Source organism: Psammomys obesus, unplaced genomic scaffold (assembly GCF_907164565.1).
Source record: "Psammomys obesus unplaced genomic scaffold, mPsaObe1.curated_primary_1811, whole genome shotgun sequence".
Lineage (NCBI taxonomy): Eukaryota > Metazoa > Chordata > Mammalia > Rodentia > Muridae > Psammomys > Psammomys obesus.
The window spans coordinates 8,189,652-8,254,907 of record NW_026586662.1 but is presented as its reverse complement, the minus strand read 5'-3'; the positions used below and the strand labels follow the sequence as shown (position 1 = coordinate 8,254,907).

The 65,256-nt window shown below is 40.1% G+C and overlaps 2 protein-coding genes across 5 annotated transcripts in view; both read right to left on the bottom strand.

The window, feature by feature from the left end:
- Positions 1-5,168: 5,168 nt before the first annotated feature.
- Positions 5,169-32,058, bottom strand: Tmem30a (transmembrane protein 30A). Its single transcript, XM_055602456.1, has 7 exons — positions 29,941-32,058; positions 14,827-14,934; positions 12,955-13,062; positions 10,836-10,923; positions 9,776-9,925; positions 8,757-8,966; positions 5,169-5,858 (listed from the first exon to the last, which is right to left on the bottom strand). Exons 1-7 carry the CDS (start codon positions 30,175-30,177, stop codon positions 5,665-5,667), a joined length of 1,095 nt encoding a protein of 364 aa, XP_055458431.1. The 5' UTR covers positions 30,178-32,058; the 3' UTR covers positions 5,169-5,664.
- An 8,145-nt stretch (positions 32,059-40,203) lies between these two features.
- The window catches only part of Filip1 (filamin A interacting protein 1), a 198,174-nt gene continuing 173,121 nt past the window's right edge, over positions 40,204-65,256 (bottom strand). For 3 of the 4 annotated variants that reach the window (XM_055602537.1, XM_055602538.1, XM_055602539.1), the window contains 2 exons: positions 57,454-60,262; positions 53,678-54,493 (listed from right to left, as the gene is read on the bottom strand). In XM_055602537.1, the coding sequence (XP_055458512.1) occupies positions 54,287-54,493; positions 57,454-60,262 (3,016 nt within the window). In that variant the 3' untranslated portion in view covers positions 53,678-54,286. Of the gene's footprint in view, positions 43,577-53,677; positions 54,494-57,453; positions 60,263-65,256 lie in introns of those variants that run through there. The other variant, XM_055602540.1, reaches the window with a different exon arrangement.

Below are 65,256 nucleotides of genomic sequence, written 5' to 3'. Positions count from 1 at the left end.
AAGACACACATGGTATATACTCACTTATAAGTGGATATTAGACATAATATAGGATAAACATACTAAAATCTGTACACCTGAAGAAGCTAATCAAGGAGGACCCTGGGTAAGATGCTCAATCTTCATTCAAAAAGGTAGATGGGATAGACAAGACAGGAGGCTACCACAGAGGGCCTCTGAAAGACTCTACCCAGCAGGGTATTAAAGCAGATGCTGAGACTCATATCTAAACTTTGGGCAGTGTGCAGGGAATCTTATGAAAGAAGGGGGAGAGAGAAAGACCTGGGAGAGTCTGGAGCTCCACAAGAAAAACAACAGAACCAAAAAATCTGGGCCTAGGGGTCTTTTCTGGGACTGATACTCCAACTAAGGACCATTCATGGAGATAACCTCGACCCCCTGAACAGAAGTAGCCCCACGGCAACTCGAGTCTCTAAATGGGCTTCCTAATAAGGGAAGCAGGGACTGTCTCTGCTATGAGCTCAGTGGCTGGCTCTTTGATCTCCTCCCCAAGTGGGGAGCAACCTGACCAGGCCACAGAGGAAGACTATGAAAGACAGTCTGATAAGCCCTGATAGGCTAGGGTCAGATGGAAGGGGAGGAGGTCCTCCACTATAAGTGGACTGGGGAAGGGGCATGGGAGATGAGGGAAGGAGGAAGGGCAGAATTGTAAGGGAAGGAGGGAGGGGACTACAGCTGGGATACAAAGTGAATAAATTGTAATAAATAAAAATTTAACAAATAAATTAAATAAAGAATAGGTAAATGTTCTAGGAGATAAAGATATCTAAAGATACAACTTGTTAAGTGCTCAATAGACTATGAATCCACTTCTACACTTTCTACTGAATCTTTCAGACAGACATCAAAATGAACAGAATGCAGTGCAATTTTGACATGAAAGGCTGAATTTAATTTGAAAATGAAAACACAATCTACTGTTTTACAAGCTTTGAGTGAAAAGGAAAGGAAACACTCCAGGAATTATTATGAAGCACTGATTCTCAAAGTGTGGAGATGGGGAAGCTCAAATATAATGACATATAAGTGTATAACTGTATTTCTGCATCTCTGGGACTTGAAATAAAGTGGCATGTTAGGCTTGAAAAATGTTGAGTGAATACATTTTCTTCATTACCACAGAGAGCAAAGATGGTATACTGACCTCAAGAGGTTCTCTCTCTTCCCTCCTACTGAAATAGAACAAGACTAAAGAAAAAAGGGCTAAGAAAATTAACACGTCACCCTAGATCAATCTCAAAATATCATAAGTAAAATAGTTCCAAAAGATTGCATATGGTATGACACTATTTACAATATTGCAGAAGACAAACTATCTAATTACTGGTTTCCAGGAAAAAGGGTACAATGAAGAAATGTTTCACAAGAGTTTATTGGGCATGGTAGACCTATTTGTTATCCTATCTTGGTGTTAAAACTCACACCCCAAGTATACAAAAGCAGGAAAAAAGTAATGTTTACCATAAAATTTTTTAAGATGATTAAGCTCCAAATGGATGACAGGGAGATAAGCAATTTCAATAAATGTGTAAAAACAGCCAAATGTAGTGTAATTAAAGTTGACAGAGGAAGCTATAATCTCAAGAAGCTGTAGGATGGAATCACTATGAGACATGCCTACTGATCCACATACCCTAGGAAGAATAGACATGGAGCAAAGGTTACAGCAAAGGATAGACTCCGGGATAGGCCTGAAAATGGTTGAGGTAAAAAATGTAGAAGTCAAAAAGGTCAGTTCTATAAGACATTATTCTTCTATACCAAACTGTACACGGTCAAAAGCCAGGCCTGAGGAGCTCACAAGCTCTAGCAGTGACCTACTACTACTGTTCTGCTAAAGGGACAGAATATCCACAGATTAGTGCCAGAAAAGTGTCTTCACACAGTGGGTGGTGATTAACAGAAACTCACAACTGAACAATATGGAGAATAAATGTCAATAGAACGTTCAAGCAAATATAGGACATCTACATCACGCCTGACAAGACTTGGGGACATCATAGAAGTCAGGGTGGAAATACTGGAAAAGCCAGAGACTAAGAACAGGGACAAAATGCACAAGTGCTATGTGCATGTACAGGCGTGTGCACACGCGCAGACACACACAAAGCACTAACACAGAGACTGTTCACCAAAAAGCAGGCTGCTTAGGAACAACAGAAATAAAAGTAGTCTTAGAAATTAATTTTCCTAAACGCATATTATTAATTCAACAGAAGGAAGATGGTACTGAAAGGTCAAATTGAATTCTGTAGAGGAGAAATGACTGCACCACCACAGCGAATGCACAGAAGGCAACTACACAGCAAAATTAGAGGGACGGCATCTAAGACACATTCACCAAAAGCAGGAGGGGAAAGAAAATTGCCTTCAACCTGAAATTCTAGGTAAGGTCAAACTATTAGTGAAATATGGAGGTAAAAATAAGATTTATATGTCATTTCTTTTTAATTAAAAAATGTTTATTTATTTCGTGTGTTTATGTGTTAAGTCTCTGGAGATGAAAAGAAACTTGTATGGTGGATTACTCTTTTTCATCATAATGTATTGAGAATAATTATTTGACTTTGAAAACTGTACATACCATATATGTATGTGTGTATATATATTTTATATATATAATTATATATATTATATACATAATATAATATGTGTGCAAATAAGGTCACCATCATTTCATTTGGTTTTAGACAATAAATTTATTTTAAAATTTCAAATGACATTAGGAAAAATGTGCTTTTCACACTTACTGACTGATGGGTGCACAGGCTAAAATGGGCTTTAAAATACTTTATTAAATCATTCAATCTACAATAGGCATTTATACATCAAAACTTTGTAACAGCAGCACTTTTATTTACCTCCTTCACACTTAAAACTACTATGTTTATAAAGGACAAAACTTTGCAACTTAAAGAGCATGTAATAACCCTCAGGCAACGTTTGCATAAAGACAGGCTGAACAGTGTTTCCCAGCCCTACCTCTCTCACCTGCTCCTCCTTTACATTAGGGTTTTCACTTAGTGCCTGCTTGGCTTCGCGCTATCACCATCTATTCCCCTGGATAGAATACCAGCCTTTGTCAGTCCCCCTAGAGCTGTAAGTCTCACCACTTCCTGGTAAGAACAAATACTCCTCAGTAAAAAATAAGTCTCGTGATCATGTTGTCAGTGAATAATAAATATAAACATTATAATTTAATAGTTGATGGTACTTTACCAAATGCACACGTGGTCAAGTTAAAGCCTGGACTCACTAAGCCTGGGTTAAAACTGAATACTATACATTACCAAGAAAAAAGAAGCATTGTTATTTTAGTAACACAATTAAACAGCACAATTAATTTTGTTCACTTTTATTAATACAAAACATCCTAACAGAATGTTAACTTTTAATATAAGTAAGGTTACAAATAAACTTTGTCACTATCCAATAAATAACATTCCCTTGACTATTAATTGGATTATTCTCTATTAGAACAGTTATTTTCTCCAGTTTATTTTAAACTGCTGTATGATTTCAATGAAACATCTTAGCTTTTGCTTACTGAATAATTTTTACAGTTGGAAAATTTCTCATGCCAAAATATTTGCAAATTAATATATTTCTCTGCGCCTTCTACTTAGTCGCCTTAATGACATTAAATTTTCTGAAATATAAATGTCCTATATTCTTCACATACACAATAGGAGTTGATTTCAAATGCCAGGAACCGAGAACACAGACAGAGAATCAATGCACTCATAAAACAGATCAAGCTTCAATTGTACTTTTAAAGATTCCATCTTCTCCAAGGTGTGAAAACGTTAAACCTTCTCAGTTTTCCTTCCTTCCCATGGTCCCCAGTTAGAGAAAGAGATGCAGGCTAGTAGTCCTCTTTCAACAGCATTTACTCTGGGAAGACTGGCAGAAACATCCTGCGACTTATGAGGAATTCCCCAAATAAACCAAACATCATGTGCATGAGGGACACTTTACAGAACAACAGCATTCTGAACACTGACACAAGAATAGTTTAGAGAAAGAACTTTCATCTGAGAAATTTTCATATAGCCATAAATCAAGTAACCCAAGAAAGTAATATTTTTATAAGGTAAAAGGATCCATGAATTACAAGCTCTTTAACAGAATTTCATGTCATACAAATTGTGTGGCACATTTCTACTATGAACCAATGAATTTTTTTCGTTCTTTTAAGCACATAGTAATCTAAACTAATACATTACCCAGACCATTTGATTTAAAATAAAACCAAAGGAAATCATTAAAAAGTCTGATTACACAAGCATTCTACTACATAAATATGAGTTACTTCAGTGTAAAAACAAGTAATTTCAATGCAATGAAGTCAACTCTGATTAATACATACATTTTCATGCATGTGAAAAAATAATTTACATTCACTCAGGAATAAGTTTCATAGCAAACAAATTACAGCACTTATTCAATAAAGGAATATTAAAATAATTCTAGTTAGAAAATAAAGTAACTTCAACCAGATATATTATCTTTTTCATCATGTACATACTCCAAAACCCCCAAAATTTAATTAGGAAATGTATAGAACATCTTTTTAAGGTATATCTTAGGAAAACTAAAACATTACCTTCAATATTAAAGAGAATGTTTATACATATCCACATTTGACCTGTATGCAAAAATTTAATGAAATATAGAAGAAATTAGGATTTCAAAATTTTCTGGGATATTAGTACTAAGTCAAAACACTTACCTGCTAAAAAGAACAGCTTGAGGTATTTCCAAGGCAGAAGCAATCATCTTAACCCTACACATAATAGTGAAAGCAATCTCCATTGAACGTTTACATCTGGGTTACAGCTGAGACAGAGGCTAAGGATTTGCCAAGCAGCTGTTCCATCTCACCTATATTCTTTCTTCCCTTTGAAGTGTAAGCTTTCAGGGAAATGATCATATATAAGCATTTCAAGTAGCTTGGGACCCCAGAATGCAATATTGTATCCAAATAAAAACAAGTTTAAAATTCTACCCAAGACCCACCTGACCTCTTTAGATATTAATTTCTATGCTGGACAAGCTAAGATCTGAAATCTAAGAACTGCCATAGAGACACTGAACATAAGAACCACCTCAACAAAGAGGGACTTTAAGCCTTTACACACGACACATGAAAATGATCAAGTGTTTTATTTATATTAGTCTTTCTTCAATCTGAACTGTAACCAAATTTTGAAAGGTTAGCAAGTCATTACACTCACACATCTCATAATCCCTTTCTTCACACAGTAGGCACACATATACAGCATCATGTCAATATAACGTTATCAACACGGCATGAACAGTTTAAGCAGTAGACGCATTTCACATGAAAGAGGCTCTATGCATCACATGGCCTGTCCCAATAAAAAGCAGACATTAGAATGCCATTTTAGCAGGTACAATATTGATATGATCAATATAGCTAATTTTTATACCCGTCATATAGTTTCATAAGTCATCCATATGTAAGAAGCAAAGAACAAAGGCTGTTTTTGTTTTGTTTTTTTTTTAAAGTTATGTGCCAACTTCAAAATGACATACTAACCAGATATCAGCATTCAAAAGCTAGGTTGAACAGGGCTGGCCTTGACGCACATGCAGTAGATTTGTTTTCAGAATAGAAAATTAAATGGTGATGTCAGCAGTATTACTACTGTTTCTATATTTATGATTAATTACTAGCAATACAACTCCCAGAAGAAAGGAGATGGATCCAATGGTGATGTAAGCAATTCCCAAAAATGGATTTTTTCCTCCCATCCATGAAATAGTGCTCAAGATCATCCGTTTTCGTCCATCAAAAGAATGTACAGGATAATCTGACAAGGGTATAGGAAGACTTTTTACTCGATGTTTAATACACAAGTTTTAAAGTTAACATTTAATTTAGTTACTTATAATTCCTTTATATATAATCCTGATACATGGGTACCTTGCTTATATATTTCTGAGCCATAATAGGTGGGTAGGTAGGGAGAGAGAGAGAGATATGAACAAATAAAGCTACATTTTGTTGTTGTTTTGAGACAGGGTCTCACTATGTAGCTCTGGATGTCCTGGAACTAATGATGTAGACAAAGCTAGCCCTGAAGTCACAAAAGATCAGTCTACCTCTTCCTCTCCAGTGCTGAGATTAAAGACAGATGTCATTATGTACTGCAAATAAAACTATCTTTAAAAACTAATTTAAAAAAATTTTCTTCTCTAAGTAGTAGTAGACACTAAACACAGAGCACGGCACTCTATCCCTGATAAATTACTCCTAGACCTGATAGAGTGAAATAATGTTACTAGTAAAACCCAAAGTATTACCAAAACAATAAAATTCAGTTCTATATAGTATGTTGGGTAGTTTTACTCTTATTACCTAAGAAGGCTTCAAAGTAACGTAATATGGAAATATACCTCAGATAATCAGCCAGCAATGACGCCCCTACACCATGCTGACAGACAAGAAACAAGCAGAAAAGAGCCAGAAGTCTTAAGTTCTAAGAGAATGACTGAGCACGTAGCTATGTCAGGATCAAACAAATGAGATTTATCCTAAGTACTGCCATTTTTTTTTTTTTTTCAAACTCCGTTTTGGTGAAATTAAGTTCAAGTTCCCAGGTTCTAGAGGAGCTTTCCAGATGGCTAGCCAATTTCTTCCTTATTCTTCTCTGTTCCCCAAAACATAGTGATTGTTCCTAACCATGAAAGAACAAATGATTCTGGCTGATGAAAAATTCTGACTGTAACTTGGCACAGATGCTTGTGGTTTTGGAACTTAAAAACCCTGCACCATTCTGGCTCAAGGTGGCAGCTCAGCTCCCGAGTCTGTTCTGCAGCCCTGATCAAATCAGGAGCAACCTGAGTACAATCAAGTATTGTCATCTGCTTAAATACTTACTAAGATGAACGTTCAAAGATACAGTCAGCTCTGAAGTCTGTGATGTTGTCCCTGACTGGTCAGTTTTTACTGCCTAATTCAGTTAAACTCTTGCTTTTCAGGGCTCTTGTGACTGCTTGAGCTGTTTTGGATTTTTGGATCCCAATAGCTATAGGGCAGAGAGTACTCTAGGTAGAGGATCACAAAGCCCAAGATTTAGCTGGCTCATTTGGAGCAATTAACAAAACTCACACTCGCAAAGATTTAATAGCTCAGACATTGCAAAATTCAAAACTGACTGGCAAGGAGATACAAGAGAGGAGACAGCAGCATGTTGGAGGAACTATTTGCATAGCCCATTCTAGGATGCTGGCAAGAGTAGACAAGACAAAACTAAAACTAAAATCTGAACTGAAACTCCTAAAAAAGGCCAGTGTGGAGGGTGTGGCCAGCTCTGCTCTCTTACTGAAATCAAACTTAACCTGAGGCAAGAATCCATGCTACTTAATCCAACTCTCCAAGGACCAGACACAGTATCAAATCAACTATGTTCCTCCTCTCTCCTCTGCCTCTAAAAAACATGGCTTCTTTTAAACTACAACTCTGTTCTTCATTTCCTTATCTTGCTCTTTTAGAGCTAACTCCTGATGTTTTGCAAGCCCCCAAGTTCCTTATTGTTGAACTGTCAGTTTTTTAGATACCCTGCATTCTTCCTGAAAGTACTTCAGTCCCTGGGACCCTGCTGTAGACTTCCCTGCACTGAAAACTGTCTGCCATTTATGAAGTTCTCAGGGCTCCAGACTTCCTGCTCCCACGTTCTATATTAGGCTACATACTGGCATGTGTTATTCTTTTTTCTGGATCTTTTAAGATACTAACTATGAGTACTGCTTTATATTCTGCCTATCCTCTTAAAATAACTGCTCTTTACAGCAGCACCTAAATCAAGCCTATGTATCCAAAACTGCTCCTAAACAGGCATAGTTTCAAAGCCATTGTTTTCAGTTAGCCATATACAGTGGTATAACCAAGAGTTTAAAAACCAAAAGTAATCTTTATTTTGAAAAGTGGCCTATTAACCGTTGGCTAATTTATTATACAACTCAAACTAGAAAAAAACAACCAACCAAAAACTTAGGCTAGGCATGGTGGTGTACACTTTTAAATCCAGCTCTCCTGAGGCAGAAACAAAAGAATTTGTGAGCTGGAGGCCCATCTATTCTACATAGATATAGAGAACTCCAGGCCATCCAGGGATACATAATGATATCCAGTCTCAAACAAAGAATATACTTATGGCTTATTTGGATAATAAAAAGTGCAAAGATCTAACATATCTTAAAATGCTAATACTTGGGAATCTTTATGTTCACAGTGTATATATAAATGATGGGCAAAATACTTCTGCACTGAACTTTGTTAAGGGATAAAAAAAAACTGCCCAGTATTTCCTTCTTGTAAAAGAAACAGAGAGATGGCCCAGTGGGTAAAGACACTTGCTGCGCAAGCCTAACGACCTGGAATCAATTCCTGGTTCAATTCCTGGAATCCATATAAAAAACTGACAGGAGAAAAATCAACTTCACTACGTTGTCCTCTTACTACTACACATGTACCTTGGCACACGTGCATACATCATACATGAATACACAGTAATAAAGATCTTTGAAATTAAAAGAAATAAGGCTTGATATATATGCAGAAATGGAAGTGTAAGGGCCTATGTTCAATTTCCAGTACCACAAAATAAATAAATCTAGAGCACAAAATAACATGCAACATAACTGACATAAAGCAATGAAACTCTTCTCAAACTTATGTGCACACAAACCGAAAGATAAAAGGATACTGTATGTGATGTTCAAATAGTACTGTCCAGCTGGCAATGTTGGATGTAAGTCATCTGTCCGCTCTATAAGGCGATACAACTTACGAAACGTAGGTAATGCTGCAGTACGCATCCAAACAATAAAGTCCTCATTTATGAATCCATTATTATTTTGATCATCAGGGTCTAGCTGATATACTGGTTTATGCCAGTTTACTGGCTTTGTTGTATCTTAATGATATGTTGGGGAAGAAGAGAGATGGGAAAACAAAATATTCAATTTTATAAAGTTTCAATGAAAATTCATAGTACTAAAAAGAAAAAGCACAAAATAATTTAAATATTTTCTTATTTTTAAAGGTACAAATATATCCACATCCTAAGGATATCTTAAAAATCGAAACAGAAACCAAATCAATCCATAACAAAAATTAAAATAGAGTTGATATCTCAAGAAAATACAAAAAAGATACTAAGAAAAAGGCAGATCACTTAATACAAAAATACAGCATTAAGGAATATATGAGGCAGTGAGATGGCTCAGCAGGCCATCAAGCCTGAGGACCCGAGTTCAATGCCTCGAACCCACATAGTAACAGGAAAGAACAAATTCCTACAAGTTGTTTTCAGACTTCTACACATACACTATGGCACATGCATATATACACACATATGCTCATATACACGGACATACAAAATGAACAAATATGTAAAAGCATAAATAAATGTAAAAATACATTTTAAAAAGAAATATTGCATAATGAAACTAAGGCTTAAAACAAAAATATATGTGGATTATAATAGGGGCTTGTTAAATTTGCAGTTTGTAAGGATTACAGCTGAAGACATCAGAAAAATTCAAATCACAAAAGAACACATCTTTGTTATAATTATAGTACATCTGAACATTTACATAACTTGGTATAATGTTGAGAAAGAAGGCTGTTCTTAAAAAAAAATTAAGACTCTAAAGACAAAATTTAGATTACCTTACTAAAACTACTAGCTTTTAGATAAAAGGAATACTGGTCATGTTTTACCTTTAAATTTTTCTTCAAGACTTTCTTTTCCAGGTGGGTTTCTGAACTTCACATTTTTATCTGTCCACCAAGCAATCCCTTTTTTCTTCAACTTTATTCGTGTAGGTGTGGGGTCAGATTCATTGGCCACCAGGAACAATTCTAATGTATCTAAGCACAAGAATGGAAGATATCACCAATATCCACTCAAAATCCACAGGATCAGATTTACTCTATGAGAAATGAGAATCTGGAATTTGCTCCAAAAGTGGTTGACAGATAAAGCACAGGGTTAACAGGTATCCTTTACTCAGATGTGAATTAACTTTTGCAACTTTAGAATTCTAGATGGATAGACAGACTTTGCTTCATTTACTACAGGTCTAGGTCACTTTCCTGAATTACTAGCTGACATGTAAGAAGACCAAGAATTTCAATATTAATCTAAATAAAACTGCAGTGGTATCTTTCTTCTTTTCTCTTTATTTGGCTACTGCTACATTCGTAATATCCCCTGCCTTATCCATTTTCCTGCACTTGGTAACCACACATAGTATTCAGCTCTTAAAACATGGTTAGTACAATGAACTAGTCCTATTGAATGTATAATACACATCAGAAATCAAGGGCTTGTTGTAAAAACACAAAATATTTCATAATGCTCATATTCTTAAACGATACTGTTTTGGCAGACTAGATTAAATAAATTATTCTAGTTAATTTTACTTGTTTCCTTTGAAGGTTTTTAAATATAAATACTAGAAAATTTGAAGTAGTTTGTATTTTTGGTTCAAACTATTTTTATCAGACAGTGCATATCTAAAGATCAACTCTAACTCCCCCTTAATGGTATAAATCAGTGAAAGTGGCTCTGTGATTTTATGGAAATTGGAAGTTTCTATCTTTTCAGAGACAGAAATCTATTTTCATAAAAGAATTCTCAAAGGGAAGCCACAGAGCATCAAAATCCCATTCATTATCTGAGTATGTATCTTGAAGGTGAATTTCATATTCCATTTACGTTACTAGATTATTACAGTTCCCTAATCATCTATCATGGTAGATGTTATATCTAGCATACCATTAAACATGCTGTTGGCAATCGCTCCACACGGAGCAATTGGCTTGTCTTCATTTCTTCGATAAGGTTCACACTCCTTACTTGGATTCTAGTTTTCAGAAGGAAAAAAAGAGAGAAATTATCATCTAGCTCTGGAAAAATGATGAGCCACTCCTAATTACTAATTAAAAATTCAAGCCTTGTATTTTCCCCACTCATAAAGATACAAGTCTGTAAAGAAAACAAGCTCTAAACTAATACCACATTTAAGTACTGTAAATATCTTTACTACTATTGTACTTTTTAAATGTTTGTTCACCTGTACATAGCTATAAATGACTTATCAAATTAATATTTTGACTTCATATCAACATAGAGACCACAACCACAAAGATTGCCGACAGACAAAAATTAAATGCCCTGTTATCAATCCAGCTGTGATACACATTAAAGGGCACCTGAGAACAAAGACAGCAGTCTAGCTTCTTGGAGAAGGCCCTCAATAAACTTGTCCTCACTAATAACATGAATACATCTAACACCAAATTTTGTAATAAGGGGTTTAATCTCATGTTTTAAAAAAAAGAAAGGGAAAATCTAAAGCAGACTATACCAATCTTTAAACTGTGCAGAATGCTGACAAAGCAGAGCATGTACCTGCCTTCAGGCTTAGTCGAGAATCATGACTTAGTAAGGATCTTAAGGGCAGGAAACAGTTGAAGGCTGTATCTGAAAAGTATGCCTTAGCACTTTTGAAACATTCAGGAAGGCCACCGGAATCTATTTTTTAAACTAACAAATCGAGGTAATCTGAATTTGAAAATTACTTTATATATGTTAATATACATACGTACCACAACACACACATAAACCCTAGTTAACCTCTTGGGCTGTTCTACTGCTGACTGCCTTTGGCTTGTATTTGCACTCTGTGTTTATACTGAGAGAAGCACTCTCTGCAGAAAAAAAATATAAGGGTCTCATAATATTTCTTCAGTATTCTGAGTATTTTGAAGAAAACATTTCAGCAAAAGGGTTGGGCATATCAGTCTGGGAATCACATCTGTGTCTCACTCAGGCATCATCAGAGAAGGCTTCCTCCTGCAGTACATGGAAACTAATACAAAAACCCACAATTGGACAATATGCTGAGAGTGAGAAAACTTGGAACACTCAGCCCTGAATGGGACTCTATCAAATCCCTCCCCTCAGCTCAGGGAACTACGGGAAAGAAGAGGCATACACATTTTAAGAGCCAGTGGTGATGGAAGACACAAAATAAACAGTGCCTTCTAGACAGACAGAACAGGTATACAAATGAACTCACAGAAATTGTGGCAGCATATGCACATTCAAGCCTGATGGGGTACTAATGTTGAGAGGGAAAGCTGGCACAGCCCCAGAAACTATCTCCAACTGTCAACTGCTCCTAAAGAAAAATTAGTTTTCTCCAATGGAGCCTCAGCTGGCATATAAACCACATGAAAGAAAAAGAAAAGAAGAAAAGAAGAAAAGAAGGAAGGAAGGAAGGAAGGAAGGAAGGAAGGAAGGAAGGAAGGAAGGAAGGAAGGAAGGAAGGAGAGATAGAAAGAGAAAGAAAGAGAAAGGAAAGTAAGAAAGAGAAAGAGAAAAAGAAAGAGAGGTGCTTGTTACAAATAGCCTACAGTTCTAACCCTGCAAAAAGGCACAGTAAACCTAGGAGTTCTGGAAGCTTTGAATTTTTGTTGCTTAATCTTCCCACAAGTTTTAAAATGAACAGTTACTCAATTTCAAGGCATACTCCCAGAAATTAGAAACAGTTTATCTGCATATCCCTACTTAACCTAGTGCAAGAATAATGAATAGATCCAAAAAGAATACACTTACATATCCAGAATGCTAGACTCATCACAGAGAGATGAAGCCAAAACTCCCAATGACTACTAGTAACAAGCAGGAAATAGTGGGATTGAGAAGTCATTTGTGGGCAGTCCAGAAAAACATTTTAATTAAAAACTTCCATTAAAACTAGAAATGACAAGTTAACACTTTAATTTACCATGAGATTATTAAGTACTTTAACATTTCTAAATTAATACTTACTAAATAATATTTACTGTTTCATAGAGTCCACATTTCTGTATTTCATCATTTTACTTACAAGCAAAGCACTAGGGTCTCCATTTAACTGGCTATCATCTCGAGATTTCACATAACGACGATGATTTTGATAGAAATTAGACAGTCCATAATACATAAACACATTGCCCTAGAGAAAACAGAAAGGGTAAACAACATAAAAATTAATATTTTGTTTCATATATATATATATATATATATATATATATGCATGCAATTTCACCTTACTGGTTTACAATCTGTGATAAACAAGTGTACTGGGGTGAAGTAACAACTAAAATTGTACAATTAACTATAAACACACTCACAGTCGAGCTCCTGAATTCTTAGGTAAGTTTTAGAACAAGGGGGCAACATTAGTACGTATGACTAAGGACTGAACTAAGCAGTCCTGGGTACACTGGATTAACTGGCTTAGCAAAGCTATCTACCAAGTACTTAGTAAGCACTGGACTAGAGCTCAACGACAGTGTTTGCCTGGCATGTGCATGCATGAGGTGCTGAATTCAATCTCCAACACCACAGAAAGTAATAAGCAAGCAAACAAACAAAAACGGTAAATAAAATTAGAGAAGTTCTACTGTAAAAACGCAGAAGCAAACTTTTAAACTGTCCTTCAAATACGAAGTGCAGTGGGGAGAGATGGCTCACTCAGTAAGCACTTACTGTATAAGCCTGAGGGCCTCAGTGTGGATCCCAGCCCCTACACACAAGTCAAGCACGGCAACATTCATCTATAACCCAAGAGACGGAGGGTGGCAGGGATGGGGACAGGCAGATCCCCGGAGCTTGCTGGCTAGCCAGTTCAGCTTAAATGACAAGCTCCAGGTCCAGGGAGAAAACAGTCTCATGAAATAAAGTAGCAAGGGAAGCATGCACAACTCATACTGCACACCACACACATGCGCATACAGACACACAACACACACAAACTACTACTTTCATTTAAAAAATAATTTGAAAAAAGAATGTTGTTGGTTTTTTGTTTTGTTTTGGGTGTTGTGTGTGTATGTATGTATGTGTTTTGTCTATTTGTTTGTCTTTGTTTATTTCCAATACAGGGTTTCTCTGTGTAGCCTTGGCTATCTTGGAACTTGCTCAGAGAACCAGCCTGGCCTCAAGCTCACAGAGATCTGCCTGCCTCTGCCTCCTGGAATTAAAGGTGTGCACCACCACCACCTGGCTCTTCAAGAATGTTTTTAAGCTCAATTTTCAGGTAGAGGGCAGAACAAATTGGCCTCCATCCATGCCAATTCTGAAATTTTATGCCCTTTCCCATATGCTCAGTTACCAAAAGTAGAGAGCAGCATTAATACCACTCACAAGCATGTACACACACACAAACATACAAACATGCGTGTACACACATGGAAGGAGGTTCGAAATACCAAACTATGTCAATAGAGTATTTTTTAAATAAAGTCTTAATAAGTGTTTGATTTTTGGGTACTATTTTACATCTCACAAAATAATTCAATTAAGTAATGAAATGATTAAGTGTTGTCTGTAGTAAGACTTGTTTTAGAATTTAAAAAGTTATTTTTAAAATTAAAAATAATTTTAAAAGGCTAAGGACTTATACCATCTTAAAAGGAATCAAGGTATCAATATATAACTTTAAAATACAAGCACAAGAACTTATAACTTGATGAAAAAAATTGATTTCTGCCATTAAAAATGACTAGTGAATAGCAAAATGCCTTAAATTCTGTCTACAAAATACTAAAATGCAAAGAATTCAAGTAAACACCTTTAATTATGCAACAATCAAATATATAGAACAATCTTCAAATGTCTACAGATCCCAATAAAGTAAGCTATTTTTGATATAAATTATAAAAAAATATTATTTTTTAAAGCATGCCTTTTCTAGCACATTACTTTGAAAACAGACCTCAAATGACTCTTCCAGTGTGAAGTTAATGGTACAAACACAAGATGTCACATTGGGAGACAAACATTTATTGCAGGGACTAGAAGGTTCTGTTCCAGTGTAATCAATCTGCAAGAGAAAAATGATTAAGCAAGCAGTTTGTTGGTAAAAAGAGAAACCTAAAACTTATATAACCAGCTAAAACCTATATAACCAGAAAAATAAGTCCAACAAAGCAATGTGGGCAAAACCTGTTGTTGTGTTCTTTAACCATGTGAGGCACTAAATAGTAAAGAAGTTTCTGTTTGTTCAATGTTATCACCTAAAGAACTATATTTTTCACCCAAAGAAATATACTTACGGATAAAATTGTAAATATAAGATTCAACACAGCATTATGCATAAAAGATGTAAATGTCTGTAAGGTCTAAACTAAAATGCCAGATTCTGAGAGATCAACACAGCTTTTCTTCTTAAATATACAACTTTAAATATTTTTGTAGTCACTTCCATTTTCCAGGGAACATTTCCAAATTCAGAAAACAGAAAGAGGGGAATGAAGGTAGTATGGGCTCAGAAAGTAACTCATGGTAGACTGCTTGCCTTACATGCATGAGGCCCTGTCCTTGATGATTCCCAGAACCATCAGAAATCACAAAAGCACACCCAAAAACCTGGTGCAGAGTCTGTCATTACTTTGGGCTTGGTTCCTGGTGTTTCAGCAGGGGAATATCTCGGGCGAGTAGAATATCTATTACTCAGGTGTGCCCCTTGATTCACACCAATTTATAAGAAAACAAGAAGATTCAAGGTAGACACTGGTTCCAGAAAGACCAATCCTTTGATCAGAGGCTTTGGTCCAGCAGAGAGAAGTAGGGCTGAAAACTTAAAATTAAACTATGTGGGCAATGTTCAACCAGTCATGCCTAACGGTGCAAGTCCTGTACTTCAGTCTAGCTACTGCTGTACAGGGGAACTTTCTGGTTGGTAAGGCATATATATGCTAGGAACTCGATGTCCCCTGACATAGGGAGAAGGCATGGAAACTATGTTCAGACTCCACCCTTTGTGTTTCTTCCAAAAACCTTCCTCTTCCCACAGCATGCATCTGAAATGAGGACAATCTTGTGAGAGGCAGGGAGAAGGGATCTTGGAAGGACCATGACTTTGAGCAAGAAGTGTGTTTAGCCTAGGGAACTAACTTATATCTAGAGTAAGGCCAGTTATTAAGGACTATGCTTTGAACTTGCAGCATCTGATGTTAACTCTGTCAGAACTGAATTGTACAATACCAGGTAAAGTCAGAAGGAACCCCAAACTCATTTTTTTCCATTATAAGTTTAAAAAAAAAAGAAACAAAACTTTAACTTTAGCAGAGTTCTCATACAGCTTCGTCTGCTTGAATAGAAGTGTCCCCTCAAAAGTGCCCATGTGCTGAGACATTGCTTCTAGCTAGTGGTGCTATTTTTGTAACATTCTGGAAACTCAAAAGTAGGACTGGATAAAAGCAAGTTGCTGGAGAATATGGTCTTATCCCTGCCCAACTCCTCTCACTACTTCCTGCTCATCACATAAGTACCCTGTGCTACATGTTCCTGCTACCATGACACTGTCTCGTTTCAGATACAGAAACAAAGCAAGCTATGAGCTGAATGTCTGAAACTGCAAACCTACATGAATTTTTCCTTCCTTGAGTTGTTTTGGTCAGGTATCTATCTACTCTACAATCGACATTTCTCCCCAAGTGGACTATTACAACTATAAATGAACACTGACATTATCATCACCTAGTTTATAGTTTAAGGTTCACTCTTGGTTGAAAATTCTATAGGTTTAAACAGCATATAATGCTACATAACCTACCATTATAATATAATGCAAAATACTTTAACTGGCCTTAAAAATCCCATCTTTCTTTTGTCTACTCATCTTCTGTATTAAATCATAGTAAGCACTGATGTTCTTTACTGTCTTCATAGTTTGTCTTTTCCAAAGTTAGAGTTATCCTATAGGTAGCCTTTTCATACTGGCTTCTTTCACTTGGTAACCTGCATTTAAGTTTCCTCCACATCTTTTCAGAGTTTGATATAACATAGCTTTTCTATTCACCTACCAGAAGACAAAACCAAACTGGTCTTGAACTCAGAAAGATCCTCTTGTCTCTGTTTCTAGAGTGCTAGATTAAAGGCATATGCTACCATGCCCAGATAATGTCTAGTGCTTACATCACGTGGTCTATGGAACTTTGATACAGCAGCCCCACCAGGTGCTTAAGGCCCTTTACATCATCCAAGGAGGTGTCTAATCAGGTCTTGCGCTCACTTTCATCACGCTGTTTCATTTTCATATTTTAAGTGTTCTTTTAGGTAACAATTATCAGATTTTCTTAAATTATTTTCTGTCCATCTATGACTTATCTTCTAAATTGCATGATAAATGAGAGTTTTATGATGAAGAGTCTTAAGAGTTTTACTGCTGTTAAAAGACACCATGAAAAAAATGAAAAAAAAAAAGGGGGGGGGTGGAGGACACCATGACCACAGCAACTCTCATAAAGGAAAACACTTAATAGAGGCTGGCTTACAGTTTCAGAGGTTTAGTCCATCATCCTCATAGCAGGAAGCATGATGGCATGCAGGCAGGATGCTGGAGAAGGAGCTGAGAGTTTTACATCTTGATCCACAGGCAGCAGGGAAAAGACTGTGCCACACTGGGCACAGCCTGAACATACATGACCTCAAAGCCTGCCTCTGCAGGGACACACCTACTTCAACAAGGCCACACCTCCTAATATGCAGTCCTTATAGCCAAGCAGTCAAACACATGAATCTACAGGCGCCATTCTTGTTCAAAACAACACAGTCCTAAACGTTAAAAATCTAAGTTATTTTTATAATTGAAAATTTTTAAATAAAAATCTGTACCTAGAAAACAGAACCACCAACGAAAAAGTGAGATAATTTTAAAGAACCCACAATGGCTTAAGAAAGCTGTTTTATCAAGTTATTACATAATGTTCTGTATAACTGTTTTCCAAATGTTCTGTACAATTATTTTCCATTTGTTAACTAGTACAACTTTAATTTCCTTTTTTATTTCACTGCAAATATCACTAAAAAGCAAGGCATGTAACTAAAACAAGAAAACTCAATGAACAAAGGAAAGCACACATGAATTTCATTAGACCTATGTGTTACAACTCCGTACCAAGGCCTCCATAACCAATGTTTGTACACATCATTCCACTTAACATACCCAATTTATGTCAGAATAAATCACAAAGAAAACTGCATTTTTAACATCACGCTTTCTTCCTCTCAAGACTGATCTAAGAAACAAAAATAGAAACCTCTCAAATCATCCTCTTTAATTTGATCACCATTTGCTATTAAGCAAAGAGATGTTACTTAACTAAACAAAAATAATTTGATGGAACTGGAAATCAAATTATAGTTTAGTATAATAAAACCCAATATTAGAATAATTACTAAATATCAAATAATACTTAAAACAGATAGCTGTAATATATTCATTATGAACTGTTGATTATAAATTTAAAACAACTAAAAGTTAATCTTAAATTTTTATTTGTTTGTTTATTGTGCGGTGGTGTTTGGACTCTATGTATATCTGTTGAGGGTGTCAGATCTGGAACTGGCGTTTTAGACAGTTGTGAGCTGCCATGTGGATGCTAGGGACTTGAACAAGAGTCCTTTGGAAGAGCAGCTAGTGCTCTCAATTGTAGGGAGCCTTTGATCTGGCAGCTGCTTTGATATTTAAATCTCAGCGCAAAGACTGCTTTTACCAGGCCTTCACTGAAGTTAGGGAAGAATTTGCAAGTCCATCTCCTTTTGTTTGTGATAGCTTGTCAAGATCACACCTCTTGCTTCACCTCCTTGTAAATTTAACCCATTGTTCTAAGCTGTTTTTACTCTGGCTTAAAAGCTCTCTGCAATAAAGTCAGGCTGCTGCTGGCTGGAGTCCGGAGCCTCTCGGAAAAGTCCCATGTGTGTTGTGTGTTAGTTTATTAATTTTAATCCTCACTCCCAATTCAAGAACCGTTCGATACTGCTGGAGGGCTCTGGCACATAACCACTGGGCCATCTCTCCAGCCACAAAATTCTATCTTTTAACTTCAGGGAACTCTGTAAACAATATTTTTAAAAGTTATTATAATTAACTTTTCAATTTTAATAGGGGCAAGGCACAGGTCAAAGTACAAGAACCATACAAAGTACAAATATACTGTACCATCAATAACTAACAGCTTTCATTTATACACATTTGATCTGATCCTCACCAAAATTCCTACTGCGTTACCTCCATTACATAAAAAGAACATCCTTAGAAACTTTTGCAAGTGTGAGTCTAGAATCCAAGATATCGCCAAGTGGCGCATGCCTGTGATTCCAGCACTTTGGGAGGCAAAGGCTGGAGTTTTTCAGTGAGTTCGAGGCCAGCCTGGTCTATAAAGCAAGTCCAGGACAGCCAGGACTACACAGAGAAACCCTGTCTCAAACAAACAAACCAACAACAACAAAAAATATCCAAGATAGTTGACTCAAGCCAAATGCTCCTTCTATTAAACCACCTTTACCCAGGAACTGTCTGTCAGTCTGTCTACTCTACCACAGGGCTAGATTCATTATCAAAGCCAAAAATGCAAAGGAAGCTGTCAAACTGGACAGTAGAGAGACAATCATTATCAAAGAACCAGTACTTTTTAGAAGAAATAAGAATCTGAACAAATCCAGAAAAAAGTAGAAAGAGACAGCATTGGAAAAAAGATATTCAAAGACAATAAGAATAAACAATATACATTATGGAAAATTTTCAGGATGGAAAGAAATGTACAAAGAATAATTGAACCATAATAACATACCACATTTATTAACTGCTGTTATCACGTGTGTTCTGTCAGACATAGATGCACTTAACATATTTAAAGAACAGGTGTTGTGAGAGGGGGCTACAATTGTGATATAAAATGCATAAATTGTAAAAAAAAAAAATTAAATTAAAAAATAGCAGGGGTTGAAGAAATAGATGGCTTAGCAGTAAAAAGCTCTTGCGAAGGACTCAGCTTAGTTCCAGGCCTCTACGTGGTGGGTCACAGCCACTTATAACTCCAGTCCCTGGGATCCAAGGCTCCCTTGTAACCTTTGTGCACTAGGCATGCATGTGGTAAACAGAAATGCATGCAAGCAAAACATTCCTACACGTAAAATTTTTAAAAATCCATCTTTTTAAACAGAGTGGCTCTGCAAAGTTTGTTGTTATTTTCCTTATTTTAAATTAGGACAGCCCTTGGTTTAATTCCCAGCACCAAAAAATCCTAAGTACCAAACAAACAAAAAAACTAGTCATTCATCAGATAGATGAGATGCTATTTTGGACAGATGTCTGAATTGACTTAAAGTATAAGGTGTGTACAGAAGCATCTAGTGTAAGAAACGGTTTCTCCCAATCACAAATACCCTACTTCTTCTCTTATGCCCCAGCCAATAATCTCCATGCTATGCCAAGCCCACAGTAAGTGTCATTAGGTCACTTTTTAATAATGATCCTTGTTAAATGCCAAACTTTCCAGGTGATGCTGCCAAAGAGCCTCCCAGATCTACATCCTAAACCCCAGTGTCTCTCCCCCACAACTGCTGCAAAGCTGAAAGTCCACACAGGTCTCACAAAGAGCCCTCCGCCCTCACAAATCCCACAGTGTGGACAAGATAGGTAGACTACAGCCACACACTAACTCCCCTATCCAGAGTCTCTGAACTGGTCAGGTAGCACAAGCGGCACATTAGCAAAGCCTATATCCTTGCAGGTCAGGGACTCCCCCATACAGAACACTTTACCATGACACTTCACTTTCTCTATCCAATTTGCTGTGAGGTTAATAAATCTCTTACCTGAAGGACTACTGATACTTTAGAACCCTCCTTTCTCCTCTTCTCCAAATCCTACACTTAAGCCCTAAGGAGAGGGGGAGATCATGACACTTATGTGTCTCCCTTCAGCTATTAGACTATCACCTTGTTTTACTGGCAAAATCAGTGTGTTTAACAGAAATGTAGAGCTGAAGCTGCTCTCAAAGGAAATATATATATATTTTTTTTAAGATCCAAAAAGCAAGGAAAGACAAAAGGACCTGGAGGTGACAAGAGCTCCACAAGAAGACCAATAAAGTCAACTAACCAGGGCCCAGAGGGGCTTTCTGAGACTGAAGCATCAACCAAAGACGATGCATGAGTGATACCTAGACCCCATACAGAGATGTAGCGGATAGGCAGCTTAGGCCTCATGTGGGTCTTCTAGGACAGGAAGTGGGAACTCCGTCGGACACAGACTCACTTGCCAGTTTTTTGATCACTTTTCTCTGGCAGGATTGCCTTGCCAAGTCACAGGGGAAGAGGACATGCTCAGTCCTGATGCAACTTGATAAACTGGACTGGATGGGAAAGGGAGCTCCCCTTTTCTGAGGAAAAAGGGTGGGGGAAGGGAGGGGAGACTGGGAGGAGAGGAGGAATGGAGCTTCAAGGATGTAAAAATGAATAAAAATGAAAAAATAAATAAATAAGGAAAGATCCAAAAAGGCTTCCATCCACACCCATCAAAGAAATGGACCATGGTCTAAGAAGTCTACCAAGAATAGAAGAGGTTGGAATTTTACAACCCACAAAAGCAAACAAAGACTCTTCCCTTCTAAGACTCAATTTTCCTCCATTCAGGACTTTACTAAAAAACTTTCTGCAGCTGAGAACCAATGGAAACAATCTGAAGCCTAGACTCTCTTAACCCTATAAAAGACCTGTAAACTTGTCTCACACCTAATTTGCACATTCTAGTCTGTCCAGTGGTTCTCTGTGAACTACAAGATAACATATGGGGAGGTATCAGATTTTTGCTCCTCTACCACTTAATAACACTGTAAACAACCTATTTTCCATCATCAATGTAAGTTTGTTAGTTTTTTGGGTTTTTGTTTGTTTTGTTTTACAGTATCAGGGTTTGAGACCTAAGTGTCCAGGAATCGCTTAGCTATGCTTCCCATTACTTTGCCTGTAGTCCTTACACTGGCCCACGTAATGTGCACCCTAACACTATACCACCTTAATCTGATCTATTTTCTTCCCCTTCTTCTCATTCTGCCACTGCCACACTGCCTTCTTTCTTGTTCCTCTTCCTACTAAATGCACTCCTCCTTTTCTCTTCCTACTTCCGCATGGAGTAGTCTTCTCACCCATATCAACACAGTTACTTAGGGCTCCCCAACACATGCAATGTAGCAAGGCATTACAATAAAACTCTCTCTTACTTTCTAAGAGACTAAAACTTTTGTGGGACCTCACAGCTAGAGTTAATAAATACCTTAAGGTCACTTAGGACAGCTATCCTACTGTGTACTCAGCCTGTTTGCTTAACCTGTTTTTAAGAGAACAAAAGAGCAATCCACTTTTCTTGCCTGAGATTTCCCATGTTATCAACTTTTACAGTCTAAGCTAATGGATATCTGTACTCTCCATGTATGCACTTTTCCACAGCTCTGGCTTAAACAATACAAGTGTACTGAAAGCAGCAAACATGGAGGTTGAAAAGAATCTTCTAAAATGAATATCCACCATAAATATTAAACACAACATTTGGATATTGCTTGATAAACAATACTATTTGCAGTAGTTTGTTGGCTGGGTCTGTCGAAATCAGTGACTTAATTCCCTTGTAAAACTCTAAAGAGATTTTTGTAATGTATCCCTCTTTTCTTTCTCATGTGATAGTTTCTGTGCTTTTCAAATGAGACAGGGCAAAGCCCTTTGTTAGGTATAGATATACATGAACAGATACACACAGTCATACAATAGACAGACACCCAGGGACAGACACAGATACCGGCATAGCAACAGATTCACAATATAGGTTTAGATTCAAAGGCATGCAACAGGCACAGAACAAAAGACAGCAGAAGTATGAACTTAAATCTGGACTTGCTCTTGACTACACAACTCCAAAGGGAAGTTCTTTTACTTCTTTACTTAACGTGATACCAATGCATTATTGGTGACTCAGGGTTAATCCCTAATGGGTTTTAGCCATGCACTATTTAAAACTGTAAGCCATCCCTTAGCCCCTCCTTTTTTTCTGAGCTCTTTCTACCATCTGATATACTTCAGAAGCTGCAAATTAAGAAGTGAATAACTGTAAGCCATCCTTTAGCCCTTCCTTTTTTTCTGAGCTCTTTCTACCATCTGATAATATACTTCAGAAGCTGCAAAGTAAGAAGTGAATTAGTGATTGGTAAGAATGAACAAAATGGGGCTAGCGAGATGGTTCAATGCTTAAGAGTACTTGTTGCTCTTCCAGAGGACCCTGTTTTGATTCTCAGAACACACAGGGTGGTTCAAAATCATCTGTAACTCCAATTCTAGGGGATCAAATACCCTTTCCTGATGTCAGGCATCAGGCATGCATGTGGTGCACAGACATTTATAACATGGAAGCAAAAAATACCCATACAAATTAAAATAAATCTAAAAAAATTTAAAGAATGGATGAAATTATCAACTAGTATATAAAACTCTTTGTAAATAAACTGAAACCAAATACAGACTATGTCTAAACTTTAATTGTTCATCCAAAATAACATGAGAATAGTAGAATCATATAAAATTAGTAAATTCTCAAAAAGTATTAGTTAAGTTTTGTTAGTACACAGCATTACGGTAGGGTTTTTTTTTTTTAAGAGAAAATGAAACAAATTTATCTGCTGAACAGAGATTATGTTTTAAAAAGTAATGATATTCAATAGGCCTTCTACAGTTCTTTTTACCATATATGTGTCTGTGTGTGTATGTCCTAACTTACTGGCAAAACCACATACCTAATTTGCGCTTTACATAAAAATTAGCACAATCTATTTTATGTTCAACTCAATATTAAAATCAATAAAACTGCAATTATTATTTACTCAGTACTAAGCCACTGAACAATCACATCTACAACTAATTCTCATTTGGTTGACGTACCATTTTACCAGACAGTAACTACTCCTAAAACCCTGTGATGTAAAGACTGACTACTAAAACAAGCTATTACCCTAATTTTTATGTTACTTTTGTTGTTAATAGAAACTAAAATTTCCAGCCTGCCTTGGAGAGTGTATGACTATGCTACCAAGTAGAGTTAAGTACGGTGTAGCAGCTTCAAAGAACCATTTTTAAAAGGCCTTTAGCCCTTTGTTCACCCTTCAGTCTACAATGCTGATGCCCAGAAAAGGTAAGCAGAAGTCTGGCCCTCCAACCTAAGCCTTGAGCTTGAGAACCCATCACTATGAATGTCAAGGCTGTAAACTTCATAGAGACTTTAAAACAGAACTCCCTTGTTATGTTCCTAAGCAATGATTAATTTTCCTGTGATATTTGATTCACCCCCCCACACCGTTTTTTGTTTTGTTTTGTTTGGGGGCGGGGGTGAGGTTTTGGCTTGTACAGCCCAGGTTGGACTCAAATCTCTATGTAGCTATGGTTGAAATCCTTGAAAGCCATAATACACCACCACATGTGTTTTAGTCTTCCATATCTGGGGACAGAACCAGGGTCTCAGCTAGGGAAGTACTCTGTCACTGAGTGAAATCTGCATCTCCTATTACTGTAAGTCACTTTATCTTCTCCAAAAGGAATGCCCTCTGCTGGAAAAGAGGGACAAACCAAAAAAAAAAAAAAAAAAAAAAAAAAAAAAAAAAAAGAGTCCTCTCCTCAACAGTTTTCAATAACTCCCTATGCCCAAAGAGGTACTTTATATATAGAAAACATCCAACATTGATCAAAAATCCTTGATAAACAGAACCCAATGTATGACTTTTCACTATCAAATAACCGCTACATCCTTTGTCAGCTGAAACTCAAGGGGAGCTTGACCTAATAAATCTGTCACATGTAACTAACATCCAGTAGTTTTCAAAAGACAAAGTTTACTCAGGAGTTAATAGCTCTAAACCTCAGAGAAAAAGAAGCTGCCAAGTAGAAGAGGGGACACAAATCAAAAATCTCCTATTTTGAAAATTAATATTTTTTAATGTCAAAACTGTATCAGGCATACTTCAGAATACATAAGCATAAAACCTTCCAACTACTTAAATCCTAATGACAAAGCACCAGAGGCAGTACAGAGGCAGATGTGGATAATGATATTAGATGAAACATTATCACATTTCTCATCTTTGTTCCCGAAAAACTACGAATGTTCCCCTAAGTCTAAAACCATAGCCTATTCCTCAGAAACAGACTAAATTTAATCTGGTCATAAGGAGGAATTTGAAGGACATGCATTTTTGCTCTGTATACAAGAAGAGCTGGAAAACTTCCATTGTTTGAATGTAGATTTATCTAAAAGGAAATCAATATTAAACCTAAATACACCATATAACAAAATGCTGACTAATAAGATAAGTCACTTTAAGTACTAATCAGATTAAATTAAAGGGGGCATTTTAAATACTTAAAAGAATTTTCTGAAGCCCTCAGAGTGAGTAATTCAACACAACTATTTGGTAGCAAATGCTAATTTTGCCAGTACATTTTTTTAAAAACTCTAAATGGGGAGGGGTGTTTTGTTTCTATAAAAGGCTAGAAAATAATTTAGGCTGCAGAGAGCAGGGAGGACATTCTGGACTTTAAGTCTTTTTAAGAAAGAAAGGTTTGCACCTTTCATGGCTGATGAAATTCAAGATATAATCACTGTATATAATTTCTTGGTAGCAACACAGTTGCACTTATGACAAGAACTAAATTCTTTGAGGGAAACATCCCATCCAATTGGTTAGTGTTTCCTTTCACCAAACTGTTTCCAAATGCTCATCTGGAAAACCAGTCTCAGTTCCAGGACTTAAAACTAAAAAACAACAACAAACAAACAACAACAAAAAACCACTCAGGAAAGTACTTACAGGAAACAAAACCTCAATTATATCAACACAAAGCTCTTAATTGCCAAAGGTTCCCTGTTTAATCACTGCAATATATTTGAGCATTAAAATCTTTAAGTTTCTTAGCATAACATGCCTAATCTTTAACAATCATTTCTAAAAACCAACTTATCCTTCCTTGAGTCTATGCTAAAGTTTAAGTAAAAACAAAGATTACTAAATACAAATGAAAGATTTAATGTTCTTCAAGAACCTACAATCTAAGGATTCAGACTAAAAAGGAGGAAAGTCATAGCAAATTTTTTATCAGAAACAGGAAATAATCAGGACAAGATAACTGAGAGTAGAAAATTAAATAAGGTTAGAGGAGGAAGGAGGGAGAAGAAAGCTGGGAATTCAGCAAAGTAGTTGAAAAAGTCCACTAAGATTTCATCATTTTTAGCAATATTAATTTCACACAATTGTCTAGGCTCTCGGTATTACTGTATTTACCTTCTGTCTTAAATATTGCTTTAAATAACATATCCATTTGACTCTAACCATTAATTAGTTTTTCTTTTACTGTTTTTGAACACTAGGTCTATGTCACCCAAGCTGGCAATGAATTACTTGATCCAAACAATCTTCCTACCTCAAGCCTCCCCAAAATATCTGAGGCTGTAGCAACAGGATGCCTGACCCAGCTCTCTAAGCATTAATTTGCAACTATATCACTTCACACTGATAAATACTTTTGCAGAAGTTAGAGAGATGGTCTTTTCAAGTTAGCTATGTATCTTGGCCAAGAGCCTTAGAGGAATCATTCATGCCTTGTGGTGGGAAGATGCTTGATTCCTAACTCTGCCAAATTAAAGAAAATGTCTTTCCTGCAAATAATAAAGATATTAAGTAAGTGTTCAAGAAATACATCCATAAATTAAAATATCTTAGTGGTTAATAAAATTATCAATGGTACTTTTCTAAAAACCTCATTTTACATTGAAAATCTAAAAACGAAGTAAGATTCATAAACTTAACAAGGGAAGGTAATATGATACTAAATATGAGCATTGAAATATAAAAGCACCTTTTCTTAAAATTACCTTTTTCAGGGGAGTTCAGGGCATTATAAGAGTGGTAATATTTTAATATAGTATATCTGAGAAACTATGAAAGGTCCGTTAGCTTTACTTTAAAATTTTCAAGTTCTGAACAAAACACTTCAAGCCAAGCATTTTGATTTATAAATCTCCTTTGCTCTAGTTATTTGAACTATGCTGCACTTAGGCTACTGAGTTTTCAAAAAGAAACTTAAAAGATGTAAACAAGAAAACAGGAATCAGTTTGGGTAAGAACTGTTCATTTCCCATTTACCTTTATTTTATTTTTGCTTGTTTATTTGTTTTATATTGTCTCTGTATACAGTCCTGTCTATCCTGGAAGTCGCTATGTAGACCAAGCTCAAGAGATCAACCCCTCTGCTTCCCTTGCATTGGGACTAAAGGCATTTGCCACACTTGATTTTTTTTTTTTCAGGTTCATTCTATTATTTTTATTAGTTACAGTTTATTCACTTTGTACACACTTGATCTTTTTAAAAGCATTTTATCAGTTTATCTTTATGTGGTTGAGTGTTTTGCCTACAGGTCAGTAGACCATGTGGGTGTCTGATACCTGCTGAGGCTGGAAGAGAACATAGGCTCATCAAGAACTGTAGTTAAAGACAGTTGTGAGCCACTATGCAGGTGCTAGAAATCAAACATGGGTATTCTTGCAAGAGAAACCAGTGTTCTTAACTGCTGAGCCAACTCTTCAGCTCCTGCTATTGACTTTCAACAACCCTGAGAGTGTTTTAGTCTAAGTTGGGGAGAGGTAGCTTGGTGGTACAGCACTTTCTTGTGGCCCTGAGTTCAATCTCCAGCACACACACACAGTAGAGAATAAGAACACAAACATGTATGCCACTTTTGGGAAAGCTCTTTAGGTTTTCCTAATAACTTCAGACCCAATTTGAAATAATTTCACTATACATCCAACACTCAAATTTTAATCATTCTATCTGCATGTGTTGGTGTTAATACAAAATTTCCAGTAACTCCTAATTTTCATTTCCTCCAATTTCTAATGTGGCATTTTGAACCCAGCATTGTTTTAAATCAAAATTAAGTTTTAAGTCACAGAATTTCAGAACTGAATAGCATCTTAAGATCGTCAAATCTAAATCTTTTAATGTGTCAAGCGCTGCACACAAAAACTCAGGTCCCATCACTGACCAGAGTGAGGGTTGGAGCTTTTGCACTATACCAATTCTTAACTCCAATGACCTCCTGAACAAACTGCAATATACTCTTAAAATCACTGAGCACTAGAAATTTCCATTCCACTAATACTAAATGTATAGAACCTTACTTTATTTCAGAACCTAAAGTTTTAAAGAAAATTAAAGATATTTTCATACTGTCGTAAATAGTACAAGTTTTCTAATAATTTAGTAAATATTCATATACAATTCTAAATCATCGCTTTCATCCTAATATCTTAAGTTTAAATAAGATGATTCAAGTTTCTAATGTTTAGCTAGGAGGAAATCCGTTATATTTACTATCATCTCAGGAAGGATCTTAGTGTGAAAGCTTAAATCAGGACTATGTTACTCTTAGTCTACTGTCATACTGCAAGCGGGTCCTTAGCATTCAACCTCCTGCTGAATAGTGGGTTAAGACTATTGTGAAACCTTAGAAGAAACTCAGTATTCTATTTATTTTAGAGATGAAGAAACGAACCTTCAGAGAAATTAAATAAATTACCCCCAAATCTGAGATAATTAAAGGTGGCAGAGCTCAGGCTTGGGGTAGGAGAGGGCACAGATGAAAACAGAAGTGTTTCACATTTGCCAATTTTTTTTTTAACATTTTGTATTATCTGTATAATCTTCTCCAGTTAAGCATGCCTAATCTGGAAGTCTGTAATCCAAAATATTATAAAATCAAAACTTTTCTAGTGCCCAACCTGGCCAGCCCAGAGCTGTATATTTTGGAGTATCTTGGGTTACACTTAAGGACTATCAAAGATAAAAACAGGAAAAAAAATATATATATATACATATACATATACATATACATATATATATATATATATATATACCTAAAACATATACTGTGAACCTAGTCAACACACTGAAAAGAATTCTTAGTAAAGAATTTTAAAAGTACACTCAAGATACTATTCTGTCATTAGCACGGAAACACTATGCAGTTGAAAATGTAACCACCTGGCTTTAGCGTTAATATTTTAAGTTAAGCTGGAAAAGGGCACCAAAACTCCATGGCTAAAATGTCCGGGGAAGTCCAAATAAATCACATACATGTAGTATTTATTTTTAAAAATATGTACACAAAAACATATATATGTGCACAACAGAAGAAAGCGAGGACTTGTAGATGTCTAGCACTGCATGCCACACGGTACTTACACGCTGCTACCAGCCAATCTTCACCTCTGCGGGTGGATAAAGATGCAGTGATTATTGCACCGGCAGAAATCAAAATTTCCTTGAGTTTCTACCGTGTCTTAAAGTAAAATGTTCCATTAAATCAATGCCAGTGAAATTGTTTTGTAGCTAGATCCCAACTCATTTCGTGTAGAGTCACTGAGTTGCAGTTATCAAATCAAGCGGGGAGAGCTGGGGCAGTGTCAGAAACGAATACAGCCTAGTTTCCCGTTTTCTATTATATCAGGGCCAACAACTAAAAATATCTTATCAGTTCAAAATATCTTATCAGCTCAAAAAAAAGTACTGTGTGTGCCCTGGAAAATGTGACTTAATTTCTTCCCAGAAGAATCAATACCTCTATGACTCTGGGTCCTTTACCCAAGAATGACTAATTTATTAATCTCGGTATCCCGGTAATCCCCACGCAAGTAGCGATGGTCTGACCCTGCGAGTTGCCTCGGAGTCACACCTAAATCTAACTTTTCCTCTATTTCTCTCCTAGGAAAGCATTCACGCTAACCCTCGGAGAACCGCGCCAAGCGCCCAGGAAGCAAGTCTCGTCCACCGGACATTCTCGCTTTATTCATTCCGTTCTAGGCCGCGTAAATCGAGAGGGCAGAGGGAAGCTGGAAGGCAAAACTGCAAACTCAGAAGAGCCGCAGGAGAAACCCAGGAGGCACCGGAGGGCGGGGCCCGCCTGTCACCTTCGGGGAGCCCGGGGACCGCCGCCACGCCCCTCCCTCACCTCGATCTCACGGATGTTGTTGGAGGTGACGAAGATGCCGATGCCGATGGGGATGAAGATGAGGCCGATGATGAAGAAGGTAGGCAGCACCGTGCCCGCCGTGAGGATGGGCTGCCAGGCGGGCAGCCGTTGCTGCTTGAAGGCCGTGTTATCCGGCCTCCGGGTCTTGGCGGCGGCCCCGGGGGGGCACGGGGGCCCGCCGTCCACCTCGTCCTTCGCGGTATAGTTCATCGCCATCGGCCCCCGGGCTTCGGCTCGGCCGCCTTCAGCTGGGCCGCCCAGGGGACCTGCCAGCCGACCCTGACAGGAGACGCGCAGGCGCCGCGGCCGCTGCTGCCTCCGCCACCCGCGCCGCCACCGGGGAGGCGGAAGAGGCGGGACGCGCTTCTGCCGGCGGACGCTGACCGGAAGCGAGAGTCTTCAGGAGACGCCCCAGGGAGGGAGAAAGAGGAAGAGGGAGAAGACTGAGGGACGAGGGGTGGGGAGGGGGAGGTGGATGGAAGGGGGAAGGAAAAGGCGGACGCACCCTGATCATCTGCCCTGTGACGACAAAGTGAGGGGTTTAGGCCGGGCGCGCGGCAACGTGGGCGCATGCGCGGCCCTGCGTGACGTCACGGCGCTGCGCCCGGGCGAGGTGGCGTCTTCCCCTCCGCGGGGGACGGACGCTGCTGTTTGCGTACGCTTCCTGTTGTGGTGCGGCTAGAGAAGGCGGCCGTGGGGTCGGGTCGGACTCGGTGGCTTGGGCTACGTGTGTTCTGGCGCTAGGCTGGCTCTTATTTTTAAGGCTACGCCTCCCCTAAAGGGAATCGTGGCGTTCCAGAATCCACACGTTTAAAAGGATGCAGATCCCTGTTGGATGTTTTAACTCGCCACTCAACGTGCCGCTGTGAAATTAAGTGAGGTGATATGTGACCCGTTTGATCTAGAACACAAAACAAAACAAAGAATCAGTAACGTGACCTAATTTAGCCCTAAAGCCTCGCTTCTGATCTGTTCTCACATTTCCTCCATCAATGATATTCGCCCCCTGCACATTGACTTAGGAAGTTTATTGTAATACATGATAGTGATATTTTTTAAATTGATAACAAAAAAAAAAAAAACAGCATAATACCACTTGTTAAAAGTGAAGTAATAACATACTTTTAATCTGCCAAGGAAAAAAACACTAAGCTGTAATCCCAGTGCTCGAAAGGCAGAGGCAGGATAATCAAAAATACAAGGCCAGTCTAAGCTACTTAGTAAGAGGCCAATGGGAAATCCGTAGGGAGACCTGTCTCAATAAATAATAGCGATAATAATAAGTGGGTAGCTCAAATACAACAAAGCAGTACAGAGACCAAAATGTAGAACACAACTATAAAGCTGATTGACCCTGGAGGCTGGGTTTTTTGTTTCTTTTTGCTTTTACATATTTTACAAATTTTCTCTTATAAGCATGTGCATTTACTATTTGTAAATTTACAAAAGTATTGCAGTATCTACATTATTACTGTTTGAAATCCAGACCATCTGACAACAAACACCCACTTTAGTGCTAGCCTATGGTTTCGACTTGCTTGGGTACACTCTCGGTCTGTGATCTTCTCTCGGAGTTTCTTTGTGTAGCCCTGGCTGTTCTGGAACTCACTCTGTAGACCATGCTGGCCTTGAACTCAGAGATCTGCCTGCTTCTGTCTCCAGAGTGCTAGGATTAAAGGTGTGTGCCACCAAAGCCCTACTGATCTGTCACATTCTTAGGGCCACTAGAATACTTAGGTCTGTATCTTGCTTTAGCAGTCTAAGTTTACCCTCCAACTTGGCTCAAGTGGAAAACAGTCTGCCATCGTTATTGGAGAGGAATATCTTTTCAATTTAATAAATTCTGTTGATTCATAAAATGTTCATCTCAGTGTTGGCGATAATCCCGAAGTCTTTTTTTTTTTTTTTTCTCCCTATTCTTACTTAGATCATCACACTGTTAAATGTGTTAATTCCTTTAACTGGTTTTGCTACTCTGGGGCTTTGTTTAAATAGTGCTGCAATTGAGCCTTCAACCCACAATTGGAAATATTCAGGGAAAAAAGAAAATTGCTTCTTTGCTAATAAACCTGGAGACAATTTCCCATCATTATCCTTTAAAAGGTTATTTACATTGTATTGGGTAGTAGAAAGAGTGGGATCATGAGATGGTTTAAAGTGTGTGGAGGATGTACATAGGTCTTTTACAAGAGCTACAAGAGATTTGAGCTATTGAGGATTATATCCACAAGTTCCAGCCACCTCCCTCAGATGCTGCAGGACATCTTACTTTGCGTTAAAATTTTGTTGCTATTATTGTTATAGGAGTAGTGATTTTCTTGTTCCTAGTCTGATTATCTGCTTTCTCTTTCCTTTTGCTTGCTCATGGGGGAGATTAACTCTTGGCCTTTTATTTATTAAAAACTTCACTGGGGCTAGTTGGCAGTTGCTCACGCCAGTACTTGGGAGGCAGAGGCAGGCAGATCTGTGTGAGTTAAGAGGCCAGCCTGGTCTATTTAGTGAGTTCCAGGATATCCAGATCTACATAGCTGTTGTCTTAGTATTTGGCTGAAGTTCATCCAGCTTTGTATGTCAAGTTCCTTCAGTATCTAAGTATGTACAAAGGTTTACTCACATAAACACCTTAATGTTGCCAAGAAAAAGTGAAGATGAGTGCTAAGGTTCTTCAGAGAAAGTCACACACACACACACACACACACACACACACACACACACACAACACACACAGTTTTTCTTTGTAGCCCTGGCTGTCCTAGACCTCCTTCTCTAGACCAGGCTCACCTCAGACTTAGAGATCTGTCTGCCTCTGCCTCCAGAGTGCTAGCATTAAAGGCATGCACCATCACTGATGGGCTCAGAGAAAGTCCTTAATGACTAAGAAATAGTCTGAATACTTCTCAATATCTTTTTTGCTCCACTTCCATTCAGTTAAGCATAGCTGCGTAGAGACTTTGGTAGGACCGATTAATTTTTTAAAGGATCCCTGATGATATTTAGGAAGGTGGTGTAGACTTTGTGGTGATATATTTAGTCCCCTATAGTTTACTAGAGATTCATCCAACCTGGGTTTGAGAAATTAATCTGGGTTTTAAAAGTTAATCTTTCTTAACTGGACAGTGGGGGCCTGTGCCTTTAATAGCAGCACTTGGGAGGCAGATCTCTGAGTGCAAGGTGAGCATGATTTATGCTAGAGTGAGTTTCAGAACACCCTGGACTATACAGAGAAACCCTGTCTGGAAAAAAAAAAAAAAAAAAAAAAAACAGCAACAAAAAGAACCTTTTCTGTAGCTTTTTTATAATGAGGCATACCCAAATTTTCAGCACTTGAGAGGAGGACAAGCAAGGCCAGCCCTGACTACATAAGATCCTGCCTCAAAATAATAACAAAACAAACAAACAAACAAAAAACTCTCTTCCTGATTTTTATGTCATGTGTGGAACTCTTGTTAGAGTTGGATGTTTAAGAAACCTTTTGATCTCACACTGAGAGGTTGTCTGATTGGCCGGAAGTCACTGCTGTCGCAGGCTGTTGTGTAACCAGTCAGCAATCACAAGCACTAGTCAAACCAGATACTTTGATCTTAAGTCATTTAAAGGAAGAACAATGATACCAAATATCAGACATTTGAGTAGAGAGCCTGCAAACTTAGTTTTAAGAATAAGGTTTCCTTTCTCACTCTAAGTGAAAGCATATACCTCCAGTGAGACCTCAGAATTCACCACTTCCATTGCTTAGGATCTCAGTTGATTACATCCCCGGCAGGCATCATCAATTATAGACAAAAGCTTATCTTTAAATAGAGTGCCATCTCTGGGTTGACAGCCAGTTGACATCTGTTACAGGTATAACAGATATTAATTATTTAAAGGGGAGTGGGGTGGAAAGGAAAAAAGGCTTAGCTTATTCTATGAAGATAATAGAGATAGAAAAAAAAAAGTATCTTTAAAAAGTGTTCTCTCATATGGGCAGACCATTTTTCAACTTATACTCCCCCCCCCCTTTTTTGACAAGGTTTAAATTGTCAGAAGTCCTAGCAGTGGAAGGTACATTTCTTCCTTCTTCCTTCTTCTTCTTCTTCTTTTTTCTTTTTTTTTTTTAAGCATTGAGTCACTGTTACCTATGAAGTTATTTATTGCTTTAGAATAACTCCAACTTCTGTCTGAACTCAAGGGGACTTAATTTACTTCCACACCTGCACTTATCACCCAGTACTGAAAGGTATCCCCTTCTATCTGTCTTAGTAGATATAAGCTCAGGACTGAGACTTTTATTCATTTCTAAAGGTCCAGTACTTGGCAAAAGACCTAGGACATAAAACATAATAAATCTAGAGCTTACCTGGCAACTCTCAATGAATTCACATTTCAGTGGAAGTGATCTCTTGCCAAAAAACAATGGAAACAGTGAGCTCTTTGCTCTTTGAGCCTATAGGGGATTGTAGGAGCCCCTTTTATGATGTCAAACACTAAGCAGTAGGGAAGGGAGTCCCCATTCCATAGAAAATAGAATAATCATCAAAGGAGCTTTATGCCATATGCTTTGGTAATATTGTGTATTACCCCGGGTGATAAAGTTGTTCTCATGCAAGGGTTTAGTAGGTTACATCACTATGGAAACAGATGTCTCCAGTGCTCTGAATTTGGAGGGAAATACCTGTTTTGTTAACTGGTGGTTTGAGTAAGCATGATCTTCATGGGCTCATAGATTTGAATGCCTGGCCACCAGAGAGTGGAACTGTTGGAAAGAATTATGAGGTGTGTGTTGGCTATTCATGCCCACTCAAGCCCTGCCATGAACTCCCTTTGTAAAATTTGTAAACCCTCAAGGTAAAGTGGCCAGGACCCTTCATGAGGAGCCCTAGCAGCCAGGCCCCTCCCCCAGATCTCTCTAACTGTCATAACAGTGTTTCCAGCCTCTTTAACTGTCACAAAGGTCTCCAGCCCCTCAGTAGGACCCAACCCAGATTAAGCTAGTTTTAGGTGAAAAGTCTGAACAAAAAGCTACCAATCCCTGAACAGGAAAACCCATCAATCCCAGAGCAGGGAAATCCTCCTAGAAAGCTCCACCCCCTAAGAAATCCTATACCAAGGCTGTGTTTGCTCAATTCCCTGCTGTCCTCTACCAGGAGCAGGGGCAGCCAACCCTGGATTTGTTCCTCCCAAGAAATCTATCTGTTTTATGGGATTTGTTGTGTGGTGTGACTCTCTCATCTGAAGAAGCCAAGAAGCAATGAAGAGAAGCAAAGAAGTGAAGTTGGGCAGAGGCTCCTGAGCTACTTAGCTCAGCTAGGGATACCCTCCCCCGGGAGCTGTAACTCCCCTACTGAAGAGGTCTCCTCTCAGAGCTGTGTGGTTCCTGGGCTCTCATGTCTTAGGACCCTTCCATTGGAACACTGTACCATCTCAAAACTGTATGGTTCCTGGGCCCCTGTGTCTCAGGGTGCCCTTCCATTGGAATACTTTCTCCCCTCAGAACTGTGTGGTTCCTAGGCTCCCGAGTCCCAGGACACCCTTTTATCCAAGCAGGAAGGCCAACACTGTGGCATTCTTGATGTAGCTGTGGGCTTGTTGGAAAAGGTTTGTCACTGGGAGAGGGCTTCGAGGTTTCAAAAGCCCACAGCAGGCCCAGTCCCTCTGTGGATCACGATGTAACTCTTAGCTACTTCTCCAACACCAGGCCTGCCTGCCTGCCTGTCTTTCTGCTGTCATGCAAATGCTTTCCTTTAGAAGAGTTGCCTTGGTCATGGTGTCTCTTCGTAGCAGTAGAACAGTAGCTAAGACATTAACCTATACAGTTCATTTGTCCCACTCTGCTGAGACTAGTATTCAGTGTGGAAACCATTGCATGGCCCCTTTGAAAAGTGAAGTGAAAATACATGAGTATATTTCCCTTGCTAAAGCAGTATAGACTGTCTGGGAGCCTGTAGCGGGCCCCGGGTCCTTACAGAGAACATATCTTCATTTTGAATCAATGGTCTGGATCTAAAACTTTCTGTGGGGACAGAACTTTCTGGAAAGGCAGTACTAGCCACCCTCAATACTCTGGAACAGAAGATAGAACAGGTCTAAAGTACTGATCCTCAGCAATTTTGAGGGTTAGAAGCACATCATTCGGTGCCTACAAAGCATATTAAGCTTAAATTAGCATGGCTTCCTGCAAAAGGCATGAAAGAACTATGCACAAAGAGAAAAAAAGAGAAGGGAAGGAAACAGAGAGGAGAGAAGGAAAGGAGAGAGAATGAATATGGTTGCGGTCAGGGGGAAAAGATCTGAAAGTTGGAGGGAAAATCAGGAACTTGAGAGAAGAGTAGGCAAGGCCTCATTCTAGCAGGGGTTGCTATTTCAAAACATTTATCCAAAGAGTAGAGTGTAGCTCGGTGGTAGAACACATGGTAATTATGTGTGAGAACCAGGTTCAATCTCAAACACATTAAAAAAAATGCATCCAATATCTTGTATAAGCAACACATTCTAACCAAGGAGCTGCTGGAGCTCTGTGTCCAGTTGCTTGAATTCACTGTGGGGAGTGTGAAAGCCTTTTACGAAGTGTGTAAAGTGGGTATACATTTGTACCTCAATGCAAGTTGCTTTTACTTCAATCTATAATGTTCCCCAAAGTCCAGTGCCACACCCACTCCCACGTCGCCAGAGTGGCATGTCAATAGACTGTGCTACAGGGCGGGAGACGCGCTTTCTTCGGAACTTCGCTCCCTGGAGGTCCCTGGCAGACTCCCCCCGCCTGGCAAAGACGTATTCTGAGATTTCTGTGCTTTTGAGGCGCGGGCTTGGGAATGGAATTTTGAATTCTTTGATCTTTCTCTGTGACTCCTGAAACAGCACAACTAATTTTATAAAGAAATTTATTACTAGTAGATTATTAAAAGCTTTAATAAAAATAAAATGTAAAAGGAATAAGTTTAAGAAAAGTAATGAATTAGATTTAGTATTAATAGGCATTAAGAATAGTGAAAAAAATAATGGGCTCCTTCTTAAGAAAAAGTAGCCTGAGAAGTACAGCTGGCGGGAGTGTCCCCTCCCTTCAGTGCCTTGTTTCTAGGGAAGATTATAAATCTTTAGCAGGACATATGGGAGGATGGTTAACAAAGATGTAATTAGATTTTGATACAGAGAAAGATTTTGGCAGACATCTGACTTAGCTCCTGACTTTCCTCTTCACTGGTTAGCAATAATGAAACTACATTTGAGGTTTCTTTTTCTTTGTTTTGCTTTGATCAAAAAGTCTTTAGGCCAAGATTTCTTGTGGGCACTGCTTTGTTTGACTACATTTTTGAGTTAAAATGTAAACTTTGTATTCTTGGTAAAAGTCTAAATGTTCTGGGAAGTATGCCAACTTTAAGGTGCCTTTTTGTGAAATCATTATAAAAATACTAGCTTGATTTCAGTAAAGTGCAGCAGATTCCAAAGCCTCACTGGTCTCTGTCTGTCAATTCGCCGAAACCGTGTCTTCCTGTCCAAAGCCTTGTTCTCCCGAGGACTCCAGGAGCCCGACTGGGCCGGTCCGTGGCAGTCCAGTGTATTGAAATCTGGATCCCAGTTCATGGTGTTACTGGGGTGAGGGTAGTAAAACCATAAAAGGTGGAGTCTAGAGAGGAACTTACAGCAATGGGGGTGTCTTAGTAGTTCTAATGCTGGGACAAAACACTATGACCAAGGCAACTTTTAAGTGGAAGCATTTAGTTGGAGGATGGCTTACAGTTTCAGAGGGGGAGTCCATGATCGTTAGGCAGGCAAGCAGGCATGGCTCTGGAGCAGCAGCTGAGAGCTCCTATCAGACCTGCAAGTTGCAGGTAGAGCAAGAGACTGGGTCTGGTGTGGTCTTTCGTAACCTCAAAGTCCACCATCAGTGACACACCTCCTCCAATGAGGCCACATCTCTTAATCCTTCCTAATAGTCCACCAGCTGGCCACCAAGCATTCACATATTTGAGCCTATGGGGCCATTCTTATACAAACCATGACAGGGGCATGCCCTTGAAGAGGCTACTGAGACTCTGTTCCCTTCCAGTCTTTCTCACCGTGATGTACTGTGTGCAACAGAGGCAAGTACCATGAAACTTCTGAACCTGAGCCAGTATAAATGTTTGCCTTATCAGGTGACTTCTTGGGCATTTTAAACAGAGTTAAGGAACTGGTACACCACTGAATATAAGGGAGATTTTGAAAAATTCAGGTCCTTGAAGGAAAAAGGCTTTTATTTTCCCTAGAGACTTTCATTCTCTCTGAAAGAAATACTGTGACTATTCCAGGAAACCAAGGACTAACTGGTTGTCTTTAGAAAGAAAGGGGAGGGGCTGTGAAATCCAGTTTCTAGATTCCAGTACTTTCCCTATGGATTAGGTACTGGAACTAGAAGTTGCTCTGAGTAGTCTACTTGAAGAGAATGTCTCAGTCTTTGACATCTTTCATGGGTGCTTTGACTTACATTTTCAATTCAGAAGTTGACAATGAACCTTGTTGCCAGAAAGCCTGGAGGGGAGAAGTTGTTCTGGTTCCCTCCCCATGGTCACTAACCCAGCACTCCAGGGTTAACAAAGTCATTTAGAAGTAGTTTAGACCATGACACATTTTCTCTTGAAATATCCAAGTTAATGAGTTTTTCAGCCAGTGTTCTTAAACTGTGGAGTGCTCGGGGCTTCTCTTCTTTATTCTCTTGGTTGCTGAAGATCACCCCTGATAAGGCAGGACACACTAGAACCTGCAACTTGTCTGCAGAAAGAATTTTGATTTAAATATCCTTCCTGTCTGCTTTTTAAAAGGTTCTTTTTACATTGTGTGTGTGTGTGTGTGTGTGTGTGTGTGTGTCTTTATGTATGTACAGGAGCACCTGCCCCACGATGTACATTTTGATATTAGAGAACAAATTCTTCACTGTGTGGGTCCCTGGGATTGAACTCAGGCTGTCAAGCTTGCCATCAACAACCTTTTTCAACTTGCTGGTCCTTTGCTTCTTTGATAGGTACATGTCTAACTAATAAACAAGAAAACCCCACTCCTTTATTCCACGTAAGGCAAAGGAAAGTTAGGACTGGCTTTGGTTATGGGTCACCATTTCTGGAACAGACCCCATAAAAGGAGCATATCCCACTTCACCTCCATCCCTCTTTACAGAAACCATTTCCCAAGTTGCCATCACTCAGCATGCCTGTGGGCAGGGCCTTGGGTACATCTGCTCTCCTGAGGAACCTGCCTGCCGAGCAGCAAGAGAAAGCAGTAGAATAGTGAATGATGCTGCCTTTGGTGGTGAAGGGCAAGTGGCCCTCTTCGCCTGTTATCTGTCTTAGAAAGCTTAAGCGTTTTGCTCTACTCAGGAATCAAACGCTCTATAACCTAGAAGAGCATCCCTCTTTGTGATATTCCTGCTCTGCTACACCTGCACAGACTGAAAGACACTATGGAAAAAAAGTGAATGAAAGTCTGAAAGGTAGAGCCAAAAAAACTGTTCTAAAGCACACGATTTTGAATAAAAGGCAGCTGTGGAGATGGAGAAATGGCTCAGTGGTTAAGAGTGCTCGCTGCTCTTGCCAAGGACCCAGGTTTTGGTGCACCCATGTCAGGTGGTGCAGAACTAACAGTGACTTCAATTCCAGGGGATCCAATGTCCTCTCCTGACCTCCTGGGGGACCTGCATGCGTGTGCAAGTGCAAACACACACACACACACACACGCATACATACTCTCTCTCTCCACATACATATATATAAACACACATGGGAACATACATACGCACATGCACATATACACTCACATACATAAAATAATAAATTGTTAAAAAAAGAAAGTTGTAAGTTTATTTTAAATTGTTTTAATTTTATGAATATTGTGTTCTGATGTAAAAAGAATACTGCACGATGCATTCGTATTTCATTGTCATTTTTTCATACTCTTGTGAGATCTCCACAGATGTATTTGCTTTCAAAAGTAACGCAAAGAATGTCTGAATTGTAATTTCAATCACCTATGAAGAGCTGAAAACAGGGTATCTCACTTCTTATAAAAGACAAGTACATAAAATCATGTCATTTCAGTGTAAAATAATCAACTTACGTACTTAATAGAACTTAAAGGAGGCGAATTAAGAATGATAGGAAATACAAAATATTTCTAAAAGGTTTTCAAGATGCACTCTTGCTTTTGAAAACTGCTAAAATTTGAATAATTCTAAGACTGATCACATTATATGTGATCATTTATATTGGATAAATGAATACCTTATATGCTTTTGTTAAAGAATTAGATTAAAAAGTCCAATTTGCACTGTAAAGTAACAAAATCTGTTGGATGATTAGGTGAAATACCCCTAAATAACATAAACCACAAAGAAAAAGCAGAAAATGCCTGCCTCGCACCATGGAATCCATAAACATACCTGTCCAAAAACTTACATTTTTCCATAAGGAACACACAGTTATTATGCAGTTATAAAACACATACTGAGAACTTAAGAAACAAATAATAATGGTCATAAAACTTCTAATTTTTATAAGTTTCTTACAGATATTTTTATTCTTTTTTTTCTTTGCCTTCTAATTAGTCTTTTTAGTATTGGTTTAGTAGTGGAGATGAGGGCATGAGCCTCAGGTACCAACTATGAGTTTTCAGTTTTATTTTGTATTTCTGCTATTTTTGGATGTGTTGCTCAAACAATACACTAACATACTCAACTTCTGCCATGTTTTTTTCTGACTTTCCAGAGAAGTTCAATTATGGCATTGGATAAAAGCATCACCTGCCTAATAATCCATTTACTCTTGCTTTGCCTCTGACTTCCACTAGCTCCAAGTTATTTCAGTAGTGTCTGTGTTGCTCTTACTGCTTAAACTAGATATTCCACATGATGATTTCTTAGTGGTTATCTTAAGACTCAATGAATTCATACTTTATGTATACTCTGGGCGCTACCATCCTGTGCACGTACTCTGTCCGCCATCTTCATCAAGCTCAATACTTTACGAACACTTGAAAAATGCAGAAGGTATCATGAAAACCAAAATCAAATAAGCAAAACCAGTTACCAAGAAGAAAGGTGTAGTCAGCATTGTGACTCATGCTTATAGTTCTAACACTCAGGCGACTGAGACAAGATCATGAGTTCAATCCTATCCTTGGCTACAGGGTGTGTTTGAGGAGAGCCTGAGACAGATAGTGAAACCCTATCTCAAAACAAGTGTAAAGGCTTGGGTATTGTACTGCGCACCTTTTTTCCCAGCACTCAGGAAACAGAGAGGGATAGGATCTCTGAGTTCCAGCCCAATCAGGTCTACAGAAGGAGACCCTGTCTTCAAAACAAAACAACTTGAACTAGAAATACTGACTACACTTCAGAAAACATGTAAATCTTTCCATCCAAAAATTAGCCTCATTCAAATTGATGGAGACGTATTTACAGTAAAAGAAATTGAAGTTATGTGACGTGATCCAGGTTAGTGGCAGAACGGCTTGTGAAGGCAACTTTTACAATTAGCCAAGGTTGCTAAGATCAGATTCTGAACATGTATGTTAATAGTCTCTTATTTCAAATTTAGCGTGCTCATTGTACTTATCTGTCACTTAGGTTTAAACAAAGAAACTCATGGTGAGGTAGGCAGAAAAAAATCTCAGCAATCTACCCAGATGACTGTTTGCAACATGATTGTCACTGTCTTTGCGGATACCAAGATTCTTTACAACTCAGAAGGGGAGGAGACCCAGCATGTCCGTCTACACATCGTAGTAATGTTTTAACTTAAAGCAAATAATTTAGCTTTGGGAACTGTTCCACCTCAAAACTTTACCTCCCTGACAACATAAAAATACCAAATAAAACAACTGTTTTGTAATTGAAAGTGTCATTACATTTCAACATTTTGAGAAAACAACGCTTTTAAAAATCTTCACACACACATACAGTCTAGGCTTCTGTGTCAGTAATCAAAACCACAGTAACCAAAGCCACAATCATTCAAGCCCACCATAACATTTTACTTTTAAAAATTCAGTAAAAATAATTTTTAGAAAATATAGTTATTTAATTGACAATATGTATATATTGAATACCATTTGTCAGTTGCACAGAATACATTAAAACCTAGGTTACATTGGGGAGGAAATTTAGCACTGTGTTTCCGATTCCAGAGACACTGCAAACTTCCCTCTGTGGCTGGCGTGGATACAGCTTGTGGACTGCAGAGGTGAGCCGACAGTACGTTACGTGAGTGATTTTATTTGCTTCATAACATTCAGAAGATGCATTGGCTCTTTAATCACACTGGAGTAGCATGGTGAATAACTTCTGGATTTAGAAACTGAACCGCCAACTCGGAACTTCGAAGTCATTTTAAAGACCTTATTAGAAATACACTCACACCAACAGTATTTTGTTGTTGTTGTTTTACTACAGTTTCAAGCAGACTTCATGTTTTCACCCAAACCTAAATTCAACAGCAGTTTTGACAGTGAATTTTGAGTAGTAAATAGTAGGTTCTTAATTATTCTAAAAATATATTCTTAGCTGGGTGACACATGCCTTTGGTCCCCCAGCAGTTGTGAGCGGCACAGACAGGCAGTTCAAGGCCTGTGAGTTTAAGGCCAGTCTAGTCCACACAGCCAGTTTTAGGCCAGCTGGGGATACATAGCAAGAACCTGTACCAAGTTGAAGAAAAGGGAAGGGAAGGAGGAAGAAGAGGAGAAGGAGGAAAAGGAGGAGGAGGAAGAGAAGAAGAAGTTGTTTTCCTACTTACAAGTAGTTTTAAAACTCTCAAAATCGTAGGGAAATGAATATCTACCTTCAGGTGATCCTGTTTTTTGGAGAAAAAAAAAGTTGACATTATCTAGGTCAGTTTTTATTTGCAAGTTTTCATGGGAGAGGGGGTACTATGTGGGAAATACCCTGGCATTACAGTCGCGATTATATGTTATACACAGAATTAAATAATGCAGATAAAATTAAACTGCCATTCAAAGCCGTTTGTTTTTCATACAGAACACTTACAAACTGGTTTTAAGTACTTGAGCTCCTAAGTCAGAACACCGTTTTTAGTGTTGAACCAGGAGCAGAACCACAGCATCATACAAACAATAAAACTCCCGAAATCTACTGTTTCTAGGTTTTACCTCTTTGAGTTGTCTGGGGAAATAGAGTGTTAAGCTTCCTTTTTCTTAAAAATAACAAATGAATAAAAGGAAAATGATAGGTTAGACTTTTCGATTACACAACACCAATACTCTGAAAAACTGACAGTGCAGTCTATAGATATATGTGCCACAGACTATGAGAAAAGAAACAACTTAGGAGGAGAAGTCGCATTACAGAATGTATTGTAAAAATAAATTATACAGCATATGCCACAGATGTGAAAGCTTTGCAAAGAGAAGAAAACTTTCTTTGGGCACAAAGATTCAATTGCTTTTGCCACATACGTTGATATCTTCCACAATGTGGTTTTTAACTGTTAAATTGAATCCTCAAAAAAAAAAAAAAAAAAGATTACTGGATTACTGGAAGTGATAGGATGTTTCCAGTCAACATCAGTAGCGTGGTGGACCTTAGTGATGACTGAGGGCTGTGCTGGGGAGTCTCATCGGGAGCTCATTCGCAACTGGTGAATAATGACGCTCTCTACAAAGAGAAGAAAGATACGGCATTTTCAATTAAACCCGAGTCAGTAGCTGACGTGGGCATCAGCACCACACCACTTAGATAAAACACCATCGATGTTAAGACCACAACAGGCGCAGGAGGCCAGCAACGACAGCTCAGCACACTCCGCTTTTGGGCTAACTTCATTCATATTTGCATGTGTGTTTTACTTCTGAGATAAAGCCCCTTGGAGACTATGGCCAATATTTTGATAATATTAGGTTGATCTTTACCCAATGAAAGAACTAAACACAGATACGGTAATTACTATATACAAGTTGCCTAATGGAAAAATACTTTCCTGCAGCGGCTTCCCCAGCCAAACGCTCTCTGTTCTGAACAGCGTCCACACATTTGAACCTCTTCAGCTTCAGGGCATGTGGATTGGGCTGTTAATAAGGACACAGTCCCTTTCTGTTCCAAAGAAGTCAAGAAAGAATTTGCTCTCTGACTACTGCCTTTTTCATAACTGGCTAATGTTTCCACATCTAGATTTATTCGTTTTTGTTTAATTGCGTTTATCTATTTGAGTGCGTGTGCACTGCAGCACGCCCGCGGTGCTCAGGAGGCAGCTTGCAGGACTTGGCTACCTTCACCACCACGTAGGGAACTCAGGCTGGGAGGCCGACCTCCCTCCTCCCTGGCCCCATACACTGATTCGTGGGTTTTGTTTATTTTTTTAACATTTTTTTATTCATTTATTTCGTGTACGTAAGTGGGTGTGCGCATGGAGGTCAGAGGATGACTTGCGGTTCCTTCCTTGCGCTACGGGGATCCCAGGGAAGGGACTCAGGCTTGACAACACGTGACTTTTCCCCCTCAGCCATCCCACCTGACCCCTAACGCAGTCTTTTAAATTTCAGAGCTGACTCAGTAATTAGAACAGTCCAGGCACATTGCAAACACTCGGTACCACAGCGTCCGACTGACTTCCCTTTAGGCCCTCATAAACGTGTATCATCCTCACATTTTACAACCAGTCATTTAGAGGCTATGGACTGGGGTGATAGACGTCAGCGGGCGTGGAGCTAGCTCGGTGAGAAGACCCAGCTCTGTAGTCACGGAGAGGAGGCAAAGCAGAAGAAAGAAGCTTAGGTCAGGATTTGCAATACCATGAAGAGCAGCCACGGGGTAGCTCGGCTGTTACATGCTTGCCCTGCACGTGAAAGGCTCAGAAATCCTTCCTCAACACGCCGCCCGACCCCCGCAAAAGATAAGAAATAGCATCTCCACATAGTATTCTCACTCTAATGAGAAGCGCAAACTACCTTAACTTTATTTTACTTGGGTTAAGTAAACATTAAATCGCATTACACCATAGACCTCTGTGGTGGATGATCCTCTGCAGAAAACGCTTTTGAATTTGGGTTTCATTAACCACCTCGTGGAGACCACTAGGTGGCGATATTTCCATTCCCCTTCTCAGCCTTTTGGCTTGAGTTTGGGTTTAAACAAAACAAAAGTTTAGATGAAGAACAAAATGTCTTAGAGGCCTTGCACAGCTTAAATAATACACATACGAAAAGTAAAAATAAATATATATCATTTTCTCTAGAACGTAAACACTTAAAAAAAACCTCTAAAAACAGATTCATCTTCGAGCCAGAAAAGTAAAAGCTATTAAGACATTACGTAAAAGTCATTGTCTAAGATGAAAATGCTATTTCCTACTTACCTCTTTTAAAAAAAAAAAAATATATATATATATATATATATATATATATATATATATATATATATATATATGTATATGTATATATACCAAGAATCTTCAAATGACCTACATGGCTAATCCTCCTTATGGAACAAAAGCAGCTTCCCATCTCCCCCCTCAAGGAATCGTAGAAACAAATGTCAGAGAGGAATCCAGAATCACTCTTAGTGTGATGTAACTCAGAATGCTTGTTCTCATCCTGGATAAACAATAAAGGTGCCAGAATTCACCGTGGGGTCCCCTGCAGGGCTAACAGTTTTTCCGACAACACCGCCCTGTGTGCAGCCATCTTCACTCCTGGAGTCCCCTTCTCTCACTTCTAGCACTTGGCAGAGTGCTTGCACAGCAGAAGCAATATCATGGTCTCACTCTTTGCCTTTGTTCGTAGACTTAAGGTAGAAAAGTGGCAACTGATGTGCAAGCTGTGCACACACGATAGACTGTCAGAAACACTTGATGCTTCCAAACTACAGGTGGATGTATATAAATTTTAGCTTCTTAACAAAAGCTGTCTAATATCTGTAGCTGCTTATGACCTGTGTTCCACAAATCTCAAATAAACTTAAGTTAGAATCATTCGTCTCATACCAGAAATTATGAGAAATAAATAGTGCACCGCACAAGGTTTTGAAAATGTTCATTAAATATTTGTTGTTGTTGTTGTTTAATGTTGACAGGCCAGCAAGTTTTCTCAGTGAGATGAATTAGTGGCTTGAATTTGATCCCCAGGACCCACATGGGAGAGAGAATGGGCTCTCGTAAGCTGTCCTCTGACCAACTTATATGTTTTATGGCACACAACTCATACGCACGTGTACACACGCAAACAGAGGTGGGGGAAAGAAATAGATACATAAGTAACATAATTTTTAAAAACTTGTTTAAATTTTGTTGCTGTTGATAATAACAAACTTGGCAATATTTCCCATCTCTTACTAGGTTTTCATTGTGTCTCAGAAAAGGACCCAAGTATCAGTCACTTGGAGTCTCTGAGGAGAGGTTATTATGACCAGGCACAATTCTGCAACAAGTTTCTCTTTCTATTAATACGTCTTTGTGACATTGTAATTTGTCAAATATTTAATAGGCAATAAACACCAATAATCATAGCTAATTACCACCTATCAGAAAACTCAACATTAAAAAAAAAAAAAACACTTAAATGTGGGGCCTTCTGATACCCAGGCACTTATCAACATAATTTTTTTTTCTAATTGAAAGAAAAAAAATTCTTTAAATTTTGAGTATCATATACACATGGAGGACACTGGCTTTGATATACTTTTGACAACAATTTACCAGAATGTAAACATTTCCACGTCTCCCGTTTGTTATCTTGCTGTTTTCTTCTTAAGAAACTTTGAGCATCGCAGTAAACACACAATCTGCTCTTCCAACATTGTTGTGAAAAGGCACTAATCCATTCTTTTATTACACCAGCTGTTGGATGAGTCCCGTGCAAAAGAAATTAAACACATCCTCAACTCCTAATTTCGCTTCATTTCTGACCTCACTAAGCACCCATCCTCGTGTGAGTGGTGTCACAAACTTCTAGATAGCCAGATGACAGGGGTGTCCAAAGCCGTGTGGATGGTGTAGGATTTGGACAAAAATTCAGGGGAGCATTCTCCTGCCGAAGTGGGACAGCCTAACAGTGTGCTGGAATTCTGCTTCTTCCCCCAGGAGAGTGCGTTGGCTACAAAGTGGGAAAGGTGTCCTCCCTAGAAAGGTGTTATCTCCTTCCCATGAAATGTGTGTATGTTTACGCTGCCAAAATAACTGCAGGGAACTGTTGAGCTCTGCATTTTAACAGATCCCCTCCAGTCCATCCAACCAAACCAGTCTAGCAGCTAAACGGCACGTGGATTCAAGCAGTGAAGACAAAGCATGGTGGCGCCTCACCTTGGAGCAGGGCTTTGTATCTAGTGAGAAGGATGGTCGCTCATAGAAAAAATTTACATCAATTTAAAGAGGACGTTTCCTCCTGGCTGTAGCTCCATCTGGCTGCCCTACAGCCAGCTCCCTTGTTCCAAGGCTCCCTCCCTACCAAGGACACTGTGAGGGACCCACAGCAGCTTAGTCCTTCCCCTTCAAAAGTTTCCAAACCTCCGCTGTGACCTTGCTGCTCTCCAAGTCCCTTGCCCACCTGCAGAAATGCCCTACAAATACCCTCTATGCCACTTAGAAGGGAAAATGCCTAGCTGTTGTTTGTTTGTTTGTTTGTTTTTGTTTTTTGTTTGCATTTCCGAGTTCCATAAACTACATGGGGATGCAATCAAATTATCCCATTCAGAAATCTGGATAGAACATCTGTTTTAAATAGGAAGTTCAGTAAACTTCCTCTATTGGCTTGGACTTGTACTCCTTCCTTTTGGATTCAGCTCAGCTAATTAAAAATACTTCCGATAATCAGTTCTGTCATTTGTTCCAGAAAACTTTTGAACCAGATGATATAATCTCCCTTGGGGTTTCACAACCATTGAACCCATTATTTGATCCCTTCTTAAAAAGCTCTTCCTCCACCATCGGCCCGAATCAGCCCATCCTCCCTCCAGGTTATAGGCGTCACTGATAATTATGACTAATAACTTATTTTTCAGGCAAATTTGAACTGCTTCTCTCAAAAATAACATCATCTGTAAATGAAAGGTAAAGATGTAAGATTTGAGGCCATGATGCACAGGGTTCTACTCTTTAAGCATTTAGGCTAAATGTTTATATCTATCTTTAAATTTAGAACTTGCCGGGGTGGGGGTAGGGGAGAGATGTCTCCGAGGTTAAGGGTGTTTGCTGCTCCTGTAGAAGACCTGGGTTTAATCCCCAGCACACAGAGTGGCTCTTAACCACCTGTTACTCTTGTTCTGGGGTAGTGGTTCTCAAGCCATGGTTGGTGACCCCTTTGGGAGGGGGGTCAAATGACTCTTTCACGGGGATTGCATATCAGTTATCCTGCATCCCAACTGTTTACATTACGACTCATGACAGTAGCAAATTACAGCTGTGAAGAAGTAACAAAAATAATTTTATGGTTTGGGGTCACCAAAACAGGAGAAACTGTATTAAGGGGTTGCAGCATTAGAAAGGTTGAGAACCACACTTATAGAGAATCTGATGCCTTCTTCTAACCTCTGCAGGCTCCTGCATGCACGTGGTACACAAAAATACAACCCCAAAATAAATTTAGGACTGGGGGCTGGATCTGAGTTTGACCCCTGAAACTCACACCAAACGCTGGGTGTGATGATGAGCGAGTAGTCCCAGCACTAGAGAGGCCGGGTTTTGAGAGGTGGTGAGCATGAGAGAGATGCAAATGAGAAGTCATCCCAGCCTCAGAACGTGAAGGGGTTAGAAAAAACAACTTACTGTGCACGTTCATTTTGACAGAGAGATGGAGACCTCGCAGGTGCCAGGAAGGATCATTTAACCACGGCTGAGCTAGAACGTCATGGGAAAGTGCTGGAGGAAGGGCCGAGGCGTGGCTGAGAACAAGCAGACTCGGCAGAGAATCAACACAAAGCTGGGTGCACCGGTGTGATGGAGGGTTGGGAGGCATCAGCTTGTGGGTGGCAACCGAAGCCAGACAGTGTGTGAGACAGACAGAGCAAGCATGGCGAAGGGTCCTCGGGACGGATGGGTGAGGAACGTCAGTCTTAACAAACGTGTGTCTGAAATAGGGAGCAGTGGAGTCAGATGCTTTGATCATGGAGAAAGAGTTGCATCAAGCAAAACTATTGTGACCAAAAGCCAGGAGTTTATCTTCGGGGGCAAGGGAAGTGATCTAAGCCATCCTGGTTATAGGTACAACAATGGATGGTTGTATGAGAACCATGAATATGAGAACCATGGTATGAGAACCATGAGAATGAATGAGGCCATGGAAAGTTGACGTATGGGAACAGTGAGATACATAACTTGCCTCCTTGACCAAGTTCTAGAAGCACAAAGAGATCAATACTGGTGTTCTTTCTATAGAAACTATGAAAAAGTACATTTTAAAACATAAAACATGGGTGTATTGGTACACAGACATGAAAGATAAGGAATAAAAGAAAATGGAATCCAGGGCCTGGTTAATAAAAGCAAGTAAAAACAGTTGAAGCACAGCCTGATGACCGGAGGTGGGTCCCTGGAACCTGTGGTACATAGACTCAACTTCTGAAAGTTGTCCCATGACCTCTTCATGTGGGGGAAGAAGGGAGGAGCAGAGAGGAAGAGAGGAGTGAGAGGAAAAGCAAGGCTGGATTCAGTTCAGGCAAAAGGACAACAGCTGGACAGCAGTCTTGGAGGACAACCAGTCCAGCTTGAGGGGAGCAGAGGGCTGTACTAGAAAGGCCTCTAGGAAGAAATAGAAAACTGCTGTGTTTAAGTGTCGGAAAAATTACTGATCGGTGTTTGGCAGATCAAATGGAGTGTTTGGGAAAACTAAAATAGATACATAGAGAACCAAACAGATGAAAGATTAAAGCAATTATTCCTTGGAAGAAGTGTCAAGAGGAATAGAACACACTTGGAGTGTACAACTTGGTTCGGCAGGAAACCATATTCAAGTTTCCACTGTACCCATTTTATAAACACTTAAACATATAACTGATATAGCAAAAAAAAAAATGTGATATGATCATGTTGAGAGGATGGATAAAAGGGAAAAGTCAGAAACCTAACTGTTTACTTCCAAAACAGTAATAGGAAGACATAATATATCTAAAATCCAGAAATAAGAGGTTCAGGTATAAGGACATTATTTACAAATATGGAGACAAATGTTTGAAGAAACAGGTACAAGCCGGAAAAGATGTGCCCAAGGAAAACCTTGGGTCAGGGGGAAAAAGCAGGCAACGACTACTTTTATTACCATGGACTGGTTATTTTCACAACAAGGACAATGTGCATGAATTATTCTTTGAAAAGAAAATGTTGAGGCTGGAAGGAATGGCTCAGCAGTTAAGATCATGCACTGCTCCTGCAGAGGGCTGGAGTTCAAAACACAGCACCCAAGCCAGTAGCACGCAACTGCCTACAACTCCATCTTGGAGAGAGCCAACGTCCCTGGCCTACGAAGGGCACCTGCACTCCAGTGCACTTAACCACACAAGCACATGATTAAAAACGAAGTCTTTTTAGAAATTAAAATGTTAAGGGTAGATAAATGCGCAGCGTGAGAGCAGAGGCAGGAGATGTGGGCGGTCCCGTCAATCGCTGAGGTGGGGCATGGATGGCGACAGTAGGAACTGCAGAAGCCTGTGCACAGGAAGGGGAAGGTTTGCCAGACCTGTGAATTCCTTTAGATCCTGGACTTGCTTTGTAGGTAAAAAGGAGAGCCTGAGCTGAGCTGGAAGTGTAGCACAGTAGTGGAGTACTTATGGAGATGGGGAGGGGGAGAGAGGGGCAGATGATGGAAAATGGGGGTGAGGGGATTGAGGGAGGCAGGGAGCATGCAAAAGATAGAAGACAGAAGAGGAGGGAGAGAAAGAACAGGGTTGAAGAGGGAGCCAATGATGAGACTCTGGAGGATGTGGAAGGGACATGTTACATTTGGGGAGTTTTGGGTTTTGGTTTTTCGAAACAGGTTTTTTTTCCTGTGTAGCCCTGGATGTCCCGGACTTGCTTTGTAGACAGGCTAGCCTCAAACTCACAGAGAACGCCTGCCTCTGTCTCCCTGAGTGCTGGGATTAAAGGTGTGCCCCACCGTGTCCAGCTCACTGGGAGATTTTTAAATCTTCCCTATCCCTATCTCTTTGTTATCCTCATATTCTCCTCCTCTTCCCTTCCTCACTCCCTCCATCCTCCCCACTCCCCTCTCTCTCTGTTCTTCAGCCTCTGACACACATCTCTCCCTCTTTTTTTATTGCTTCATATCAAAACTAGGGTGTTACAGCGTCAGACAACTGCCCATCACAGAAGCCCCTCAACATCCCACTTGCGCTCTTCTCACCTACATTCTTCTGGTTTTGCTCCTCACAGAAGTCTCATTCTTCCCTCAGTATTCTGCTTTATGAGGGAATGAGAAACCAACATTTTTGCATCTTGCACTCGTGGGCGTGTTTCATCACTGAAATTATACTATCCTTAGGCTACACCTCAGTGCTGGGTTTTGCTATCACTCTTGAAAACAACCGAGTAAGGGGTCTATTAACACCCTTGATGAATATACTAACATCTCAAGAGGGGCAGTACTGGTGCTGACCATGAACCTGTCCTCCTGCAGACGATAGGAAGCCTGTTACCCCGTTCAAGCGAAGGGCCTACACGTGAAGCTCACAGCTTTGATATGACAAACATGGTGCAGGAGCGGCCCGTATCAGAGCATGCCTGGGACCGTGCCTGCCATAGTAGTCACCATCATGGTGTCAATATACGCAGTTAATTCACAGGTGTGGAAGACCAGGGTCTCTTCTCTAGCTGTATGGATTGTACGGGCACATCCCCAGAAAGCGTCATGACGGTGAACTCTGGGGAAATGACACACCACGTATCCTACCTCTTAAGAGTTTCTCACTGCAGGCTCCAAACAGCAGTGGTACACATCAGCCACTGTGAGAGCACTTTTATTTTAGCACCACATACAATGGGAGCAACAACAGACAGGAGAAGGCTTAAGTGTTTTAGCCCATTCACTCCTACAGAAGCACATTAATTAGCACCTTTCAAACACTTACCAATGGGCTGGTGAAGTCAGGCTGCATTTAATCCTCCACTTCCTACCCCCTGTGTGTTCCACTTCTAACGCGTACTTTGAAACAAAGCTAGCCAATAAATGTACAGAGGCTTCTAAAAATTACAAAGAGAAACTTCCCCGGTGATTACTTTTTTGTCATTTCTGAAATGACCATGAATTATTCTGCCAGGTTTTCTTAGCAGCTGTACTTTGTGCATGGCTCTATGCCAGACCTGCACACATAAACATCCTGTACATTCACTGTTAAGTCTTTCTGAGTGCTCTCCCTGGGGTGATATGAACTTCCAGGAGGAAGTGCTGTAGCCACGGCGTGGGCAAGTAAAAGCAAGCTCAGCAAGTGACACTGAGGCTGTAAGCCACTTGAAGGAGGGCAGGCAGAGTCGACTCTGCCATTGCCCCAACAGTGTATGCCACAGAACAGCTACGCCGAACACCTCACAAACACAACAAGGAAGGCACTGGTAAAACAATAAGTGTCCTTGTCTCTGAAAGGGTTGGATGTCCATGGGTGAGAAAGGAGAAAAATCCCTTAAGAAACACAAGTCACTTTTCTAACTGGCAGATTGTCCTGTTTACATTTGTCCAGAGATCATACATGCATCTTTGCTGATCCCTATTTCTCTTTGACCTTCTGGACCCAGCATGCTGGACTGTTGTTAACAGGGCGGCTAAACATAGTTTAATTTAAATGCTGAGAACCAATGAGCAGCAGGCGACAGATCTACCTTATGTGTATGTGTGTGTGTGTGTGTGTGTGTGTGTGTGTGTGTGTGTGTGTGTGTAACGGGAGGCAGTGACACCTGCCAGCATAGCCGGTGCAATCCGAGTTCTGCAGGATATAAGGAATGCAGAGAAGTGCTTCTTCATCGTGAGACACACTGGACCACAGCCTGAAAACTAAGCACGAATCTTTTTCCAACTTGCCTTTCTCAATACCCAAAATGTGTGCTATCCCAACGTGGTTTTGGAAGCTCAAGAACTCACAAACGGAAATGTGCAAATCTGTAACTCTGGAGTGACCGAAATTTTATGAAGTTCACCTATGTAGCCCAGAAATTTTGGCAAAGACATGGTCTGCATGAGATGGTGGTATGCTAAGCTGCAGTTTACCAGCCTTGAACCGGTTTGCGGTTATAGGACCATGAAGCACAAAATCCACTTTTTCAAGGTTAATCTCACAGACACATGGCATTCTGCATTTACACTCTGTTCCATACTTATTAGAACATGCGTAAAAAATTTAAAAAGTTATTCAAACATGAGTAAAACTGACAGTAATAATAAAGATCTTCCCCACACCACACATAGAAAACAGGCACACACACCCCCCCCAAATCATGATCTATTCTACATCTGCAAATAGAATCCACACTTAACTAAGGAAAATATTAAATTCAATTACACTGTGGATGATGTCACTTTTTCCTTGGCATTAAAGTATCTAAATTTGCTTTCTGCTGTTTTTTATTCATCGCTATTTCTGTTGAGCTTTTAAAGGGCCATTTGGCAGCTCTAGTCCACTCCGCTACAAATCCAACCAACTGCACACTTGAATAGAGCCTAACTCTGATCCTAAGGGTTCAAAGTTACTGTCTACAAAATTCCGGGAGTGGTTTGAGGTGGCCCCAACCTCTACAACACACACGAACACACGCAAATAAATCAAACTCTCTTTTTTCAGATTCCACAGTTCATTTCCATTTTATTTAATGTTAAAATTGTTTCCTGAAGTCATATTGGGGGCTTTCGTTTTCCCAAAATTTTAGAGGCCCTGTGATAGCTTTGAAATATTTTTTTCTTACATCACATATATCATACTCAGGACTTGATAGTGCATAATGACAACTGTTAAACTCTCTTATTTCAAAATAGTTTTTTTTTGGGGGGGGTGGCAGATTGTAGAACTAAGTCTATTAAAGTTGTCTTACAATTAGAAAATTTGGGAGCCAGCTTTTGGGGCATGTAATGTGGTCCTCAGATCTCACTGGTGAGGATACTGAGGTTCCTTAGCTGGTGAGCTAAATTGGATGGAGCCATATGCTAGAAGTAAAACCGAACTCGAGGCCAGCCTCTGCCTCAGGACCAGCATCTTCAACAAAACATCGAGCAAACGGCAATTCTGCTAATCAATTCCAAATGCACAAATAATAAAAACACATGGCTATTAGGTGGTTATGTGATTAACACGATATTTAAACCTTAAATTAGTAGTACACGTAAAGGGTTGGCACAGACAGAGGAAAGTTTGTTTCCATGGCAGCAGTAGCATCCTTACAACATACCCCCTGAGCCACTGCCCTCAGCCCTTCCCCCCTCCGAGAGGGGCAGTGCTGTTGGCTGCAGATTTCTTCAGCTCTATTTTCATAGACTGAGTTTCAGCTCGAGGCTGGAATTTGGTCAGATTTCCTGCTCCTGGGGCTGCCACTACTGGCTTTCCAGCTTTCATACCTTTTGACATAGGAATGCGGGTGGGTGTAGGCCGCTGAGATGACCCATCTTGTCCTGACTGTAAGAGAAAGCACAGACAAAAGGGGCGCCTTGGTGAGTTTCTCCAGTTCCACCTGTGCGTTAGCGTCATTCCTGCCACAAGGAAGCATCCACAACAACCCATCCCAGGGAGAAGGACTAGGGATGCTGGAGCTGGCATCTAACCCACTCTTCCTCCTTCCTCTTTCCCTTCCTTGAAACATCTATGCTAAACCTCCCTCTCAAACCTTAGTTCACCATCTCTACCCCTAGAGGTGATGACCTCAGTGCCTAGGTGTGCCACTGTCCTTCTTTTCTACCATTTCAGAGGAAGCGGCTCTTTCCACCTACTAATGAGCTCAGACTTTTCTCTTTTAATTGGCACTGACCACACATACCTTCTTGCTCTGTTCCTCAAAGTGCCTTGCTTTGGTCTCTGGATGAGTCTCACCAATGCTTCCAAGCTCTAATGACTCCCTTTTCCTCCTGTTGGTTCACTCAACCCTGCCTCCTGGATGTGTCACCATGTCCTAGCCTCAAGCCCTTCTATTAAAGAGAATTCCCTTTCTTGTATTCCATGCATCCAACCCCTAAGAGTCTCTAACTGCCGGTCCCTCCTGAAGTGCAGATCTGACTGCCATCTGCTCGCTGGACATGGACAGCATCTCACAGGCATCTCCAAAGTACCATGCTGCACTCTGACATGCGCAGCGAGTCTTACATTTCTCCCTCTAGTTACACAGCAAAGGCAGGAACCCCTGAGCCATCGTCTGCGTGCACTCTGTTGTGAACTCTTTTAGATTCTTCCTCCTCTACCTTTTGAAACATGTTCTTACTATGTAATCCTGGCTGGTCTGAAACCTGCAGCCCTCTTGCCTATTTCCTGAGTACTAGAACTCCTAGCATACACCACTGTGCCTGGCTCTCAGTTATGTTTTCAATACATCCCTGTTTGCATTGTCACTACCCCAGTTTAATCCCTTACCATCTCTAGCCTGGAGAACTGGAACGGCACCTGTGTTTAGCCTGCATTCTCTCCAATTGTCCTTTCAGATGGTTTCTAGATTCAACTTTCGAAAACAATGTAAAACGTTTTCAGCGCCATGCATTACCTTTTCATTGACTTTATTTATTCAGAGAACCTGAATGTCGGTTTCATAACCCAATGCCCAGTCCCTATGTGCATTTGAATTTTCTGCACCTATATTTTCTCCCCAACCCCACTCCCACAGCACAATGGGATCGTTCACTATGCCCCAAGCACATCAGGCCCCTTATACGGCCAGGCCTTCACACATTCTGCTTGTCTCCACTCTTTCCAGTGCCTTCTGACCTATGACCCCTCCTTTGGTGGTTCCTTTGGACATACCTTCACCACAGACTGACTAAGTCCTCTGAGTCCTGCCTCGTTGACTCTGGAACCTCTGCAGATCTCTGCTCACTGAAACCATGGTGGGGGGTATGACTGATGCTCAATAAAAAGGTAAATGAGTAAACACCCAAATGAACTAGCTTCACTGATTACGTTCTAGACTTTCTGGTTGTCCTGAATTTTCTCATATTGAACTTACCAAAATACACGGACCATTATCATCTAGGTCTGAGAAACCCTACAGAATTGTTTTTTAAAAATATTGTTTGTATATAGGGCTTAAGTGGTATCCAGAGGGTAAGACTATCAATCTGAACTTTGAAGCAGGGAGAAGATGCAGAAGAATCTGCTCTGGGATAAGATGATTTACACCTCCGCTATTTACAACATGCAGAGATGCAAGACCTTACCCAGCATGGCCATGTCCTGCCGAGGAGCAGTTCAGCATCTTTAGAGAAGGCTACTGATGCTGTCTGGCTCCAGTGGAGCCAATAACTCAGAGTGCTACAGTCAAAGCAATGCCTGATTCACACTATAAAGCCTGCCATGAATCCGTGCACAGAAAATGTAAATTATACTGAGGACATGGGAAGACAGATCATAGCTTACGCATTTAAATAATGAGCTTGCTTGAAAGAGATTTCAGCACGAGCTATAGAATTTGTTCTGTAGGTAAGAATCACAATTTTTAGCCTGCTTGTTTGAATTAATATTTAAAAGGCACTTGCTGTTGTATAAGAAATTTGCCCCCAGTAAATGAAGACAGTGTTGAGAGTATTTGAAAAATACAATTTACACTTAAGATATACTTCAGACATTTTAAAACTTGTCATCCCATCTAACTCATCAGATAAATATGTACAGAAAATCCATGCTCTTTGTAAGATGTTGCTAAATAAAATACAGATTTCAGCATATAAAGTCACTTCTTCTTTGTTTAAAATATGTTAATATTAAAATCTTTCAGCCTTAATTTTGGAATAAATTGTGGCTGTGGTCATATATAATCACCCATGACCATTTACACTATAGAAATAAATCTGGGAACCGTTTTAACTATTCTTGTATATGAACTGCTTGTTTTTATATTTTTGGTTGTGAGCCTGGAAACTAACAGCTGAGCCATCTCTCCAGCCCTGAATGGCTTTTTTTTTTTCTTTTTAAGTGTTTTGGGAGCTGGAGATGGCTCAGTGGTTAAGAGCACTGGCTGTTCTTCCAGAGGTCCTGAATTCAATTCCCAGCAACCACTTGGTGGCTCACAACCACCCATAATGAGATCTGGTGCCCTCTTCTAACTTTCAGATGTACACGTGGCTGTATGGCCAGAGCATTCATATAAATAAATAAATGTTTAAAAAAAGTATCTTGAGTATTTTTTTAAAAGTCACATTTTAAACCTTATTCTATAGCACCATTAAAAAGATTATGTATGCAAGTGTGTGATGGAATCTCCATAAATTTACATGAATAAATGAAATGTTTTTCTTAAAATTCTTTTTTTTTTTTTTTTTTTAATCTCTGGGGGAGCATCTGGATGCAGGCAGAGGCAGGGAGTTCCTTTCTCTGTGGGAGCCGGCTTAGTCTCCCCAGCCCTGCTTGTGCCGTGCTCTGGGTCCACCTCTACTCACCACTGACTGGGTTCCTCGGGTGGATGAGGTTGTGACCGGGGTTATGGTTATAGAGCTGGTCACTTTGCTAGCACAAGGCCGCGAAGAGAGGTGGTTCCTGGGAGAGCGGAGGACTGTGCCTGTAGAGACCTCCTTCTCAGCTGTCACGCTGACAGGCCGGACGGTGATGACTGGACTCCCTCCTTCAGCGGCAGGCCCGGGGGATCGTTTAAACTGAGACCCTAGGTGAATGTGAATTTTATTGTCTTCCGTGGTGATGATGTTGGCATTGGAGTTGTACTTCCGCACGGGGCTTGGAACAGTTTGTTTTTCCGGGGTGACTTTGAGGATAGTCCTTCCCATGGGTACTTCCTGGGATTCAGGAGAGACAGCGATTTCAGGGGGAGCCGCCGTCGTCGACACCGTCATGATCTGGATGGGGGACGCAGGCCTGTCTGCAAACGCGCCCCTTCCACCTTCAGGGCTCTTCTCTCTGGAAATAGTAGTGATGGTGACAGGGGACATGGCTCGTTCTGGGCCCAGAGTAGGATCTGCACTTTTGGGCTTCTGCGACATGACATTGGGTGATGGGATAATGGTTATCCTTGGTTTCTGGTTGCCTAAGGTCGGAATGACGGTGGTACTAGAGAAGAACTCTTCGGATGTGGGGCTCGTGATTTCCAGGGTCGCGGTGCTGTTCTCGTGGTCTGGTGTTACGCGGATGTGCAGGGGCTGGCCCTGCTTCGGGGCCAGGACCAGCTCGCCGGGGTGCCCTGCTCCCGCGTTTGGCCTGGGCCCTTTCTCCTGCGGGGTGGAGGGGCCGTTTTCTCTTTTTCTCATCCACGGAATCCAAGATTTCCTCATGGAGAGCTCGTTGGCTGCTGGGGGATACCTGTCGAGGACCGAGGACCGTTCCATGGGTTTCTTCAGGCCCACCTGCCGAAGATTACTCATGATGTGGTTCTCTTCCTGGAAGGACTTGCGAATGAACACAGCCGGAGTCTCCTCCTCCTCCGCAGCATCCCCGCACACTGCCTCTGTCTGCACCCCGGTGGAGGCCACCGGCACGTCCACCATCCTCCTGCCGTTGCCGCTGGGCCTGAGAGCTCGGCTGTAGCGCTTGGAAAGCTCCAGCTCTTTGGTCAGGTTGAGAACCTCCCGCCCCATGTTCTTGTTCTTGTTTTCTTCTTCCATGAACCTTTGCTGAAGGACCGAATAGTCGACCTGGAGCTGGGACAGCTGGTCTTCTTTGTTCATGAGCTCATGGATCTTCTCCTTGAGGGCCTGCACCTCGGCCTGTAAGTCGCGACTTCTGGCCTCCTCCAGCCGAAACCTGTGTCGCAGCTCGGCTTCCTGACTGACAGCCTCGCCTTTCTCTATGGCCTTGTTCTTGGCCATTTGGTGCTTGATCTCCTCTAGCTGCTGGGAGAGGAAGTTCGCCTTATCCTGCTCTGTTCTGAACTTCTGCTCCAACTGGTCATACTCGTCCTCGGTCTTCATCAAGTCCCCTTCCACCACCTCCAGCTGCTGGAGACGCTTCTTCAGCCTCTCGATCTCAAGCGTCAGCTCCCTGATCTTGTTGTCCTCTGGGCAGGTGAACTCAGGCCCCTTGCACGACCTGCCTCTGTTTATTTCCCTTTCCACCTCCTCTATGCCGTCAAGCCGCTTCTTCAGCAAGTCAACACTACAGCTCAGTTCGCAGGACCTCTCTTCTTCACTCCTCAACTTGCCCATCAGTTCATCTCTCTCCTTTGTCAAACTATACACCTTTTCCTCCATTTCGGACTTGAGTTTTAAGAGCTTCTTGCTTTCCTCAATCAGCTTCTCGGTGACATCCATCACCTTTCCCTGTTCCACCTTGAAGTTTTTGTTCAGCCCGTCCACTTTCCTCTCTTCTTGCTTTATTTTTTCCATCATATTTTTCCTTTCATCCACCAGCATCACAGTGAAGGACTTGAGCTTCGTCAGGTCATCTTTCAGGCTTAACTCGACCTTCTCCAGCCTGCTCTCCGAGCACTCAAGCTCTTTCACCCGGCTCTTGACCACCTCCAGCTCATTCAGCAGGTCTTTGGTTAGGTTCTTTTCCTTCTCCAGGTTCAAATGGAGCTGCGTGCATTCTGACTTACTCCGGCTGAAGGCTTCCTCCAGCTTCTCCAGTTCGGACATCCGCTTCTGCAGCTTCTCCACCTCCAGTCTCAGCTCCTTGCTGTGATGCTCCTCCTCTTGGAGCTTCTTCTTCAGCTCCCTACACTGGGCCTCGGTCTTCGTGATCTCCTCGTCCTTGCCCTCCATCTCGAGCACGCGCTTGCGCAGACCTTCCACCTCCGCCATGAGGCTGGAGTTTCCACATTCGCCTTTGGCGATTTTGTCCCTCAGCTCCTGAAGCTCTTCCTCCGCCTTCTGGAGACTTTTATTGGTCTCTTCCAGCTCCTCAATCCTTTGAGATAAGCCAACCAGTTTGAGTCTAAGTTGCCTGTTGTGAGATTCTTGGTTAGCCAACTTGGCATTCATCTCTTCGTGCTCCTGGGAAAACCTCGAGGCCTTGTGCTCAAAGTCCACTTCCAACTTGAGCAGTTTCTGGCGGTCCTCTTTGGATTTGTAAGTGATGGCTTTGAGCTTTTCTTCCTCCTCTCTCAACTTCTGAGTGAGGTCCTGGACCTTCTGACTCTGCAGGCCCAGCTGCTCAATGTGCATTTGCCTCTCATCCACCAACATGAGTGCGAACGACTTGAGCTTCACAAGCTCATCCCGGAGTTTATTGAGCCGCTTAGCATTTTCTTTCTCCTTGCGGGCTTGGTAAGCCTTCTCTTGTTCGAGGAGCTTTTTCAACCTAAAAACCAAAATAGAAGAAGAGAGCCATCAGCAAATAGTGTCTCTCAGATAAAAAAAAAAAAAAAAAAAAAAAAAAATGCTGCACCGTGATCCCTTTTTTTCCCTTCAGAATAGTGCAGCTCAGCAATGGCTGTCAGTAAAACTAATGAGAAGCCAGCATAGCAGGTCCCCTTGGAAAGGGGTAGTGACTACTAGGGGACACGAGAAGGGCTCAGAGGCTCTACTTTCTGCCTTGTGATTTGCTTGCTGGACTGTTCAGTTTATGACACTCAGAAGCTGAACACGTGGCATGCGTACCCTAAGTTGTGCAACAATAAGGACCGTATAGTACTTTCTGTATTCCGGGAACCACTGTGTACTTTATCCTAACAGGAAGCCTACGGGAAAGGTGTAGCTACTTCACCTTCATGTGGGGAGTAACCGGCCACATACGCACAAAGTAAGCGGCCGTGCAGAAATTCATCTCAGCCAGCAGGCCTGCTGAATCCTGACTTATCACTTTCACACCATCCGACTTCAAGGGAGAAATCTACTTAAATAAAAGACAGAGCGGAGCAGAACTTGTAGATCTTCTTATTTTGAACCATTGAAAGAAACTATGCAAATCAGGTGTGGTGGCACACGTCTTTAATCCCAGCCCTTGGGAGGCAGAGGCAGGTAGATCTCTGAGTCTGAGGCCAGCCTAGTTGACAGAGTGAGTTTCAGGACAACGAAGGTTACACAAAGAAACTCTGTCTCAACAAACAAACAAACAAACAAACAAACAAGCCAAAACAAACTACACAGCTATCACCTAATAGGGAAAGAACAAACTACACAGCTATCACCTGAGGGAAAGGGCAAAGCATGATTTCTGATACAAAAGCTGCTCTACTCAAGCATTTCCATTAACACCAGAAATGGAAAAGATTTGATCAGTTTTGCCATTTAAACACTTTTAAGAGATAGTATTTATTTATTTTATGTATGAGTGCTCTATCTTCATGTACACCTGGATGCCAGAAGAGGGCATCAGATTCCAGTATAGATGGTTGTGAGCAACCGTGTGGTTGCTGGTAATTGAACTCAGGACCTCTGGAAGAACAGACAGCGCTCTCACCGGCTGAGCCATCCCTCCAGCTCCCTTAAACATTTTTTTTTTAACTGATGAATAAGTAGAGAAGAAAAATCTAAATGCTGACCAAAGTAAAAGATGTTGCAGCCGCAGGAATTATATTTTGTAGCCAACAAAATATGATTCCTCCATGTCGTTTATGGACAGTCTCTAAAAAGGAAAAGATTATTTATCTTCTTCTGTTGGTTAACACAGCAATTCTTCAAAAACTGTGTGTCTACATGTGTGTGTGCATGCCTATGTGTGTGTATGTGTGTTTATGCGTAAACACGTTCACAGAGGCACCAGACAGACTCCTTGGAGCTGTAGTTACAGGCATTTGTTGGGCACACAAATGGTACGGTACAGGGGCCTGAACTTCAGTTTTCATGGATGCACAAAAAGTACCCCACACCACAGAACCATCATCTCTCCAAGCCTTAACATACTGTTAACAGTTATCTCTGAATACCCATAAAAATAGTTAAAATCACTTATCATATATCCGTGTAAGAAGACTCTTTTTAAAAAAATATTTATTTAAAATTTGAACACAGGGAACTTCCCAGAGACTCATACTCCAACCAAGGACTATTCATGGAGATAACCTAGAACCCTGACAATGCAGCCACTTCTGATGAGAACTGATAGACTAAGATCAGAAAGGAGAGGAGAACCTCCCCTATCAGTGGACTTGGGGAGTGGCATGCATGCAGAAAAGGAGGGAGGGTGGGACCGGGAGAGGAGGAGGGAGGGGCTTATGGGAGGATACAAAATGAATAAAGTGTAATTAATAAAAGTTAAATAAAAAATTTAAAAAAAGATTTATTTACTAACTTACTTATTATTTATACAGCATTCTGCCGGCATGTGCTCCTGAGCACCAGAAGAGGGCACCAGATGTCACTATAAATGTTTATGAGCCACCATGTGGTTGCTGTGAATTGAACTCAGGACCTTTGAAAGAACAGTCAGTGTTCTTAACCTCTGAGCCATCTCTCCAGCCCCCAGTAACAATACTCTTCACTGATTATTATGTTTAAAAGAGATATAAGTTGTAAACAACCACTAGCACGTGTTTAATTACATTTTATTTTTTCAGTGAATTTTGCAGCCTTATTATTTAGAGTAGTTTATTTCATGCTTATGACAAGGCCAGCTGTTAACCAAGTGTATAGAAAATGTCTCACATTTCCTTGTACAAAAAACATTTTGGAGTATTATAAAAACTACTTAAAATAAAATCAGCTGTAATAGAATTAGTATATAATTATATTAGCATATCTTAGTATATAAAATTATATACAGTATATAGATATTATTATATAAAATTATATAATTTTATGGAAGTTGCAGAGTATATTGTTCTGTTTAAAACAGAAACAAAAGCTTGCTTTTGAATCCCACAGATTGCTGTGAGTGACAGGATAGCAGCTTCACTATCTCTTGGTGTGAGTAAAAGCGCATTGGCCATTCACTCTTACCACCTTGGCTAACAGAATAATTAAATATGATTTAAAAAGAAACGTACACTTGTTTAGTAACCTCTGGCATCACTAGGTGAACCCAGAATGGAGAAAGACGAAGGAGAGAAAACTGACATTGGCAGGTACAGCTGGGGAACAGTGCTGACAAGGAAACTTCCTCCAGGGAAGTAATGTTTGAGGTTCTAGAGCATGGCTATGTCTTAAGACCTTTCAAGAAGTTCACGAACGCTCACGACAGTCTTTACCTGTGCCAACAGTTAACTCAATATAGAACTCTGGATGGATGGATAGATAGATAGATAGATAGATAGATAGATAGATAGATAGATAGATGATAGGTAGATGATAGATGGATAGATAGATAGATAGATAGATAGATAGATAGATAGATGATAGGTAGATGATAGATGGATAGATAGATGATAGAGAGATAGATAGATAGATAGATAGATAGATAGATAGATAGATAGATAGATCATCTGATATTGCTTGCTGCCAATCCTGATGACCTGAGTTCAATCCTCAGAATGTACAAAGCAGAAGAAAACAAAAGTCACCTCAAAGTTGTCCTTTGGCTTCTACATGCATGCTGTGGCGCACAAGCATCTGGATGTGCACACACACACACACACAAACAATGCAATAAAAATGTAAAACATAGATCACATAGAGTTAAATATGGAGTAGAGATAGCTAGTGAGAACACAACAAGAGGTTTCTTATCAATGTGTTAAGTGCCTTATTGTGTCATTTTGAACATGAGCATGCCGTTTTTATAAGTAAGAGACATTATGAAACTGAATCAAAGGCACATGTAACCAGGAAGGGCAAGTTGAGATTTGGACTAGATCTGTCTTTATTTTTTTAATAGTATTTTTAAAATTCATTATTTATTAGAATTTATTCACTATGTATCCTGGCTGTGGCCCCCTCCCTAGTCTCCTCTTAATCCTACCTTCCCTCCCTCTTCTCCTCCCATGCTCCTCTCCTAGTCCACTGATAGGGGAGGTCCTCCTCCCCTTCTATTTGACCCTAGCCTATCAGGTCTCATCAGGACAGGCTACACTGTCTTTCTCTGTGGCCTGGGGGAGGTGATCCTAGAACCAGCCACTAAGTTAATGTCAGAGACAGTCCCTGTTCCCCTTACTATGGAACCCACTTGGATACTGAGCCTATGGGCTACATCTGTGCAGCAGTTTTAGATACTCTCTAGGCATGGTCCTTGGTTAGGGTATCAGTCTCTGCAGGGCCCCTGGGCACAGTTTTTGGCTCTGTTGCTCTCCTTGTGGAGCTTCTGTCCCCTCTAGGTCTTTCTATCTCCCCCTTCTTTCGTAAAATTCCCTGCACTCTGCCCAAAGTTTGGCTATGAGTCTCAGCCTCTGCTTCGATACCCTGATTAGTAGTCTTTCAGAGGTCCTCTGTGGTAGGCTCATGTCTTGTTCCCTGTCTTCTCCCACTTCCAATGTCTATCCCATTTACATTTCTGAATGAAGATTGAGCATCTTCCCTAAGGTCCTCCTTCTTGTTTAGTTTTTTTAGGAGTATAGATTTTAGTATATTTTTCCTATATTATATGTGTAATAGAACTAGATCTGTTTGAGCAAACACTGTTTTTTGTTTTCTTTTTTTACTTTTTGTTTTGGATTTTCTATACAGAGTTTCTCTGTGTAGCCATGGCTGTCCTGGAACTGGCTCTGTAAAGAAGGCTGGCCTTGAACTCAGAGAGATCTGCCTGCCTTTGCCTCCTCAGTACTGGGGTTAAAGGTGTGCCACCTCCCCCGCCCCACCCCCACCCCCACCAGCACAAACATTGTATTTTAATAGCAATACTATTCCCTAAATATATACTGCTTGTACAAATCAAATTTACAAGACTTTGTTTAGGTTAATTTACCTTCAATGGTTCAATCTATCCTGTCATTGTTAAGAACCCTTTTGGACTGTTTTCTTCACCCAACACTTAAGCTTATACTTTGCATTGTATCAATGAAAAAAAAAAAAAAAAGACCTCAATCATTAATAGAAAGTCAGGTCAGTGCACATGGCCTGCCAAAGGCTCTGGGGATCTGCCTCCCGCTGCCATGCATTCTCTCGCTAGCATGGACACTGCCATTCAATTAGCTGTTTTATTCACTGGACCATTCATTCTTTGTTTCCTTATGAGCTCACAGTCTTCCCCTATGAATATTCCTTATGTCAAGCTTTTCAGATATTTGGACCCCAAATTTAAAGGCAGTTTTTATTCTTCTCTTTCTCTTATATCCCCACAGTTATTTTCTTGGGAAGTCTTATCTTCTCCATTTTCTTTTTTTTTTAATTTTATTTTTTTCTTATCAGTTACATTTTATTAACTCTGTATCCCAGCCGTGTCCCAATCCCTCATTCCCTCCCAGTCCCTCCCTCCCTCATCTC

Excerpts from the sequence above, each read along its gene's own strand:
- Tmem30a (XM_055602456.1), bottom strand. The coding sequence starts at position 30,177 with ATGGCGATGAACTATACCGCGAAGGACGAGGTGGACGGCGGGCCCCCG. Across the intron at positions 13,063-14,826 it reads CACTGGAAGAGTCATTTGAG|GGCAATGTGTTTATGTATTA; the intron begins GTCTGTTTTCAA and ends TGTTTTCTCTAG. Across the intron at positions 9,926-10,835 it reads TGCCAACAGCATGTTTAATG|ATACATTAGAATTGTTCCTG; the intron begins GTATGCTAGATA and ends TCTTGTGCTTAG.